The 72,089-nt window shown below is 41.8% G+C and overlaps 1 protein-coding gene across 2 annotated transcripts; it reads right to left on the bottom strand.

Annotated features, from left to right (window-relative positions):
* Nucleotides 1-21,206: 21,206 nt before the first annotated feature.
* LOC124288549 (monocarboxylate transporter 12-like) lies at nt 21,207-50,849 on the bottom strand. 2 transcript variants are annotated; one of them, XM_046725100.1, is made up of 6 exons: nt 50,769-50,849; nt 25,708-25,928; nt 25,034-25,177; nt 23,859-24,653; nt 22,856-22,906; nt 21,207-21,700 (listed from the first exon to the last, which is right to left on the bottom strand). In XM_046725100.1, the coding sequence occupies exons 2-6, from the start codon at nt 25,907-25,909 to the stop codon at nt 21,561-21,563; spliced, it is 1,332 nt and encodes a 443-aa protein (XP_046581056.1). In that variant the 5' UTR covers nt 25,910-25,928; nt 50,769-50,849; the 3' UTR covers nt 21,207-21,560. The 2 variants fall into 2 exon arrangements, with proteins under 2 accessions (XP_046581056.1, XP_046581055.1); XM_046725099.1 differs by lacking the exon at nt 50,769-50,849 and adding an exon at nt 26,321-26,469.
* Nucleotides 50,850-72,089: the final 21,240 nt, after the last annotated feature.

Genomic DNA, 72,089 nt, shown 5'->3' with positions numbered 1-72,089 from the left:
CAAACCCGAAAGCATCTCTTCGACTTTCGTCGTCACGATGTATACCAGGTGATATCATCACAACAACTTGGTCGGTCCAAATAGGTTCAGAGATGTTCGTGGGTGACAGCAATTGTTGGTTGAAGTGTCAATTTCTTTCCGTCGAAAAATTACGTGTCGCACGCACGTGCGCCGCAGGAAAGGCACGCTTTCCACGAGTGCAACGCGTCAGAATGTCCGCCGTCCGCCTTGTCAATGTCGTCTGCTGTGCACTACAACACTGTAATCAAAACTTGCCCCACGATATGGGATGGGTGTGTTTCTTCGGATGTGAAATAAGGTTAAGGTATGAAAGTGAGTGTATAGAACTGTATATCGGTAGAACAGTCTTTAAATACACTGTCCGTGGACTGGTTTGAGAGCCAAGGGTGTCAACAGATGTGCCCAAAACAACAGCCGATCTTCGCTTCGTGTTTATATGAATACAAGAATTCCAATAACATCTTGACCCAACGGATCATTTCAAGAATATGTAAGTATTCTTTAAAATTTCACTATTGTTCATAACTTTATTTACAGCTGGTTTGTGTTCCTCGGCGCTTGTGGCCATGCCCGACTTTGTTGTGAAGAGTTGCAAACTTTCCATTTGTGTGCTGTGGTTGGTTGATAAAATCGCACTCAGCAAGATTCCATTGTTTTTGTATGTTATCTGAATCAATGGTAGTGTGTGTTTGCATGACATCAATGATAGTGGGTGTTTGCATGACATTAATGCTATTGTGTGTTCGTATGCCATTCAGGATAGTGTCTTTGCATGACATTAATGTTAATTCTGTTTGTATAGGATGAATGATAGTGTGTGTTTGCATGACATTAATTGTAATGTGGTTTGATGGGATCAAATTCAATGATAGTGTGTTTGAAACCAGTCAGGAAAGACCAGTCAGTAACAAATCCAGATGGCCTTGCAATACTGTCATCGTACCCTGCTTCTAATGCTTTACTTATACCTTGCGTTAATCTCTATATCAAGTTTCAAACAGGCCTAGATCAGCCGCTGATTATCATCAGTTAACATATGATTTCAGTGAATTGTAAAGGTCCTCTGAACATATCCAAGAGATATCGGGTCTGCCTCAGAATATATTTAGTAGACATGGGGGCTACCTTAGAAATACTGAAAAGACTAGGGTCCGCCTCTGATTGTATTCAGTTGACATAGGGTCTGCCTCTTATTGTATTCAAAATACATAGGGTCCAACTCTGATTATATTCAATAGACATAGGGTCCACCACTGATATATTCAATAGACATAGGGTCCACCACTGATTATATTCAATAGACATAGGGTCCACCTCTGATTGTATTCAATAGACATAGGGTCCACCTCTGATTGTATTCAATAGACATAGGGTCCACCTCTGATTGTATTCAATAGACATAGGGTCCACCTCTGATTATATTCAATAGGCATAGGGTCCACCCTTATATATTCTGATAGGGTATGATTATATTCTATAGACATAGGGTCATAGGGTCCACCTCTGATTGTATTCATAGACATAGGGACTGATTATATTCCATAGACATAGGGTCCACCTCTGATTATATTCCATAGACATAGGGTCCACCTCTGATTATATTCAATAGACATAGGGTCCACCTCTGATTATATTCCATAGACATAGGGTCCACCTCTCCTGGGTCCACCACTGATTATATTCCATAGACATATTCAATAGACATAGGGTCCACCACTGATATATTCAATAGACATAGGGTCCACCTCTGATTATATTCAATAGACATAGGGTCCACCTCTGATTATATTCAATAGACATAGGGTCCACCTCTGATTATATTCCATAGACATAGGGTCCACCTCTGATTATATTCCATAGACATAGGGTCCACCTCTGATTATATTTGATTATAATAGACATAGGGTCCGCCTCTGATTGTATTCAATAGACATAGGGTCCACCTCTGATTGTATTCAATAGACATAGGGTCCACCTCTGATTGTATTCAATAGACATAGGGTCCGCATCTGATTGTATTCAATGGACTTAGGGTCCACCTCCGATTGTATCCAATAGACATAGGGTCCGCATCTGATTGTATTCAATATATATAGGGTCTTACACTGATTATATTCAATAGACATAGGGTATACCTCTCACTGTATTCTACCCGTGAAGGTCCGGGTTAGAATATTGATCTTTAGTAACCCGTGCTTGTCATGAGAGGCGACTAACGGGATCGGGTGGTCAGGCTCGCTGACTTGGTTGACACATGTCATCGGTTCCCAATTGCGCAGATCGATGCTCATGCTGTTGATCACTGGATTGTCTTGTCCAGACTCGATTATTTACAGACAGCCGCTATAAAGCTGGAATATTGCTGACTGTGGCGCAAAACTAAACTCACTCACTCATTGTATTCAATAGACATAGGGTCCACCTCTGATTGTATTCAATAGACATAGGGTCCACCTCTGATTGTATTCAATAGACATAGGGTCCACCTCTGATTGTATTCAATAGACATAGGGTCCACCTCTGATTGTATTCAATAGACATAGGGTCCACCTCTGATTATATTCAATAGGCATAGGGTCCACCTCTGATTATATTCAATAGACATAGGGTCCACCTCTGATTGTATTCAATAGGCATAGGGTCCACCTCTGATTATATTCCATAGACATAGGGTCCACCTCTGATTGTATTCCATAGACATAGGGTCCACCAAGGATATATTCAATAGACATAGGGTCCACCTCTGATTATATTCAATAGACATAGGGTCCATCACATATTTCATAGACATAGGGTCCACCACTGATTATATTCAATAGACATAGGGTCCACCTCTGATTATATTCAATAGACATAGGGTCCACCTCTGATTATATTCAATAGACATAGGGTCCACCTCTGATTATATTCCATAGACATAGGGTCCACCACTGATTATATTCAATAGACATAGGGTCCACCACTGATTATATTCAATAGACATAGGGTCCACCTCTGATTATATTCAATAGACATAGGGTCCACCACTGATTATATTCAATAGACATAGGGTCCACCACTGATATATTCAATAGACATAGGGTCCACCTCTGATTATATTCAATAGACATAGGGTCCACCTCTGATTATATTCAATAGACATAGGACTGATTATATTCAATAGACATAGGGTCCACCTCTGATTATATTCAATAGACATAGGGTCCACCACTGATATATTCAATAGACATAGGGTCCACCTCTGATATATTCAATAGACATAGGGTCCACCTCTGATTATATTCCATAGACATAGGGTCCACTCTGATTGTATTATATTCCATGATTATATTCATAGGGTCCACCTCTGATTATATTCCATAGGCATAGGGTCCACCTCTGATTATATTTCATAGACATAGGGTCCACCTCTGATTCTATTCAATAGACATAGGGTACACCTCTAATTGTATTCAATAGACATAGGGTTCGCATCTTATGGTATTCAATATATATAGGGTCCTACACAGATTATATTCAATAAACATAGGGTATAGCTCTCACTGTATTCTATCCGTGAAGGTCCGGGTTAGAATATTGATCTTTAGTAAGAGAGACTTTGTCGTGAGAGGCGACTAACGGGACCGGGTGGTCAGGCTCGCTGACTTGGTTAACACATGTCATCGGTTCCCAATTGCGCAGATCGATGCTCATGCTGTTGATCACTGGGTTGTCTGGTCCACTCTCCATTATTTACAGACAGCCGCCACATAGCTGGAATATTGCTGAGTGCGGCGCAAAACTAAACTCACTCACTCACTGTATTCAATAGACAGAGGGTCCACGTCTGATTATATTCCATAGGCATAGGGTCCACCTCTGATATATTCAATAGACAGAGGGTCCACCACTGATATATTCAATAGACATAGCGTCCGCCTCTGATTGTATTCCGTAGACATATGCTCAACTTCTGATTATATTCAATAGGCATAGGGTCCACCTCTGATTATATTCCATAGACATAGGGTCCACCTCTGATTATATTCCATAGACATAGGGTCCACCACTGATTATATTCCATAGACATAGGGTCCACCTCTGATTATATTCCATAGACATAGGGTCCACCACTGATATATTCAATAGACATAGGGTCCACCTCTGATATATTCAATAGACATAGGGTCCACCACTGATTATATTCCATAGACATAGGGTCCACCTCTGATTATATTCCATAGGAATAGGGTCCACCTCAACACCACACACACCCGGCAGCTGAACATGCTGATAACAAAGCTTGCGGCCGGCCCTGAAATGCACAAATATTTTCGGACCGCGCAATAGGGGAGGAATCATTATTAAACGTGTTGTTTTGAGTTATACTTCCTTAAAGTTTCGTTTGGATTTTGTTTAACGCTGCATATCGAGTTTGAACCAGACAATCAAGTGATTGACTTATCGATCTACGCACTTGGGACATAGGACATGTACCAACCAAGTCAGCGAACCTGACCACCCGGTCCCTTTAGTAGCCTCTTACAAACGTGGGGGCGGTGGGGTAGCCTAGTGGTGAAAGCGTTGGCTCGTCACGCCGAAGACCCGGGTTCGATTCCCCACATGGGCACAATGTGTTAAGCCCATTTCTGGTGTCCCCCGCCGTGATATTGCTGGAATATTGCTAAAAGCGGCGTAAAACTAAACTCAGTCAGTCAGTCTTACAAACGTGGGTTACTGAAGATCCCGTGTGACGCCATTTACGACAAGCATGCGTTGCTGAAGACGATCTTCCCGGGTCTTTACGGTATGCGCAGCCGCGTTGAACAGCAAGCATTGGCTTCGAAAACACGTGTTTATAGTGATTTTTACTTTAATTTTAGATGTGATAAATAAGAAAACATTTAACAGTGATATAGTTTGAAAGGCAATTCAAACTGTTACTTCGCTTCTTGTGTCGACATATTTTGAAGGTTTCCTTTATCACTGCAAGCAGCATATTATTCTCCTAGACTAACAATAGTCTCTGAATATACAGTTCGGATAGTAACACATACTATAATGTTGGGAATATAATATATTTAACACATTTAAATTGAAAATGAGCCTCAGTGAGATGGGAGATTCAAAACCTGAGGAAATCTAGACTTGCTTCATTTAGGGTTTGGCATTGCAGGGAGGCTTGGTAGTAGGGAAAATAATGTGGTTCAGGGACTGTGAGACAGACCAACCATTCTCCAACAACATGTATATTTATTCCACATTAGCGAACGTCAGATATAGAATTAGATACAGAATTGGAATTATGATATTTTTGCGCTATGAACGCTTTTGATTGACGGTTCACAACACTAAGCCCACCTGAGTCACACTTGCCGCAAGACAATCAGCAGCATAATGTTTTAATTCTTTTTATAAACCATCGAAAGTTTGCTTTGGTTTTGATTTGTAGTATACGAATATCAGATGACGGCATCATTCCTGCGACCGATTAGTTTTGGAGTGCCGTCAGACAGGTCCGATGTCATTCCACACCAGTTGCGTTTGGTACTCATGGTGTTAATCACCGAATTGTCCAATGGAAACTCGAATATTTACAGACCGTAGTTGGAATAATGCCAGATGCGGCGTTAAGCAACACACATGTACGCAAGCAAACCTGTGAGTGCAAACATGCAGTTAAACAGCGATCCCAGCCAAGCGAGTTCCTCAACTCCATACAGTCCCGTTTCTTCCAAGGACATGTGCACGACACCAGTGATGTAGCCCATGCTTCCACTCAGGAACAAGGAGAAGAAGGCTGAAGCCACTATCACCCAGCGCCATCTGTCGGGCGGAGTAGGGTTGGTGGGTTTTTCTGCCATCTCTAACTTAATTGAAGTCGTCGCCTGACAAGAGAAAAAAGGGTAAATACAATAACAAAGTGTGACAGGGTACATGTGATAATTACGTCCCCAAACACAAGCAATGTGGATGATTCAACAGAGTAAAAATGTGTGTTTTACCTGAGAGGGAAAGAAACAGCGACGGGGACAGTAAGACGGCTTGAGGAGGCTGGGGCAAAATCCGATTAAAGAAATCCAGGTTTCTAGGCTAAAAACCTGATGCAATGGTACGTCATATCCGGGCTTCCGGTTAATGAGATGATGTAGACATCATTGACAAAGTGAAGCGGACACGGGTTCTTAAGTACTAACACAAAAAACATAAGATCAGTGCAAGTGTACCTTAAATAAAAAGATCTCTCTGCTGTCGAAACGGTATGTCACATTGAGAATAGCAGAGTTAGAACTCTCCTCCGCGGAATGCAAAGTTGCACATTTTTTAATGCGTGGAGATTCTGGAGTACACCGTCTTGACACACATACACATAAACACTATACTGGACCCACTTTGGGGTCATGCTGAGGCTGAAAGTAAACAGTCGATGGCTGTGAATGCATGATGAAATCGGTTTGAGTCACGGGCGTGTGAATTCAATGCCCATCCAATATCATTGTTAGCATAGACTTGGTCATGGTCGCTGCTTCCATACTTAAAGGTCACATACAACCAAAAAATCAAACATAATTAAAACACAATTATAACTTCTTCATGACATATAATATGCATTGCTGGTTATGAAAGAACAAATAAACAAAATTATAAGCGTATAATCGCAAATCAAAAGTGCAATATTTTGTACTTGGGTTTACCTCCCTCGAAACGAAGCAGCCGGGATACCGAACCCAGTCAGAGCGGGTGGGTGTGCACTCAAGTGTAACGGCTGGTTCATTAGCAGATGCCGCCTGCACGGCTCATTGTGTGTGTGTATATATAGAGATGTTGGGTTTTGTAAATACATGCTCATTTTTTGTGTATAACATTTTGCAATCAACAGACATCATAACATGTCATGTGTTCAAGTATCACACCTGCCTGTCTGTGTAATTACATAATGTGACAGAGACCGAACTCGGGCCATAAATCAATGCGATTTGTTTATGGTGTATAGCCTGATTGGTGTTAAGTTCAAATTGCATGTGGCCAGTGATCGCAGTTGTGTATTGAATATTGTCATTAGCAGACAGGTAGGCAGACACACAGGTGTCAATAAAACAAGACATTGAGTTTTGTCTGTGACAGCGACATATCTATATCACAGTTAGAAATTGTGTCAACGCTAAATAATGACATTGCTTTTAGTATCGAACTGAGAAAGTGACTCGGTAAGAAGAACGTGTGGTGAAATAGACAAATGAAATTATATAAACAGTTTATTTACTGTCATAACATATAAAAAGCTCGCGCCTGTGAGATATCAACAAAACATTATGAAAATAGCTCACACCAAAGCCTTCACCGAGTATTCACCAGAAAGCCCGCTTCCAAGTTGCGCGAACCTATTTCACTGCGCACGTGCTATGAGCGCAGCCCAGCTGTTGAAACCCGTATTCCCCAGAAAAAGTCGGGGGAAAATTAGTGAAACGTTTGAACTCCGATTTCGCGCGTTTTTTTTCATCGCGTTATTTTTCAACTTTATAAGTTGAATTTGCATTTTTGACGCTTTGTTTCGGTAAGTCCATACCGAAAGGTATCAGAATCTGCAAAGTTGTGTTTTACGTTGCATGTGACCTTTAAGAAACCGGATAGCGCCGACGCAATGCAATATTTGTACATTGCATATATATGGTGAAAAAGCCTTCCTTTTTACATCGGTGTGCACATCATATTTCAGTGATTGCAGTTTAGATATTTTGAATGAGAAACGGTTTCAAGCCTAGAATTAACTAACTGCTTCTGGAGAGACGCCCTGATGGCAAACTCGGCGCATCAGTCTCCCGGGGCAACACGTGTCCATTTCACTCTGAATAAAGGCGAATGGTAATGTATCGGTGAAGTAAACTTGAACAACGCACTGTAGAACAGGGAAGGATGCTGTCTCACGAGCATTAGTTTAGTGTACAACTGCCAATCTGACAGTTCTCAGCGCAGACGAAGATGGACTAATACGAAGTGATTTCACAAGACTAACGCTTAGTGTCTGAATAAATAATGTTGATTGTAACAAAAAACCCATTTAAATTGAAAAGGAGCCCAAAGGAGACCAGAGAACCTGGAGAAATCTAGACTTGCTTCATTTAGGGCTTTAGCACTGCTGGGAGGGCTGGGCTGGGCTGTAGACAAAATAATATGGTCCAGGGGCTGTGGGACATACTATGATTTCACCTACATGAACTGTGTCCCCTCCACTTAACCAATGAACACTACCCCTTTCTCCCACACACAACCAAAACATAAGTAAACCAGCACAAGAGCAACATTAACAAAAATATCCAACCTTTTCTTATACCGGTCTGAAGTGATGTTTGCCTCTTGTTCAGACGGGTATTATATCGCCATTCTATTAATGAGAAAAATACCCTGGTCCTTGCCTCCACTGTTTGACTGAGCTGTTTTACTCACACGGTAAGACATGAACGCTGAGCACTATAGTCTGTCAACCCAACTTTTGGGACACCCCTTTTGTGAAATATCTTCCAAATAACACTAACTGACCACATGCCATTAACGTAGATCTTAATGATCCCCTTTGACGTGATAAGAAAAATAGTTTTAACTTCATTGGTCACTTGGGGCTCTCGTTTATTACATAAATTGAAAACTTCCTTGTTATGTCACTTACTACTGACAAACACAACCTTCAACACGTCACATCAGCCTCATCTGCACTGTTCAGATCCTGGTTGATTGGGGTTTTTTTTATATGCGACGTCAATAACTGATCTTCCCGCTTGCAACATGCCAACGGCACGTTCACGTTGCACATTTGACAATCGTGGCATTTCAAGTACCGTTAGAACTATGGTTTAAAAGTGTTTTTTCAATTCTTGAGGCCAATGCAAACACGTGCATATGAAGAAAACTTCGATGCGAAGATCACGTGATCGACTGCACGTACAAAACCTGATTTAGCACTATCGTCATTTGCACGAGGAATGGATGGGTTTGAGTGGGTTTTGCTTACGTTTTTCTAGAGTCGAAAGATAGGGATCCCATTTCGGATACATAGATGTATCATCAGAGAAAAATTATTCATTACTTTTCAAATTACATTTTGTAAAGTTTCTTTTTTTACTCAGTATATAATGTGTTTCAGGGCCTTCTCAATGGGGCTCCCTTTTCATTTCAGAGAATAAATGTTGGTTTGTCTAACATAACAAGACAACACAACACACAATGTGTGCTTACCTGGAAGGTCCTAATCATTTAGTAGTAGTTTGGGTGAGCACAAGACATTGCTGTCAAACTCTCTCTCTCTCTCTCTCTCTCTCTCTCTCTCTCTCTCTCTCTCTCTCTCTCTCTCATTTACAGACAGCCGCCATATAGCTGGAATATTGCTGAGAGCGGCGTAAAACCAAATTTACTCACACATTTACTTTGGCTGTGGATTAATGTTTTTTATATGAACGTGAGTGTAGTCTGATACAAACTTTGTTACAGGTGGCAGAGACATAGCCTGGGGATCGGTTTGGGAGTGAAGGGTTTATGGCACAAAGACAAGTATTCAAATGTATTTGGGGGCAGTGGGGTAGCCTAGTTGTTAAAGCGTTCGCTCGTCACGCCGAAAACCCCGGTTCGATTCCCCACATGGATATAGTGTGTGAAGCCTTTTTCTGGTGTCCCCCGCCTTGATATTGTTAGAATAATGCTAAAATCGGTTTAAAAATAATCTCACTCACTCACTCAGTGGATCTCGACGCTCGACGCTCGTGGCCATTAGAGACTCAAAGCTCATATGAGACAATCAACCATATTCATATTCAGTAATAGTAACACGTAGAGCTCACATCGCGCGTAGGACATGCGCTGTCAGCTTAAGGTTGGACTGTCCCGGATCAGCGCACCTAGCGGATTAGTGAAGGGAAGATAAATTCAAAAAGATCGCCCATTGTATGACTCTCAGATGTGTTAAAAGCGTGTATTGGTCCACTCAGTGCAGTGACTGACATCTTGAACATGGATCTACGCTATTGGGATACAATGATATGCTTTTGTTTGTTGGTTCTATTAACACGGTAAAACTAGACAAAGTTTTACCAATATTTATGGCAGTATATATTATTGAAAACTGGACATGTACATATTAACTGACCACGGTTCACAATCTTCAAGCTGCCAAGGGTCACATTGATAATGAACATCCGAAACCAGTATCTGGTCCGGGTCTCATTATCAATGGTTTGCCGCCTCCTTTGAAGGGATTAGTCATTCCCCATGATCCACAATCACTAGAGACATTATCACATCAGGTAAGACTGGCTGAAGCTGCTCTTCAAGCCACCCAGGATGCCACCCCATCCATATCATCTGTGACATCTCCTGTGGTTGACAACGATCAACTGGCCACCATCGCTGCTCTGTTGACAACACAACAACAGCAACTTGACAAGTTGACTGCTCAGATGGCCCACGTTCCCCAGAGGCAGAATGTCAACACATATGTCAACCGTGATCAGTCTCACCAGCCCAGAGTCAACACACGTCGTTCTGCCCAGCCTCTGCAGCAACAACAACGGCAACAACAACAACAGCGGAACAACTACAGACAAACCTCATGTAATTGCCGGGGTTGTGGTAACGACTGCAGGTCTAGAGTTTCATGTCCATCCTCCAATCAGCAATGTAGCTATTGCAGTGGGTTACATCACTTTGCTAGGGTATGTCGCCTACGATTGAATCAGCAATATGGCTTTGCGCCTGTTGGTAGACCCTGGCCTACGAGCAGGCACGCCTTAAGAAACGTTAGGGGTAGAAAAACGTCCAAATCATCTCTCAGTAGGCATACCAGTACCTCGAAATCATCGAGTTTGTCCCATCAATCACAGATTAAGAATACAGTATATGTAAAGATTGGTAATATTCGCTGTCATGCCTTAGTAGACACAGGTGCCACTCTGTCAGTGCTATCTCTCCCCACTTTGACAAGGGCAGGTATTCCTCTGTCCCAGATGCAGGCCAGTGCCCTCTCAAATGTTAGCGGTGTTGGGGGAGAGCACATTAAAGTACTTGGGTCAGTTAGGATTTCCCTCTACATTGGTGGTATGACAATCGACCACAACTTTTTAGTTCTCAAATCAGTGCAACATTCAATCATCCTAGGGCAAGATTTTCTTAATCAAAATGAAGCCATCATAGACTATAGCACACATACTCTTGCCCTCCATCATGGTTTAGTCATGGTACCTCTCCAAACCACTGGCTCAGGACTTGTACGTACATGTGCATCTGTCACTATACCTCCTAACATGTAAGTCACCATTCCCGTTAGGTTGAGTAACCACAAAGGTCAGTCATGTGCCTTTCTATTCGAACCAGTCCCTCAATTGACTACATGCAAATTGGCAGGTGCTAAGTGTCTTGTACAGTCAAAAAAGGGTAGGGCATGTTTTACCCTTTTGAACCCAACTAGTGAACCAGTTGTCCTACCCTCCCGCAAGGTCATAGCAGTTGCCCACCCTGTCGATGTTGCCTTCATACATCCCTTGGAGGACAGACCCCCGCCTACATCTCCAGGTAAGCCTTCAAACCTAAACTTTGATCTCAGTAAGGCAGATCTGAATGATACTCAGAAATCAGACTTATCTAGACTTCTTAAAGCCAACAGGGATGTGTTTGCTGCTGACAAAACTGAACTTGGTGTTACTAACCTATATTCACATAGGATAGACACAGTACCTGGCTCCAAATCTGTTCATCTGCCGTTCTATCGGAAGAGCCCTGAAGGCAAAGCAGAAACTGATCGACAGACCAAGGAACTTCTTGACCTTGGGTTCATTGAACCCTCCATGTCCCCATGGCAGAGTCCAGTGGTCTTAGTCAAGAAGAAATCGGGTGAGAGTTCCGTTTTGCCATAGATTACAGATCATTGAATAAAATTACCGTTCCGGCTTCCTATCCTTTGCCTCGCCTGGAAGATGCATTTGATGCTATTGGTGATTCCCATGCTCAAATATTTTCCACGCTTGATTTTGGCAGCAGGGTTCTGGCAAATTCCTATTGATTCTGAAACAGCTCACAAGGCATCCTTTGTCACGCAGAGTGGCCTATATACATGGCGTGTTATGCCTTTTGGGCTACGCAATGCTCCCTCCACATTTCAGATGGTCATGGCAAGAGCCCTGCAAGGCTTGACATGGAAGCATGTCCTGGTATATGTGGACGATATTTTGATTTACAGCAAGACTTTTCAAGAGCATCTTTCCCATTTACAAGCAGTTTTTGATCGCTTGAGATCAGCTAATCTGAAACTGAAGCCAGATAAATGCAACTTTGCTCGTTCTGAAGTTCTCTACCTTGGCCACATCCTCTCCAAAATGGGTATCAGAACTGATCCATCCAAAACTGAAGCTATTCGTACTTTCCCCCCTCCTAAAAACATCCATCACCTTCGCAGCTTTCTTGGATTGTGCAATTACTATAGGAAATTTCTCAAGGGTTATTCCAAACTAGCAGCACCACTAAATGCCCTTTTACAGAAAGATACCCCCTTTCACTGGTCGGACACTTGCCAAACTGCATTTGAACAAATGAAACAAAGTCTTGTTCAGGCTCCTGTCTTGGCCTACCCTGATATGCAGAAACCATTTATCCTCACCACAGATGCATCAGGATCAGCAATCGGCTATGTTTTAGGCCAGTTAGATGACCAGGGTAGGGAACGAGCAATTGCATATGGGGGAAGATCTCTGAATACATATGAAAAGAACTGGACCGTCAGTGAACAGGAGTGTCTAGCAGTGGTAGAAGCAGTCAAGTGCAACCGCATCTATCTCACGAGTAAACCGTTCAAAATCATTACGGACCATAAGGCCTTAGTCTGGTTGCAGAGCATCAAGCACACTACCAGCCGTCTCCATAGATGGGCTCTTGAACTGCAAGAGTACACGTATGACATTGTTCACAGGCCTGGGAGAGTGAACACCAATGCTGATGCACTATCTAGGAGAACCTACCCTCCTATACAGACGCTAGGTGTCAATGACAACCATGACACTCAAACTGAATCTCTCGAAATTCAGTTTTTCTACGACACCCACCCCATCTATCTATGCTGTGGATACCATTATGGAGACAACCCCACTCCCTCTTCTCCTGATCTGGAAAATATTGGAGAAATGCAACGACAGTGTCCTGATTTCAAAGGCATTGTAAATTTCCTCGAAGATGGTTCTTTACCACAAGATATGAACCAGAGGAAAAGGATTCAAAACACTGCTCATGTATGACATGTTAGATGGGGTACTTTACCATTTCTACCAGCCTCGTACTCTCGCAAGATGGAAGCAGCTGATAAGCTCATTCGTCAGTTAGCCCTTCCCAAGAGCCTCCGTAGGGATGCTCTTCTCTCATACCATGATTCTCAAGCAGGTGGTGGCCACCTTGGTGCTGACAGAGTGTATGGGGCTCTCAGACTCAAGTACTATTGGTCTGGGATGTATCAGTACGTTCATGATTACATCAAGTCATGTCATAAATGTCAAGTCTCCAAAGTTTCATGACATCCTAACAGAGCACCTCTCCATCCACTGCCCATTACTGAGACGTTTGAACGGTATCACATTGACTTCCTTGGACCATTGACGGAGACACCTGAAGGCTACAAACACATCCTTCTTGTGGTAGACTCCTACAGCCGTTGGTCAGAGGCATTCCCTCTCAAATCCCAGGAAGCTACAGAAGTGGCACGTGTTTTATATCAGGAGATATTCTGTCGTTACGGTGCTCCAAGGTCCATTGTCTCTGACCAAGGTCGCAATTTCACGTCTAAACTTGTTAGTGCTCTCTGTGAAATCTTCCAGGTTACACGTCATCTCACAAGTAGCTACCATCCAATGACGAATTCCGCCTGTGAGCGGACAAACAGTACCATCCTTCAGTCCCTTCGCACATATTGTGACACTGATCACTCAAACTGGCCTAGTTTGATTCCAGGGATAATGATGGCATTCCGCATGACACCAAGGGTCCAATCTACAGGATTCTCTCCTTTCCACATGCTTTTTGGCAAGGAAATGCATGTTCCCTTTGACACAGCAATTTTACCAAAGACTTCGTTAGGTAAAAATGCAGTGGAACATATTTCACAGGTGTTGGACAACCTGAGAATTGCTAACACAGTGGCTACAGAAAATTTGAAGGTAGTCCAGGAGAAAATGAAACAACGTTATGACTCCAAGGCTAAAGAATGTACTTATGATGAAGGTGACCTCGTCTGGATGACCAATCCAGTCACGGTTAAGAAACGGTCACACAAACTCGAACCAAAGTACAAAGGCCCTTATCTTATTAGCAGAAAGTGTTCTCATGACACTTATCAGCTGCGCAATAGAGAAACATTGAAAGAGCTACCATCGCGCACTCATGCAAACAGGTTGAAACCATTTTATGAGACAAACACTGTCCAGAATCGACCTGATACACAGGTAGCTGCGGACACTGATAAACAACAGGATGTCTTGGAAGATGACATCGCTCCTTCTCAATCGGAAAACAGGTCTACCTTCAACAATCCTATAGTCTCTCAGACCACCAATGACAATTTGGAGAAACAGGTATCGAAGGTGGGTAACGATTCCCAGGGTAGCTCGGACGCAAACCCGTCCCAATCAGAGGAACACTCGGAAACAACAGTACCCAATCAGTCACTCTCTCAGACCACTGACGTGGTTTGTGAGCAACAGTCACCCAAGGTAAGTGACCAGTACTACCCAGTTGAAAAAATATTGCGTCAACGCATGCAACAGGGTAAACGTTACTATTTAGTCAAGTGAGTTGGTTACTCAGAACCCTCATGGGAACCCTCTGAACATGTTACTGAAGAATCCAAGCGCATCTTTCACGAACGCTTCACCATGAAAGGTAAGAGACGGAAACGCCCCTACAAATATCTCCAGATAAAGTAAATACCAGGGATTAGAGATGTGTCTTCATACCTAAATTCATTGATGTCAACACCATCTAGATCATGCATAGTTATCAAGTGCTAGAAATTGCGTGCGCGCCGCAATTTCAACCAAACCCTATATGCTGTTCCATTTGGTGTACACATAAAATGATGCATGTTTTTCTTGTGTATTGTTTTGGGAAAGAGGCACATCGCTAATCTACTCAGCATCATGATTGTCAGATGTTCCAGTAGCTTTATCACTATCCCTTTAATGCTCCTTACTTACACTTGGTTCCTTAACTTGCATCTTGCACCTATTGTTCCCTTTGTATACACCTTCCACGGACTAATTTCAACCTGTACACATGTTCTTGTCAGTCATCATGGGTACGCGATACCAGTTGTTTCTGTACCACGATTTACCCATCACTCGTACTGTAAATAGTATGGTGTTATTTTGCTTATACAAATTTCGGGACGAAATTTTAAAAGAACAGGGGGATACTATTAACACGGTAAAACTAGACAAAGTTTTACCAATATTTATGGCAGTATATATTATTGAAAACTGGACATGTACAGATTAACTGACCACGGTTCACAATCTTCAAGCTGCCAAGGGTCACATTGATAATGAACATCCGAAACCAGTATCTGGTCGGGTCTGCAGATAGCAATAAGCTAATCAAATGCACTGTGAACTTCACCCATCAACACCGATGTCTTCAATACGTTTATAGAAAATTATCATATAATCCGGTCAAGATAGAGTAGCTTAAGTGCGCAGTTGGCACCGTATCGTCAGTCGAGTTAGGCAATAGGATTTAGATATAGCAACTGAAGTTCACAACAACAACTTTATCGTCAGTGTATCAGTAAATGGGATTATCTAAGATAAATGGAATAGGTATAAAACAGGGACAACACACAGTCACAAATCGTTCAGTGACTGCTGTGTAATAAACTCCTTGTTTATTTACTCAGGTAAGACACTTTACTTTCTTCTACTTTGACATATATACCATTGTTATTCTAGGTTAACTTTAATCTATTGTAAATACCTTAACTATAAGTTACAACCCTGGCAGTACCTTCAGGTTTATGTGGAACGAGGCATCCCTTAGTATGTGTCTCATATCTTCTGTATTGCAGTTTAGGATTGTGTATTCCATACTGATTGACACTACACTGTTTTGTGACTATTATAGAATGTATAGAGCGTGTCGGATATTTTAACTATTGTATTACGTTGTGCATGAATACTATATGCTGTTTGGGACCGTTACGGAATGTCGATTGTATGAACGCCCACTGGGGTGATGTGTAGTGTACTGAACTATTGTTGTGTACATTGGAATATGTATCGTGATTAATGTAGTATCTGTCGTGTGTAACGAATCTACATGTGATGTTTATGTACTTTGATATCTGATTGCATTGTGAACATGTTCTAATAATTAATTGTAAACTATGCTATTATTGACTGATTATGTAAAATCGTTCAGTGACTGCTGTGTAATAAACTCCTTGTTTATTTACTCAGGTGTTGTGTTGTGTGTGGGTTGGTATGGGCAGACCTCTTGCCAAGCGAGCTGATTCCCCAAAACTCGCGTTTTAATAGTTGGTAAACGCCGCACGAAGCTGGTTTTATAGTGCAAACTCACTGAGTCACATACCGCACTAAGCATGAATACCCCACTCAACACATTGTACTGACTCCGAGCCGACCAGTCCTTGTACCCATTAACGCCGAGCGCCATGCAGGGACCAACAAGTACCATATTTTAACGTCTTTTGGTTTGACGCGGCCGGGATCGAACCCGCGACCTTCCGATCTCCGGGCGGACACTCTAAACATTACACCACAGTGGCGGTCTGTGACATTAATGGTCTGAGTTAATGACATACGTGTCGTATGACAATGTCATCATTGATACTGTTCATGACTTAAGTGCTTGCTGAAGAACATAAATGGTTCTGCTGTATATCAGTGTTAATGCACAATAAGCGATGTGTTGAGTTTACGACGCACATGGTTTCAAACATGGCTGTCATTAGCGAATTCTTATCCTTCATGGAGTCCGAGGGAAAATATGAAAGATAAAGGCAACAGTGCAGTTCATCTTGCGCAAGGAGCTGTGGCGTTAATTCTCACCTAGCATTTTTAAACCTTTGAACTCCTCAAATAATACCTGAATGTTTTCCTTCATAACATAATTCCAGTGTCTGTGTGTACTCTGCAGTACAAGTTAATTTCGTTAGACTTATATAAAGGGAGACTGTGATTTGTGAAGACTATTTGCAAGTTTAACATGAATTGGATTACAATTTCTATAAAATATGTATGGTACAAATTCTCGAAGTCTTTGGGTCCCATGCGGTGACTTTACTGTTTAGTGTTCTTAGCAAAAAGGTACCACAATTTAAGTTACACAATTTAAAAAAATCTTATTTATATCTTATTTTCTCCCCAATCCAGTCCGCTCTCTTGCTGTTTGAAGGTGGATGTGAGATAGTATTGATTCGAGTACGCCAAAGGCCCGGGTGCGATTCCCTCCATGAATACAAAATGTGAATCCCAAGACAGTTGTCTCCTGTCTCGCGGTGGGTGTGGTCTGGTCTGGTGTGGTCTGGTGTGGCGATGGCGATGGCGATGGCGATGGTGATGGTGATGGTGATGGTGATGGTGTGTGTATTATTGTGTGGGGTGTGGGTGTGGGGTTGGGGTTGGGGGTTGGATGACCTTGCAAGATGCTTTATCTGTCAATAAGAAGTATTAAAGCAGCGTTCTCACCTTTCAAAATCTTGGGGCTGAGGCTGAGGTACGCCTCCAAATTCACAGTACGCAACGGCGTATTGCAATTTTACATAATTCCTTGCATGGTTTTGTGACCGTGCGCTTTAGATTGACAAAGAATAACATCATCTTTATTGCGTTCTATTTTTTATTACAAAAGACATACATTGAAAAAATGTAAAATCATCAGTTATATGTTTCATAAATGGTAACAGTAACATTAATATTATCTACTTCACAACCATAGAAAACCTGATTAATACTTGAAAATTGGAAGGCAGATTGGAATATTATAAATAAACATTACTCCCGCCATATTGTATTTTTTGACATTATTTATCTTTCAGGGGTGCAGATAGTTTCAGATGGACACATCTGTTCATTTGGAGGTATATGATAAGTGAACACAAAATCCATGAATACGCGCATTTGTCATATAACGCTGCATTCAGCAAATTTCCAGCTGTATAAAAGCAGTCTGTAAATAATCGAGTCTAAACCGGACAGTCCAGTAGCGATTAAGAACATGAACATCACCCCATCACCATGGAAACGATAATGCAACCAGTTCAGTGAGGATGACCACTTCTTATGACAAGCATGGGTTGCTGATGACCAGATTTTCACTGGGCTACTGACAATCCAGATTGATGATGATGAAAGTATTTCCCCTGCTGGCACACTTACTTCATAAGACACATATAAACATCTTTATAACTGATTCCTTGACACATGCTGACACGTGTTTTCTCACCCTGGATAATGACAGACTCGCCCAATGTGGTTGCTGCCTTCTGGCATAGGAACAACGGAAAGCTTCCCCTCCCCCCCCCATGTGGACACAATATGATGTTAGCTGACACACTCATAAAAATATATGTTTATTGATATTCTCGATGTTCTGATAAAAATATGGTGTGATAGGCAGCGACAAGTGTCTGAAACTCTTCTCGTCAACCACATCTCTCCGCTCCCCCCACCCAACAGACAAACACACACTTCTAAGCACACTCACAAACACACACTCACTGAAAGTTTAAATATCCAGTTCCATAGTTGCCCCTTGCCATGAGAGATAAGGAATAGGGTGCTCTCTGTCCGCCATTGAGTATGACTCAGATGACGTTTCACTATGTCGTGCACACCCTGCTCCCACCGTGCTCTTCTGTTAATAACGGCACCCTGCCCGGAAGGCTAAAGGTCTTGTCATAATAACAGCAGATGACTAGGGAGGCTAAAGGTCTTGTCATAATAACGACACCCTAATAGGAATGCTAACGGTCTTGTCATAATAACGGCACCCTACAAAGAAGACTAAAGGTCTTCTCATAATAACGGCATCCTATTAGGAAATCTAAAGGTCTTCTCATAATTCACAACACTCTACTAGGAATGCAAAAAGTACCAGCAAGCAAATGGATAAATTTGGGGTTCAATGTCGCGGACTCATTAGAACACCCAGGCTAGTGTTGTAGTCAGGGGCCAGAGTCTAACACTCGAGGGAGCACGCGTACGTCCCTGACAGCTGCACGTGTTTCTGCAAGCATTTTGTTTGTTTACCCCTTGTTCGACGCAGCACTGAGGAATAGTTCCTTCACATGTGGGTGAAGGAACTATTTTGAAATGCCGCTATATGCAATAAACCAGTAGTTGCTGTCCAAACCATGTTTTCCTTTCTACTTACCACCTTCTAGACCGCCAGTCATAAAGACAGTTCACAGTCATTCTAATTTCAGTCCAGTGTGCGAAATAGCCACTGGCCCGCTAGCCCGTGGCTAGTAAAAATACAGTCGGGCCAGTTAACCTCCAGTTTTCATGGGCTCATTTTGTAAATATATCACTCTCTCCGACTTGTTAAGTTGTTATACATTTTTAAATAATGCAAGATTATGGCCTGATAAAATGTTCGTCATGTTAGCAGCTTAATGATGAAACCCGTGTCATGCCGACAATATCTCATTCTCATCTATTTTTGTAATCTTTTGATTAGTTTCTACATTCAAATTTCGGGCTAGTGAATTATTTTGTGGGCTAGTAACTTTCAAGTATAGCTGGCCCGACTATCTTGCAAAATCTGGAAACTATTTCGCACACTGTTTCAGTCATGTACTTGCTTTCAAGAAAAAAAACCTACAACCTGAATATGTTGATTTACCAAATTTCTCTGCGTTATATCACAAATCATTACATAGCCCTGCACCATACCTTCCAATAAATCTTCATTTTAATGCAGTTGATGCTCAGTCGTTCATGCAGTAGTCTTTTTCCATCAAGGTAATTTATCACATGTCTGCACATTACTTCACACATCCTTACACATTCCTGCCCCATAAACCCCATAGTGTAGTCTCGCGCTATAACACTCTTCCGTCCCATATTCATCCTTCACAGACATTCTTATTCGTCTCTTCATGACACTTTTCATTCCATTTCTGGTGTCCCCCGCCGTGATATTGCTGGAATATTGCTATTGCTAAAACCATACTCACTCACTCACTTTTCTTAGTCTCTGAACCACAATTATGTTCCCTCCCTTCAACCCTTTTCTGCAACAGAAAATCCCCAAGTGAAACAAGTGCCCATTTTCCCATGTTCTGAACTTCCCAGCTAACAGGGGATTCATTCACTCAGTTGTTAACTGTCTTGCTCCTCTTGAATCTGAGTGGTTACGGTCAACAGAGGTTTTTCGGTGATACTTTCCACTTGGGGAGGAGGTATCTTCTTGAACAGCTCGGACAGGAAGCCACAGAGAGCTGCTCCCAAGAACACCAAACCTGTAACATGGAGTGAGTGAGTGAGTTTAGTTTTACGCCGCTGTTAGCAATATTCCAGCATGATAACGGCGAGGGACACCAGAAATGGGCTTCCACACATTGTACCCACGTGGGAATCGAACCCGGGTCTTCGACGTGACTAGTCTGTCTCACAGTCCTGAACCACACTATTTTCCCTACTACCAAGCCCTATCTGCAGTGCTAAAGCCCTAAATAAAGCAAGTCTAGATTTCCTCAGGTTCAGGATCTCTGGACCTCTTTTTCAGTTTAAATGGGCTTGTTTGTTACTATCAAAATTATATATATTCAGAGACTAAGCATTTGTCTTCGACGTGACGAGGGTACGCTTTAACCCCTTGGCTAGAGGCAGAGCATTTGTTGACCTTACCTGTGCTACCACTGTATGTTGTATTATCAAAATTAAAAACCTATTGTATACAATGGGTTTTGGATACGTTCGGGAAAAATCAATTTATTCCTAATATAAACCTTTTATTTCCGAATTCATATCTAGAGCCCAAAACACATATTTACAGGAATGGCATTCCTCGTTGTCTAGTGGCTCAAAAACTTATCTATATTCTCAATTTAAATTTATTTTTGGTGTTGAGCCATATCTCGATTGCATAACTATCAAGAAATTTCGTATTGCCTTAGCCAACTGAATATAGAAACTGGTAGATATATAAAGAAACAAAAGGTAATTTATCACATGTCTGCACATTACTTCACACATCCTTACACATTCCTGCCCCATAAACCCCATAGTGTAGTCTCGCGCTATAACACTCTTCCGTCCCATATTCATCCTTCACAGACATTCTTATTCGTCTCTTCATGACACTTTTCATTCCATTTCTGGTGTCCCCCGCCGTGATATTGCTGGAATATTGCTATTGCTAAAACCATACTCACTCACTCACTTTTCTTAGTCTCTGAACCACAATTATGTTCCCTCCCTTCAACCCTTTTCTGCAACAGAAAATCCCCAAGTGAAACAAGTGCCCATTTTCCCATGTTCTGAACTTCCCAGCTAACAGGGGATTCATTCACTCAGTTGTTAACTGTCTTGCTCCTCTTGAATCTGAGTGGTTACGGTCAACAGAGGTTTTTCGGTGATACTTTCCACTTGGGGAGGAGGTATCTTCTTGAACAGCTCGGACAGGAAGCCACAGAGAGCTGCTCCCAAGAACACCAAACCTGTAACATGGAGTGAGTGAGTGAGTTTAGTTTTACGCCGCTGTTAGCAATATTCCAGCATGATAACGGCGAGGGACACCAGAAATGGGCTTCACACATTGTACCCACGTGGGGAATCGAACCCGGGTCTTCGACGTGACTAGTCTGTCTCACAGTCCCTGAACCACACTATTTTCCCTACTACCAAGCCCTATCTGCAGTGCTAAAGCCCTAAATAAAGCAAGTCTAGATTTCCTCAGGTTCAGGATCTCTGGACCTCTTTTTCAGTTTAAATGGGCTTGTTTGTTACTATCAAAATTATATATATTCAGAGACTAAGCATTTGTCTTCGACGTGACGAGGGTACGCTTTAACCCCTTGGCTAGAGGCAGAGCATTTGTTGACCTTACCTGTGCTACCACTGTATGTTGTATTATCAAAATTAAAAAACCTATTGTATACAATGGGTTTTGGATACGTTCGGGAAAATCAATTTATTCCTAATATAAACCTTTTTATTTCCGAATTCATATCTAGAGCCCAAAACACATATTTACAGGAATGGCATTCCTCGTTGTCTAGTGGCTCAAAAACTTATCTATATTCTCAATTTAAATTTATTTTTGGTGTTGAGCCATATCTCGATTGCATAACTATCAAGAAATTTCGTATTGCCTTAGCCAACTGAATATAGAAACTGGTAGATATATAAAGAAACAAAAAAACTGAAGATTGTGTGAAATGTGTTCCTGTAAATTTGTAGAAAATGAGTACCACTTTTCACTGATTTGTACTGCCTATGGTGATCTACGTAAACGTTTTATCCCTGTCGATGTTTTCACCCATCCAACCTTGTGTAAATTGAATCGACTGATGAGTAATGCTACTCCTCTGGTTTTAAGAAATCTTGCCATGTTTATCTTCTATGCTAACAATCGTCGTCGCTACAGCTTGAAGGCTGCCAATGTATAACGTTGTACCATGGGCCGATGGCCTACATCCACATGAATAAAGACTTGTACTAGAAACATTGTAATGGGAACGGTCACGCCATGATAAAAGTAACAAAATAAATTCGGTAGAATTTCACCGAGAATACTTTTCCGTCAACAACACACAGAAATGTGACCATGATTTGAACATTGTGATCCGCTAATTAAAATACACTGAACCTACCTGCAAACAGGAACGCTGTGAGATATTCTCCACTGGTTTTCCATATGACGACTGGAAATGGCAAATGTTACATATAAAAAATATGCATAATGGCGATTTTAATACAGTTTTAAATTCATTACCAAAGGAAATTTGACTAATAGTTCAAACATTCAGAATTTATGTACACTATACATAATTCAGAAAGAAACACCGATTATTACTTTGTGTAAGAAATATCAACATGAGGTTCATCTGGGTTAATTGTATTCAGTAATAATAGACACCGGTTATGCTCTAGAAGGCAGCGTCATAAAATCATCAAAGCTTTAAGATCCCAGCTGTTGGCTACATTATGCACTTGTTCTATAACCGATGTATGCGAATCATACCTGGCGTTCTGTATTAGGTAATGACAACGTGGTTTTGTGCGCGTTCCAGTTTATCTGCTCATAATATGTTACACAACCTATATCGTTCAAATAGCGTCCTTTTGTCTCTCTGTACAATCTTTTCGGTTTTACTATCCTGAAGCCGAAGTCGGAAAATGTGTCAAGTTTTTTTTCCCAAATTTTAGAATGTGATTGTTAATTTTCAGCAATCACACCCTCCTCTTTAAATGAAGTTTGATTCAATTAGTTTTCACTGTATTCTTGGAATTTCGATGAAACTGTAATTTGATCCAATTTCCCCTGCTCAATGCCAAAACAGGCGATGAACACAAAGCCACGGAGCCTTAACTTCCTCAAGAGTGAGTGAGTTTAGTTTACGCCGCACTCAGCACTATTCCAGCTATATGGCGGCGGTCTGTAAATAATCGATTCTGGACCAGACAACCCAGTGATCAACAGCACGAGCATCGATCTACGCAACTGGGAAACAATAACATGTCTCAACCAAATCAGCGAGCCTGACCGCCTGAGTCGTTAGTCTCTTACGACAAGTATGGGTTACTGAAGATCAATTCTAATCCTGATCTTCACGGGTCCCCTTAATCAAGAAGTATGATATGTGAAATATTTACCTGCAGTGGGTGGCCCCACTAAACATCCAGCCCCGGCGAAGAACATTATGAGCCCAACACCGAACGCAAAGTTGTTTACCCCTATACTGTCCATGGTCATCGGACTGAGGAGGGTAAATACTCCTCCAACGTAGGTTCCGAACAGAAATGCATATATGTACCGACCTGTCGTAGACTTGACAAATATCGACATAAAGAATGTCAAGGTACCAACTATTCCATTGGTGCCTGAGAAAAATAACATCTTGCCAATATTACCATCATTTGCACCAATTCCAACGAGCGTTCGGGAAAAGAACCCCCCCAGCCCTGTGAGCGAGGCGGCCATTGCTGCCTCCTGTTTAGTGGCTCCATTCTTGTAGTAGAAATCAGGCAGAAGAACAACGACCGCTGAAAACCCGATAGAAAATAGTGTCACACCAAGGACAATGAATGTGAAGGAAATATTTTGTATCACCACAGTGAGAAAGGTATTCCAAAAGTTCAAGAAACGGTTTTGAGTTTCTGGGTTATCGTCTTCCCTCCTCCGTTTCTCAGTAAGTTGTTTCTCTCGCTCGAATTTTGATGGTCTCATGAGGAAGCCAAAGACACAGGTCTGGAATGATATGGCTCCAATTAATCTGAAGGCTCCCTCCAGACCATAGAAGTCCAAAAGGGCTTGTGTCAATCTTGGGTGGACAAACATCCCGAGACCGACGCCAGCAGTGCTTAGTCCGGTCACCAGGCTGCTGTCTTTAGGAAAGTAGTATCCTAGAATCACCAGCGAACCAGTATATGTCAGGCCACGACCAAAACCTGAGGAAACAAACATTAAGAGAGCATTTAATTTTTAATATGTGTATATTCAGCAGATTTAGTTTCAAGACTGACGCCCGTCATATTGACACGATCTGAAGGCGTTGGAAAACGTTTACACAGCTTAATCTCGAAACACAACGACAGGTACACCAGACATAGGCTTCACGCACGTTTTTTTTTGACACTGTGATCAGGTCTGAAGCTCTGGTCTCCCTGGGGCTCCTTTTCAATTTAAATGAGCTTGTTTGTTATCAAAATTAGATATATTCAGAAACTAAGCGTTAGTCTACGTCCACGCTTACAATGTGATGTGAGTTATGTGGACACATAATATTGCTGGTATTTAGCAAATGGCATTCCGGGACAAACACAATTACCTGCTAAGAAGCCGTAGGTTAGAAACAGTAGTCGTATGTCGGTGACGACACTACTGAGGGAGAACCCGATCAGACACGTGACACCAGACAGCACCACACACACCCGGCAGCTGAACATGCTGATAACAAAGCTTGCGGCCGGCCCTGAAAGAGAAGACAGCTATTATCGGACGACTTACGATGTATATTGCGCAATGGTTGTTGTTAGGAGTCTACTGGGATCGGGTGATCATTTTCGCTGATGGCAGATATTATCGTATCCAACATGTTTAATCTACGCTCATTTGTGAAGATCCGGGTTAGAATTAGTCTTCAGTAACCCATGCTTGTCGTAAGAGGCGACTAACGGGATCGGATGGTCAGGCTCGCTGACTTGGTTGAGACATGTCATCGCATCCCAATTGCGTAGATCGATATTCACCAGTGAAGTTCCGGGCTGGAACTGTTTTTCAGTAACCGATGCTTGTCGTAAGAGGCAACAAACGGGATCGGCTGGTCTAGCTCGCTGACTTGGTTGACACATGTCATCGCATCCCATGTGTCGATCGATACTCATGATGTTGATCACTGAATTGTCTGGTCCAGACTCGATTATTTTCAGACCGATATCATATGCATACAGTTAAGGTATTGCCGACTTCGGCGTGAAACAACAAACAAAGAATGAACCAAACCTGTGAGTGCAAACATGCAGTTGAACAGCGATCCGAGCCATGCGAGTTCCTGAACTCCGTATAATCCCGTTTCTTCCAAGGAAACATGCATGACACCGGTGATGTAGCCCATGCTTCCACTCAGGAATAAGGAGAAGAAGGTGGAAACGACAATCACCCAGCGCCATCTGTCGGGCGGAGGGTCAGTGGGATGATCTGCCATCACAAACTTAAGTCATCACCTGACAATAGAAAATTGGGGAAATATAATAGAATTCATAACTTGATAGATGTTGTCAGTGCGTACCGTACGGTACCGTTCCCAACCACTGGGTATGTTGATGGTTAAACAAGGCAAGCAACGCGATACCTGAGAGGGAGAGTTGCAGCAGCGGTCAGCTTGTGGAGGCGAGGGCAAGATCGGCATCGCACTATTTATGAGATCCACGGGAAGGTTTCCAGGCGAGTCACAGGTGCAGTGCTAACCACTTAGTACCATAGCAGCTGCGGATCAGGTTAATATAATATACACATACCCTGACAAAGACGCGACATTGATACACAAACACATCAACAACAACGCTAAGTGTACGTGGTGTGAAAAAGATGTCGGTACAGTCAAAGAGGTTCTTACTTTCCGATGCGTGGGTGAAAACGTTCCTCCGTGCAATGCTGTCGCGCGTGTGCAGGGGAGGTGAGGTGCAGGAATAGGCCGTCGTGACCCACATTCTTACAGACTCATCATTGACGGGACCCAAACGGGGTCATACGGGAGGTAAACGATATCAGAGGCGTGTTCAGAACCGCGAGCGCACGCGCGACTGCCTCCCGTGAGCGATCGCATCGACCCTGAACGGACGCGAGCGCTTGGTTACAATAAACCATTCGTGACCAACTCGTATTGTTCCGGGACAAGCCGAATAGCTTCTTTTATTATACTCTTAAGGGTGAAATACTGTAAATATTGGTGAAAAGAAAAATGGTATTTTCATTTTCACTGAGCAGAATATCACTTTTGCCTGGAACTAAGAAACGCGAACTACGAAATCGATGTCCCGATCATTTATAAACAATGATCAAAATATAATAAATAGAATATTTTGTTAATGTTGTCAATGGTTACGCCATTCGTAAACACATCAACTTTGTCAGACCACTCGATGAAATATACATGTTATTTGACAACATCAACACCATATCCTCCATGCCTTCTTTTTGGGGGTTACGGAAAGGGGCGAGTGGTGACGAATGACATTAAACATGATCGCCATCTTGGTTCGCTTGGCGAGGCAGCTGTGAGAATGGTTCGCGTAGACGCGCGGGCGCTCGAACGGGCACAGGCGTTCAGGATCGAGCGCTCGCTAGCGTTCGCGGGCACTCGCGGTTCTGAACACGCCTCAGGTTGTGAGCATTGCTTGAGGTTTGAGCGACTAAGATCCACACCTTACGTCAATATAAACATAGACTTGATCATTGTTGTTTTTCTATATTTGAGAACACGTGTAATATCAGTGCATTCCAGTGTATGAGCATACCGTATACAAGGTATAAAGGCTTTCGTTTTTACATCAGTTTGTTCGTTGTATTATTGGGACTGCAGTTTTGACATTGACTTGTGTTGGATTGGAGACCGTTGCAAGTCAAGCAGGACACACTGCGCAGACATATTGCAAGGAGGTCACCTTGATACCACACGGCACGCATTTGTCTCCCGGTAACATGTGTCAATTTCACACTGGACAAAGGCAAGTGGATATTTATCTGTCATGCAAATCTGAACGAGAGAAGGGTGGTGTATATCCAGCATTCGTAAAGGACGCGGGTAAACAGATATGACGTGATTAAGAGGGCCGACGCAAAATAATATCCCAGCAATATCTCTGTTGAAGACACGGGATAGGGAATCGAATCCGGGCCTTCGGCGTGGCGAGCGAGTGCCTAACAGGGGCGGAGGGTAAACAGGTTTAGGAGGGGTGGGTTATTAGAACAACTCTCCTCCTCCACCCATCAAATCCACCCTTATTTAACCACTAATCTACCGTACCGCCCCTCCAGCGGGTTCGATATGCAGAGAGCTCTGGGAACAATATCAAGTTTTGAAACATTTTCTTAAAAATGGCAAACCTTACTCAACTAGGTACCATTGTACTAAACACTTTTACTCAGCACCGGGGAGGTGGGGTAGCCTTGTGGTTAAAGCGTTCGCTCGTGACGCCGAAGACCCGGGTTCGATTCCCAACATGGGTACAATGTGTGAAGCCCATTTCTGGTGTCCCCGGCCGTGATATTGCTGGAATATTGCTAAATGCTGCGTAAAACGATACTCACTCACTCACTCCGACTGGAGAAAAGCGAGGAAACTACCAGCAAATGCACAACGAAAAAAGAAGAGTTTTTCTTTCCAGTGCGGGCGAAGTCCTCGCTGATAAACGAAAATACTACCCGTCTCAGCACAGGGTGCCCGAGAATAATGGTAAGTTCTCCTCGCATTGTCATTATTTTGCAAGTATATCAGGTTTTGCCATTTGGCAGAGGGGTCTAGAAATTTACAGATCTTTCTATAATAGCTTGACACCCTCTCTATTTATTGCAGTTGTGCGTTAAGCGAGGGCACCCTCCTGAGTGTCGAAACAAGATCGCGGAAAATGATCGTTTCAACACGAAAATGACAACCTCATCAGCAGACACGCCATCTTTTCATAGAAATAGTTATTTTAGGTCTTCATTCAGAGTTTAGGCTTTAATGCGTGAGTAATATTTCATTTATCGTCGAAAAATCAAACTTTACATTTTTATATGGAGTTGTGTTGAAACTGTCCATTGCGTTGAATGTTTACGTTGAAGTAACTCTCCATGCAGTTGCATGGATGTTAGAACATGAACTGTCGTAATTCCACAGTTGTTGATACCCTTTTCCACAGTGAGTGAGTGAGTGAGTGAGTTAGTTAGTTTTACGCCACACTCGGCAATATTCCAGCTGTATGGCGTCGGTCTGTAAATAATCCAGTCTGGACCAGACAATCCTCAACAGCATGAGCATCGATCTGCGCAGTTGGGAACCGATGACATGTGTCAACCAAGTCAGCGAGCCTCACCACCCTATCCCGTTAGGCGCCTCTTACGACAAGCATGGGTTACTGAAGATCAGTATTCTAACCCGGACCTTCACGGGTCCTTTTCCACAGACTTGGCAATGGAAACGGTAGTTGTTGTGATGGATCCCCCAAATGCTATGTTTACACTATAAAGATTCGCGCCACGATTGAAATCGTGGTCTTAATTGTGGACTAATCGTGGCAATCCTATGAAATCTTATCAGATCTTGAGGTCAGTCGTGGCAATCGTGTTGATCGTAGAGAAATTTTGGATGTTTCAAAATTTCAACGATCAACACAATTTTATTGTCAATCGTGATCATCGCATCACACAGTATTGCATCATAACAAAGCGCAACATATCCCATCTAATCGTGCTTAGACATCGTAGTGGTCGAAATCAATCGTGGACAAGACAAACACCACGCTTTGTTGAGATGTGTTGCGATCTGGAACGATCTCCCACACGATCTCCCACAATCTGTGACACTCTGGTCCCACTGCTTCAGACCAGACACGAATGACTCACGAGCAGATACGAGTATTTTCACGGACGCTCACGATCTGTGACGAGTTCTTGCGCCCATATATGTACTGGAAATCAGAATTACTGCGCCTTTAGGAGTTCCCTCTGATCCATCGCATTTGCTCTAGCTGATGTGGCTGCGAGGTGCAGGAGGTTCATCCACATCTAGCCAGTTCACTTGGTCCTCCATGCCCCTGGGATGACATGGTGGTTTTCATCCTCATCGCCCACCTACTGTGCTGCAATGCCTGGATGCTTCAGCCTCAATAGGTTGTGCAAAGCCACTGCCACCTCCACTATATCCTTCACAGTATTTGGCTTCTGCCATAGAGTCATGAGGAGACACCTGAATCTATTGGCCAGGATCCCAACGATTATCCTCCCTCTTGAGAGTCCTCGCCTTCTTGGACATCCTTCTGCTGTATGGTTTCTTGAGGTAGTTCCTGAGTGCGAAGGATGAAGAAGGGCATGTCTTGGTGGTCATCAGGGCTTGCAGTCAGAGGGCAGGGTAGGGGAAGTTCTAGGGCTTCATCTTCAATGCCGTTGACCAGCCCCGAGTCGCCACATATCATAGCATCTGACATGTGTCCTTTTCTACCAAGCTCGATCCACACAAACTTGTAATCTGCATCCATCAGAGCTAGGAGTGATATCGAAAAGACGCCCTTGTAATTGACTGCAAGTTTGAGGCTGCTTCTTGATAGCAATGTGTTCGCCATGTGTTCGCGTGGGATATATCCATCTCTGTTCAAACTTGTTAGCTACGGCTGTCCAGGCTTCAGGGGTCACAGGTAGGCTAAACACAATTGCCTGTCACACTTCTAGAACCATCTCTGAGATGAATCCACACCTGAAGGCATACGCAAGGGACCCGTAGTTGTCTCCAGCCTCAAGGTGCCTAAGTGTGACTGCCACTTTTAGTCCAGGTGAAAGAGGTTGCCTGAAACTGGTGACTTCCCTTATCGATTGCTGGGGCCACCATCTGCAGGACTTCATCGAAGAGCTGTGGTGTTAACCTTGTGTAGTTTTGGAACGCTACTGGATCCTTCAGCCTCAAATGGGTGTCTAGGAGGCAGGAGAACTGTCCAAACTGTTATCCCCTCACCTCTATGAGCCATGTGGCTGACTGCAGCTCTCCTGGCCCTTTGTGGTTGGAGTTGTAGCTGGTCTGGCTGCTGCTCGTCTGTCATTTGGATTTCTGCTTTAACAACGGCCATTGACTTGTCCATATCGCTGGTGCCACCGGTGGGAACAAAGGAAGTCATTATTGTATTTGATGTCGCACATTCAACATTGGTTAGATGTCGCTTGGTTTTCAGATGCCGAGTGATGTGCTTTACCCGAATGTGCAATGCTAATATCTGAATGATAGTATGAACAATGTACATACTTTGGAAAAACCCTGGCCCCGTTTCACAAAGGTACAACTATCGCAAGTCATTGTTACAGTATAGTAAGTACGAATGTTACGAGAAAAGTTACGAGATTTTAGGCTTACGAGAGCTTTGTAAAACGGGACCCAGGACTTGGTTATTCCTGGAGTAGATGTACATTTGTATATTTGTTCTTCTGATCGTACATGTTGGGGTTTGTTTTACATTAAATCCCTGTCGAACAAACTGCAATATGGGTGTACAATCCTACTTGATCATACAAAATCGTAATACATACGCCAAAATACGCCAGGTAGGCAGGTCTACAACAAAACATTCTTCTTCACAACAAATATCTCTAGAATAATGTTTGATGACATGACGGTTAAAACTACAAACTGTCAACTCCTGGACAGTAATATCACAACGCAATGGACAGTTTGTTTGCTAAATGTGAGCAACTCCATATAAAATGTACAGTTTGATTTTTCGACGATAACTGAACAAATACTGACGCATTTAAGCCTAAACTGTGAATGAAGACCTAAAATAACTATATGTAAGAATTGACAGCAAAAAAGGCGTGTCTGCTGATGAGGTTGTAATATTTCATGTTGAAGCGATCATTTTCCGCGATCTTGTTTCGACACTCAGGATGGGTGCCCTCGCTTAACGCAGAGAGGGTGCGAAGCTATTATATAGAAAGATCTGTAAATTTCTAGACCCCTCTGCCAAATGGCAAAACCTGATATACTTGCAAAATAATGACAATGCGAGGGAAAACTTACCATTACTCTTGCGCCACATGTTCTTTCACTGTCCAGCGAGGAAATGGAGTTGCTTTAGGGGCAACTCCACATTTCGTGTGGACAGCGCTTCCACCCTGTGCATTTGGGAACAGCGATACTCAGTCACCAAACCATTCCTTCAAAGTTGGTCTCCACATTAAAACAAATAGTCCTGGTTCATTGTACCCATGTGCACATGATGCTCGAACACGCACTGTGAAGCCAAACAAGCACAAGAACCGTACTACGAGGATAACATCGCGAACATGATATACGTTCCCTTATTATGGGCATATTTTAAACATGATTCGTCCAGTGAAACATTGGACTATTTTGCCTTTTCTTTGGGAAAAGACGTGCAATATCGATCCCCAAAACATGGCTTTGTTTAGGGTACTATTTGCAAGACTGACTTAGTCCAGACGTGGGTAGAAGATGGACATGCTCTCACCTGAATCAGAGTCGCGTTTCATCCTCCGCTCCATCAGCACGATGTCAGGTTCTGTCTGGCGACATGAGGGAAACCGAAAACAACCACATCACACCGCTGACGAGTCATGTTCAGGGCCTGTGGTGAATTGACTCGGCCCTGACGGAGCGCTATGGATCTCCCGAAGTTGCATCTCGCAAACCGCTGTTCGCCGATCAATACATTCAACGCACATCGGGAAGGGATTTCGGAATATGGATACAGATAGCTTCTCATAAGACGACCGTTGTCTTAATATCAAGGGTGGTCTGGGACGTACTAGACTAACATCTAGTGACTGAAATTAACATAAGTTACAGAAATATGGTTCATGAATTAAATTTACAATAAAAAGGAGAACAGAGACTCGATTCATTTTATTTGAAAGTGTGGTGTTCTAGACTAGCCACACATTCTCGACTTGCTTTGGCTGTATTGGTCTCACCTTAGGCAAGTGCGTTTGTTCAAAATTGCCTCTGTTCACCCAGCAGCAAATGGTACCCGGTGGTATAGGTCATGTGACTATAACCGTCTGGCACCACACAGCCAGTTTGGGTTAACCGGGTTAATACTGTGCTGTGCTATTCATTGTCAGCGCTATGAGCATAGCTAGTGTGGTGTTTGGCGCTATATAAGTGAACACATTATTATTTTTATGTTTTACAGATTAAGATGAACAAGGCAGCAGAGAGGGTTCGGGTGCTCGTCAGGCTGGTAAGGCTCATTATCAGCTCAGGGCTGACCAGACAGCGAATGGGACTTCTCCCAGGAAACGCTGTCTAGTCGAACCCACCAAGCACGTTCCGGAGAATATGTAGACTCCCCAACACTGCAGCCTTCTGCATTACAGAGTGGACGGGCTGTACTCCCGCTGAAGAACCCTGGCACTCTCCTGATGTGCGCCAAGAGTTGAGGTACCAAACCAAGGGCACCGAGAACAATGGGGAGTCTGACGACAGTGTACTTGGAAAGCAAGCGAGGCATTTCAATTCGAGGTCCGCATATTTAGAATGCTTTTCCTGAATCTTGCCAATCACGTTGCTGTCAAAAGGGACAGAAAATTCAATGAAATAAATAAATTCATTGGCTTTATCAAAAAGGATAAGATCAGGTTTGTTGGCAGGAATTCTTCTCAGGCTGTATATGAGCCTATTCCACAAAGTTTGAAAGTATCATTTTCCATGACGCCCTGGACATGTTCAGGGTCGTACCATGGATGGACGTCGGAGTCAAAAGCCACAGGTATGGCGGAGACGGTAATAAAAGCAGCGAGCCATGCCATCATGTCTTTTAAGATATGCTGTTTGTGCCAAGGAAGGGCATCCACTGACAAGGTGTTGGGCAGTCTCTGTGAATTCATTACAAAGTCGACATTTCATATTGACATTTTCTTTAAGAATCACAATTGGCGGTTGTGAGTGGGAAGTGACTGGTCTTGAGCAGCAAAAAGAAAGCCCTCAGTTTCACATTTAAGACCAGCCGACTTGATCCAGGCTAAGGAGTCGGTTGGATTGCTATACTGTTCCACACACTGTATGTACACCCGATGCAATGATTTATCAGAAAGCTTCTCCGCAAATGACCGACTCTGGGCAGACTTGGTGAAGGACTTCACCTGGTTTACTCCTATTGCTGGGCCGTCCAGCAGTACATTGCCATCAACAAAATCAACCACAAATTTCAGATTCTGTCCAATAACCTTGGCACGCTTAAATTCGCTGTTGAATTTCTTGCTTTCATCTTGACATGCATCACCAGAGGATCATCCGATAAATAAATATGTGAAAAAGTACACAATAAAATTCTATCATGAAGACCCTCCACATTAATCAAACCCCGACCTCCAGAATTGATTGGCACATATAAACGATTGAGAGACGAACGAGGGTGATGGGCTCTGTTAGCAGACATGATACTTCTGGTCAGGCGGTCAAGACTCTGGATATCTTGTTTAGTCCAATAAACAACGCCAAAGGAATAGGAAAGGACTGGCACAGCAAAAGTATTGGTAGCTTTGACCTCGTTTCGAGCATTATATACTCAGAGTTTATACTCAGCCCGAAGTTTGTCTTGAATCTGGGAATTCTGGAGCTTGTCTTGAACTTGCTTTCCAAGATAGGTGTAGGCCTAATCTTTCACAAGATGCTCAACAAATTGGGTTTAACGTCGTGCTTGAGAATATTTCGCTCATATGACGACGTGCATGCGTGTTTATGTGTATGTGTATGTGCGGCTGCTTGTACTAGCCTAGACTTAAGCTGGTTTTATAGTGCTAGCCCACTGAGTGAAGTGTTATAAGGCGAAAATGCGTACGTGACTCAAGAAACGTATTACAAATCTATTATTAAGAGTTGCGAGTATTTGTTCATAAAATCAATACTGTTTCTGATGGGCAATAAATCAAGGCAGAGAGAACAGGATTACTGTCAGTGACAGGACAGAAACGTAGCAATCAACGGTGAATCATCGATTAGTTTACAGTAATCCTCTGATCACGAGGTACGACATGAGACCATGGAATGATGTAACTTTAAACGAATCAGAGGGATTGTATCTGGTCATGTGACAAGGGTGGAGCAGGCTCGAACACCTTAAAAAGATGGGTTAGCACTAGAAAGTGGTGCGGGTTACAAAGTCAGCAGAACGTTCGCATCGCGATCGATCAGTTCCATATCTGGTGAAGAGCTTGCCCTATCCTGTCCTGACCACGTCACCTTGTAATGACGAAAGAGATCGAGTAAAACTATGTGAGTATAGAACCTAGTGTTGAGTTATTCCTTGTATGCCAGAGCGCCAGTACATGAATGCAATGTTGTAGTTAGGAGTCTCGGTCGTCAGACCTCTCACTCCTAAACGTAGAAGCCCCGGACGGACCAAGCGAGTATGTAACTTGAGCTTACATCACCCCTGACAATGCGGAACGGCCATCTTAATAGGTAACTGGTAGTAGGGTTTACTAACACCCAAAACCCGGTTACGACATGGTGGAGATTGCGGGTTCTTCTTGAACAAAATGTTTAAGACGATCCCTTTCGTTGTTTTTCTTATGGTCGTTCCTACCCTTTTATTCCTTTGAGTTGACGTTTCGAGGTAGGTTCCCTTTTCGCGGCTGGGATATGTTATCTCCAGTCTTCCCTCAGGATATTTGGAATTTTTGTCATGCCTCGTGGAAATGATTCAGATTCATTTACGTCCTATGACAGTCCGGTCCAATCTCGTCCCATCACTTCTAACATTTTTACTAATCCAGTCCGACTTGGCATAACACAACCACCGTTTCATCCTCTATCTGCTCCTCGAGACCTCTCTCTATCTCTTTCTCGGGAGGATTAGACTTGTCACTTTTCAGTAACGAACTTCAGCACCAGGCCGGTCTCCCCTGATCTGTCCTCTTTAGATTTGTCATCATCTGTCAATAGTTCTTATTCTGCCCCTGACTTCAATATGGGTGACTCCACTTTAATGCCAGAACATTTCACAGGTAGAGACACGTCTCATGCTGCCGAGTGGCTTGACCGTTTCACTCATTTTAGTAACTTCAAAAGGTGGACTAATGCGCAGAAAATTGAGGTTTTTCCCCTGTTTTTAAAGGACGCGGCATATCTATGGTACAGAGATCTGATAGCATCGCCACAGGAAGAAATTCCCCATTTTGATGAGATTGAGAAATTGTTCAAGGACAAGTATGTCCATCCGACTGACCGTTGGGCCCTTTTGGAAACTTTTGTGAGTCGAAAGCTTTCCCCTAAGGAAGCTATAGATACTTATTTGGCAGACTTGACCGAAACGGCTAGCTTGTTAGGAAAATCAGACACAGATTTAATGGACGCTTTTGTTTGGGGATTAGATGACAATACTAGGCGTCATGTTTTAATGAAACAGCCAACTGTGCTAAACGAGGCAGTCTCATTTGCGCGACTGGCTAGATCGGTCATCCCTCAGTCCGAAGACAGTACGGAAGTCATGATAGCAATCGATACTCTGAGAGGACAGATTGCTGAACTTTCAGCACAGCTCGCTCCAGTATCGTCACAGATCAATACTTATGAGTCCCGACAGAATCAAAGTCCCCTCTCCCCCAGACGCACTTCTGGGCAAACAGATCGTCCGTGGCAGCCGCCACAACCTCAGTTTCAGGAACAGTCGTATCCGGACCAACAGAACCAGCAGCGACGTCCACCCCAGTCTACTAGGCCAAACTACACCCCAGGAAGGACCATGACACGTGCACGCCAGTGTTATCGCTGTGGTGGTGAGTATGATTTTTCTCATTCTGATAGGTGTCCCGCGCGGAATGTTCAGTGCCATTTCTGTCAAACGATTGGACATTTTCAAAGAGTATGTAGGGCTAGGTACCAGTCAGGTAACCCAACCAGCAGATAGCAATTACAGTCAAGACCGCGCAGGAAATGTTCCCATTGTGCTGAACAAACGTTCGACCATACTTATTTGAAATCACAAGTTTGTAATTCTCCTTGTTACAACCAGCCTAAATTTACATCTAAAAGTGACAATAGGCTTAGAATTCAAGTTGTTTTGGGAGAAAAGTTAGTTTCATCAATCGTGGATTCAGGCGCTGGTTCTAGTGTTTTAAGCCTGGAAGTTTTCAATGATTCAGGCCTATGGAACGAAATCCCTATTCAAAAGTCAGATGTGCCATCCATTCAAGGGATAAGTCAAAATATAGTGCCAGTATTTGGACAAGTTGTACTTCCCATCACTATTGGTGATTTTCAAACAGAACAATGTTTTCTAGTTGTTGCAAATTTTGAGTCTCCGATGATTTTAGGCTTAGATTTCTTGATACGTCAAGAGGCTGTCATGAATTTTCAATCTTGTACTTTGGCTATTCAAAATGGTTCAACAGTTGTTCCAATGAGGGCAAATGGTACATTGCTACCACCTGTTGCTGGTAAACAATCAAAACCTACGGTGTCAGAGCAAATACTTGATAGCTCGCGGCAAGACGCCACAGTTCCTCCCCAATGCAAAATAGAACATTGCCTAGGTTTCACAGTTCAATGTCGACCAGGAAAACATGTGCATACCGTAGATATTCTGTCATGCTTTCCGTGCACAGCAAATTCAGACAATGGTCTCCCCCAGTCGGATAACTACGACAAGATATCGATTCCAATGGCAACAGATATAGCATCAGATTTGTATGATGATAGCTCACTTAGCGTAAGCTCTGTCCCCACAGGAGATTACTCCGAAGCTTATCGGCAATATGACGTCTCCAATCAATTGCCACATCGTACGTGCAAACGACGACGTTGTGACAAGCGTACAGGAATGAAAGTTCCTGGCCACGCTAAACGGCATAAAATGGTTGTCAGCCACAAACATAGGCCAACTAACCCATTTCCAGTTGTCGGTCGGTCCAATCACATCCATAAACTACTCAAATATGATAAGGATACGGATTTGATGAGCCCCACTGCTCAAAGATTAACCACGAACAGGCATAAAATGTCACCTTGGATATACAGGAATACTCTGTATAGCAAAATGCATTCGAGCGCGTAGAATATTCAGTGGAAAGAAATACTACAGGATTCATTAGAAGACCTACACTGTACATGAGGTTACAGTTGATCACGAATACAAATTCCCTGAAGGAGATTTAAAATTATATGATACTGAAGTCGTTTAATGAGAAACGAAAGCGTTAGAATATTTACCAAAATATTTGAAATATTGTTTCGGAAAAATTGTTATGATTCGTTCCCTTTTAGTTACAGCACTGCAAATATCATGCTGAGGACTGATCACCCACACATTGATTTTTGCATGTGTATTATTTCAGGAAAATAACTAGTTGATGCTATATGCATGGAGCACAGCTCATATCGATACATGCTATAGGTCATTCTTATGATGTTACTTGATTCAATTGTCACAAGGTTACAAAGATGTAGAATCGTGCATATATGTTGAAATGTGTGTTGTTCTTGTCAAATGTCTTGTTGAATATATTCAGAATACTTCGACTGCATACAGTCACGTGTTGGTTGATAATAAATGAAGAATACATTCCTATTCACGGGTTGGTGACCAAACGCTGATAAGGTTTGGGTCACGTTGCATACTATTACTTGATGAATTCATTCCCGGGTTACTGACCACAATGTTTAGGTCAGGTTGCATATATACCTACTACTTCTACGGGAAGGTTACAGGTCGCGCTGTCCATAAGAGACATTGTACATATTTCGCGGACCATTACAAAGCGTTTCGCTATGCGTGTATATACGAGAAAAAGAAATGAACTACGATCCAAAGAGATCTGACGATAGTGCGTCACATGATGATACGATATACTTACAAATACAATGATGTTCAATGAAATACAGTGAAATTTCATTCTGTTCGAAGACATACGGTGAAACACGATGATGTTCAATGAAATACGATGATGAACAATGAATTACAGTTACATGACTCGAAAGGAAGTCAAGAGAATTCAGTGTTCAGTGGTTATACTGTACGGATACAAATATACGTTCCATGAAGAGAAATGTTTTGGTGAAACATGTTGATGCAGTATTTACTACTACTATTGATGTATGTTGCTTATTCGCACGGTTACTTGTGTGAGATTACCATTACCTACTTGTGACAATTGGTATCATATTTTTCAGATACAGGCAATTTCTATTTACAGGAAAAGTCTCGAGATGAATGATTCTCATCATTGCTCGATTTCAGAATGCATGGAAACCTTTCGTACAAAATGTTGATGAGATATATATATTACTTATTTTCAAGTTTATATTTATGTTCATAATCCCATTCTTTATATTTTAGCATTCGGGAGACTCCTTCGATCAGTATGGCGATTGTTTGCATTCAGAATAAACTTTATTTTGTGTATACGAAATTATTCAATTTTGACATTTTTCAAAAGAAATGAGTGCATGTATTCCAATACAAAATGACAGATGTATCCAGAATGCGCGATAGGACACATTACCAAAACGTTTGGTACGTCCTCATTACCATGTTTATTCAGTCGATGTAATAGATGGATGTATAAAACAGGCGGAAGAAAAGTTCCCCGCGTACTGAACAGTGGTAGCTAATGACACTGGAATATTGATTCTGTACATTAATGTTCTATATATGGATTCTCCTACAAAACGAGGAATTCTTTCATTTATTGGATCAATGGGTCGTTCACTTTTTGGCACTGCTAGAGTTGAATATTCAGAACGACTGGTGCAGTATATGAGACAATTATAGTAGTATGTAACTAATATTTCTCGTGGTTTTTTAAAGTTTGTCAGATGTCGACAGACATGTACATGTCTAAAACAAATGCTCGTATTTCATCCGCTCGTAATAGTTTTGTAACAAACCATAGACACATTAATAAGGAAATTGCTGGACACATACAAGATGTGGGGAAAAGTATGTTCATTTCTATGACAATTTTGTTAGATCGCCTTACATTCCTAACAACTATTCGACAAGAAATTGTTTAAATGTATTTGGTAATTAAACAGTTAAGTCATCACCATTTGAGTCCATCTTTGCTCCCAGTTAAGGAAGTAAAGAAAGCTTTAACATGATTCAGAAACGTCTTAATGTGCAATATCCGTTGTTTCACGTTGCTCATTAGATCCAAGTTATAATTATAGTTAACGTGCTGTTCATTGTTCTCGGACTGGAGAGTCAATTTTAATTTCGCATATTGTTCCTATTCAAACTCATTTCACTCTCCTCGATGTACATGTATATCGAATTAGTTGATTCGGCTTACTTATTAATCAATCAAGTCACGCAGGTTATGAATTTACCTGATTATTTGGCTGTTGTAGAAGCGTACTATCACTATATTGAATGTTCTACTCGAGATTTTCGAGATTTAAATCCTTCTGTCATGTTACATTTAAATTAAACGGGCTTCGTTCGATGGCTCTCGAAATCGAACCAGGCCTTATTATTTTCAATGGCATAAAATTATTATATTAACTTGCAATGGTCGCAATGAGAAGCGTCCAGCTTGTCAGATTTGTATATTTAAAATTCCTTGCCATTTTGCGTTGAAACTTGATGAATTCGATATGGACATGAGCATTCATAATTGTCTGAAAACACAACTTCAAAATAATAACCAATTATATTTTTACTCATATCGGAATTTTTTGAAACTTTTCAAAAATTTATAACTTACCTTCGAAAATTATGTTTTTAAAAATTACACATTTATGATTTGATAATAACGTGACTATCCGAAAAAGGACAAGAAATTTCACGTTGATTTACATCTTACTTCCCAGTGTATGAAAGAGCTTATAATCTTTTATAATTGAGATGATGGTCTCACTATTCTAATTTCCCGAGACTTGACATTATCAGCCGGAAATCCTCTCACTGATTTTCATATTCAACCGGAATTCCTTTCCTAATACTTACATTTTGATTTTTCTTCTCTGCAAATTCCCACACATCACAGTCTATATATTTCTGTGAAGATTTATATCAGTGGGTTGAAAGCTTTTCTTCCCACTAGACAATATAATTAATAGGCCTCCAACAGTGTGGGGCAGCTTTCTCGTTACCTCTGACATAATCCATATCGGAGACAGCATCCTGTCCATCATATTAAAGCTACCTTAACCTCGCAGTTTTTGCCATCTGGCATGTGTAGACAAATGCGACATTTTCTTTGTCCTAGTTGATATTGCTATACGTTATATTTCATACTGTGATCAAGTGCAACAAGCAACTAACACTTGTCAGTACGGTACATTGAGCACTAGAGATTATACAATGGCTTAGGATTTCATAGGTGATGGTATCCGATAAATACTCCATGTTCGGAAGTTGTATTAATATTTTGTGTTCTGCTTTCATATGCCATCATGTTTTTGTCTCTAATATCACTATCGAGTCACCAGAGGCATATTCAGTCATATAGTAATACTCATTCTTACAACAATATTGTAATATATATACATTGCCATAGAGATACTAATTGTATTCGGACTGTGTATCTCACATATTATGGGTAGCCGGTAGTTACATACTATACATTATTCTCCAGTTGCTTCTCTTTAATATTACTTGATATGATCAAGTTTCATCAGTGTTTTAATGTATTCCCTCACACATTTATTTATGTTGTTCGTTCTCCTCTTTACACCACAAAGCATTTCTTGACTGTTGTACCTTAATTGTTCATAGTCATATCGACGGTTATAGATTACGTCCATGCATTTTATACTTCGATCTTGTATCTCTTTATGTCATTTCCATATTATGAATATGACAAGTAGGAACTGGATGAGGCGTCCTACAATTCGCATTTGTACGTCAATATCGTACTTTGTCTTAATAAGCTTATAGTATTTTGATACTTACTTCCATCGCAGTGTGTCCAGAAAAGATTGAGGTACTTCATAATGACACATGTCTCCATATTTTAACACACTGTTTACATTTGCTTCATGTCACAAATATATTGGATTTGGCTTAACACTGTTTTTCAAGTGTTGCAGCTCCATCTCCGGCTCACGTTCTGTTAGGACGGAAGTCAAGCACTTCCTCCACTGTCGTCGGATCCCCTCCACCATCAATCATCTGACTCCACACTTCATTTGGTGACAACCACTATACTCCGGGCACAATTGTTGCAGCCGCCATACGCCACAAGATATTATGGTTCATACAATCGCCTTTAACATCGCTCGTGAAGTTGTTCCGCCACCTACCTATGGCACCATAATTAGACATGGTCTGCTGATTTTCGGGCACCAACATGTTTGCCCATAACATTCTACCAATGAGCGGACATTTGTTCATCCTACCACGTGGCTCCATCGCAAAATCGAACTGTGGGATCTTGCAAGGCTGTGTGTTACGTCATTGACTCTTCATTGTGAGTTTAGTCATTGACATTTCGTTGTGGAGTTCGGTACCAATGCCGGACAGCTCATGCTGTGACTTTTCCTGACCAAGACAGTGCCAGTGAATTCGTTTGGGGACCGATGACATGTGAACTTTTGTGAATGATCAGACCATATGTGTTCATACGAAGTGACATTTAATCGTCTTTTATTACTTTTATGAACTTTAACAGACTTGGATTTTGTTGTGTTGTGTACATGCTTTGTGGTATTACGAAGTAACATAGGAGCCATTTTCTTCCCCTTTTTCGAACGCAAGTTAGTGTCCCTTGGGCATGTTTGCCACTTTCACGTTTTACACAAGACGTCTTTCAAAATGATCCACATATCCCATTCGAGTTCCGTGCTCCTGTTTTGCTTCTTGGGTAGATTTTGTTGTATTTCTATACATCGCCTCCATGTTCTCGTGTTTACTTCTTCCGAGCTGTGGGCAGCTCTTGTCCACAGGCGGAGGATGTTATAAGGCGAAAATGCGTACGTGACTCAAGAAACGTATTACAAATCTATTATTAAGAGTTGCGAGTATTTGTTCATAAAATCAATACTGTTTCTGATGGGCAATAAATCAAGGCAGAGAGAACAGGATTACTGTCAGTGACAGGACAGAAACGTAGCAATCAACGGTGAATCATCGATTAGTTTACAGTAATCCTCTGATCACGAGGTACGACATGAGACCATGGAATGATGTAACTTTAAACGAATCAGAGGGATTGTATCTGGTCATGTGACAAGGGTGGAGCAGGCTCGAACACCTTAAAAGATGGGTTAGCACTAGAAAGTGGTGCGGGTTACAAAGTCAGCAGAACGTTCGCATCGCGATCGATCAGTTCCATATCTGGTGAAGAGCTTGCCCTATCCTGTCCTGACCACGTCACCTTGTAATGACGAAAGAGATCGAGTAAAACTATGTGAGTATAGAACCTAGTGTTGAGTTATTCCTTGTATGCCAGAGCGCCAGTACATGAATGCAATGTTGTAGTTAGGAGTCTCGGTCGTCAGACCTCTCACTCCTAAACGTAGAAGCCCCGGACGGACCAAGCGAGTATGTAACTTGAGCTTACATCACCCCTGACAATGCGGAACGGCCATCTTAATAGGTAACTGGTAGTAGGGTTTACTAACACCCAAAACCCGGTTACGACACCCCAGTGAGGTGGGAGATTTGAGGAAATCTAGACTTGCTTCATTTAGAGCTTTAGTATTGCAGAAATGGCTACGCTGTCAAATACTGAGGTTCAGGGACTGGGAGACAGATTACAAATCAGTTTGAGGGAAAATTAGCAAATTAGAGAAATGGCACGAGATAAAATACTTCAAGATAATAGTCAATTTGAAGCCCTGAAGACATTTTAGTTTAATTTACTAATCTACAAAATAATCCGAAAACAAAACAAACAAACCCATAGTCCAAATTCAGCACAAAACAATTCTTAATTCTGAGGCAATCTTGACGTACCAAATCATTCTACACTTGTCTCCCTTCTACAACTTCTCTTTAGAGTCTGGGAGGCAGACTGGAGTGAGTGAGTTTAGTTGTACGACGCTTTTAGCAATATTCCTGCAATATCACGGCTGGGAACTCCAGAAATGGGCTTCACTCATTGTACCCATGTGGGGAATCGAACCCGGGTCTTCTGCGTGACGAGCAAGCGCTTTTACCACAAGGCTACCCCACCGCCCCGCGACAGACTGGAAGCACAGAACACTTGAGATTAACCTTATATGTACTACTTTCATATGATGCATTATATCAATATCCTAGACAGCAATGCTTTCAGGAATGTTACAGATGAGTTGAAAAGCCAATGCACTATTTATATAACAATTTGTTCGTTATATTCCATGCATGCAAAACTGTAATCGAGTGAGCTGTTCTCAATCATGTAATTACGTTATCTGATACTGACATTAGTTTTATATGACAAGGGATAAGTTATAACATATCCATAATCACTTTCCTGAAAAGCAAACACACCGAGTGACTTGTTCACATGTTTACAAAAAGCTAGGTTTATAACAATATATTACAGGTGTTGAATTCCTCGTGCATTAGACACGCTGCAGTAAAGTTTAAGGTATGCTATATGTAGACATATCGTAATCGGATACTTTCATCACTTGAATTGCAACACAAATTATAATATAATATAATATACTCTCCCAAAAAAGAAACGCATATAAGATTTCAACTGTATTTTTATGTTTATTTTGAAACATCTTGTAGGCCTTATGAGTCAATAAAATATAGCGAAATTGCACACTGGGAATGCAGACTTATCCGTCTTTGGCACCAACCCTAGGAAAGTCAGTTTGAGTGTCACATGGAGACGTGTGGTGGCGCTGAAGTCAGTACCTCGTGTGACCACCGTGGGCATCCAGAACTGCACGGCATCGCCTAGGCATCGAACGAATAAGTCTCAGAATCTCGTGTTGCCCAATCGCAGCCCACTCTGCCTGTAGTGCCTGTGCGAGTTGCTGAAGTATCTGGGGATGAGGGTTACAGCGTCGCACCCGTCTGTCCAGGGCATCCCACAGATGTTCGATCGGGTTTAAGTCCGGTGATCTTGAGAGCCAGGGGAGCACATTGTCGTTGTGGTTCTGGAGGAAGTCTCTAGTGTGACGTGCTGTGTGGGGCCTGGCATTGTCCTGTTGAAACAACTCCCTCTGGGGATCAGTGATTGGAAGGAGGTGTGGGCGTAGGATTTCGTCACAGTACCGTTGAGCTTTCAGGTTGCCCTGGATCATCACCAAATCACTTCTCCTACGGCAGGTGATCGCTCCCCACATCATAACACTGACCCGGCCGAATCTGTCCACCTGGGGAACGCAAGTGTCGGCGGAAAGTTCACGTCGAAGTCTGTACACCCGCATTCTTCCATCGCGTCGTTCCAATAGAAATCGTGATTCATCACTGAACCAGATTCTACGCCAGTTCGGTAGGTTCCAGGGTCCCGTTCCACAAAGCGATCGTAGAGCTAAGATGATCGTAACTCCCATACTTTAACATAGACTTGCGACTATCGTAGCGCTACGATCGGGGTGAGGAACGGGGCCCAGGCCTGAACGTTGGTGCACCCTTGAACTCGATGTCGACGATGTTGTTGTCGAAACACAGGGCCAAAATAAGGTCTTCTGGCACGTAAACCAGCCTCTCTCAACCTGTTCCTGACGGTCTGTGCAGAAAGCCTCCTCAATCCGGGTATTTGTCGAGCGGTATTGGTCGCCGTAGCTGTTCGATGACGCAGGTGATGTACCCGGATGTAGCGATCCTGCGCCGCAGTGGTCGCTCGAGGTCGCCCACTACGAGGGGCATCTGCTACCGCATTCTGCCGGCGATATCTCCCAGAGCCGTGAAATGGTGCTTTGGTGAATATTCATGCGTCGGGCAACTGCACGTTGAGACTGGCCAGCTTCAAGCAAACCAATGGCGATATGACGGTTGGCTTCACTTAGACGTGGCATTTTGCGTTCGTCAGCAATATTCCAAATACAGTGAATAATCCACAGACAGCGATCAACCTTTTATACCCATCATTGAGACTATCTGATCCCCAATCTTTCACGTGCATTGCATGTGAATTGTGTATTCTGTGACACTTCACGCCGAAATTGAAAATCATGCTGTTAAATACGGGTATTTTACGGATGGTGCGTTTTGTGTGATGTTTCAAAACATAAACACCATAGGACTCATAAACAGAGCAAAACCTTTTGTAAAATTAATCACGTTTTAATTCATTGCTTCATGAAATTGCTATTTTCATGTTGCGTTTCTTTTTGGGAGAGTATATATTATAATGATATATAAATATTACGATCACAATACATGATCATAACTGATGCATTAGTGTCATTATTTGCGCAATGAAATGAAAATATCACAATAAAAAGAAAACACTATTGTTATCGATTCTCCAACGTTAGAATAGCCTTCCGACCACATTGTCCTTCACACCTATAACCAGAGACCATATTATATATGGTCTCTGCTTAAACATCATGTTATAATTTTCATTTGGATAAACAAGTGAAAATCAGGGTTAGAATTGATCTTTAGTAACCCATGCTTGTCATAAGAGGCAACTAACGGGATCTGGTACTCAGGCTCGCTGACTTGGTTGACACATGTCATCGTATCCCTATTGCGTTGATCGATGCTCATGCTGTTGATCACTGGATCGTCTTGTCCAGACTCGATTATTTACAGACAGCTGCCATATAGCTGAAATATTGCTGAGTGTGGCGTAAAACTAAACTCACACAATCCTTTGGATAAATCCGCCCGCGTATTAGATTTAGGTAGTCGTGAATCAAAACCAGCACGGTTTATTGCTAATTTTCTAGTGTTTCTGACACACGTCAGATGTTTGTTTCTAAATGCTAAAGGTTGGTTGTCCTGAATTCTAGCACGTCAGGCTTTAAATGACATTTACCGGTCTTAAATCACAAACTAAAGAACCGTAATAATGAAACCAGAATAACTTATGACCTAACCGGATTAGTTGTGAAAGGGCGACCTACATGAAACATCAGTGTGTCCGAGGTGCCACTCACCCATTCCAATATTTATTAACATATAATAATAATCAATACAAAGGCGAGAGTACACCTGGCAAGAATGATAACTCTGGAAGTAACAAACAGTTTCTTCCAGTAATACAAACAGAGTTACTTCCCTTGAGTGGAATTGGACTACATAGATCCCAGGCTATCATTCCGAATCTGTTCATGTTTGCATATGTAGAACGCAATAACTGGTTATTCATACAGTGAACAGATGGATCAGTAAAAATTGCAAATATTGTCAATGCATTTGATATGTTACATATCATTTGCTAGCTGCATATCACACCTGTTTGTCTAGTTGTTGCTGCTCTAGCTGATGCTGTCATAGACTTGCACCAATCTCTAAAGCAATGATTAATAGTTTAAAGGATAATTTCTAAACAATATAAAATATACCTCTAACAGACTGGCGTCCTTATACTGTCAACTTATCTAGACTTGCCTCTTTAAAGAACCAATAAACTTTGTTTTTTGTCACTCTTTTAACCATTACATATGAAAGATTTGTGGTTAGTCTTATGCGGAACACCAAATTTATTCTTTAAAAACTTGTGGTTAATTAATACCGAGCGATTAAAAGTGGCCAAAAAGTCGCCTGCTTCCCTCTCGCCCGCCAACGAAACCACAGACAGGTTACGTAACTCTGTCGCCAGAGCACTGCAGTGACGTCATATGAGGAACGATTTTCAGTTAGTTGTATAGAAAATGTGTAGCACGCTCATCATTTTGATGATTTCTCGACATCAACGACGACATGTCGAATCGTTGCTTTGTCGTCAATTGCTCCTAGGGGTCGGGCGATGGTGTCACCATGCACAGATTTCCACAGGACCCCGCAGTTCGTGCTAAATGGGTTATGTTTGTGAGTGCGAAGCGAGCGTTGTGGAAGCCTGAAACATATCTTACTTGTGTTCAGATCGCTTCACGGAAGTTAAAGAATCAAAACTACTTACTAGTTGTAGTAAAATATGTATATGATTGATGACCATAAAGATTTTCCATGACACAACTTGTAACATAACGATTTCTTCCTCGGAAGTGAGGTTGTGGTCGAAGTAACAATAATATTGTAAGTAGTATTATATTGACACCCACCTCGCTGCCAGGAGAGAAATTGTTATGTTATACGTTTATGTCATGCAAAATCCTATTGACCATCAATAAAATACATATTTTACTACCAGTAGAAAGTAGTTTTGATTTTGTAACTCGGTGAAAACAAACCTAAATAGCATTTATCCTCAGACAGGCGGATGTTCCCGACAGGGCGCCGCCATTTTTGAAAATCGTAAAGTCTGTTAGAATTAATGAGATTATAGTTTGTTTTCATCAAGTTAGAAAATCAAGACTACTTTCTACTCGTAGTGGTACTATGTATTGGAATCATAACCAAACGGATTTTGCATGACACAACTTATAACATAACGGTTTCTTCCACGGAAGCGAGGTGGGGTCGAAGTCACAATACTGCGCGATAAATTTCTTGCTACATTCACATGGTTAATGTCCACTCACCAGTATGTAGATACTAGTCAATGTGCGTCTTTATATTTGGTCTTATAATCCTAATTAGTTTATTATCATACTTGTATGCATTTTGAAACTAAATAAAAAGCAGACGATCTGCTGATACTTATAGTGAATTTATAACAGAACTGTAATATCTAGACATTTTATAGTTTGCCAATGTGAATCATAATTCGCACACACACCCTAGTGCATGTTGTCTGTCTCATTACACTTCACGGCGAAAACAATGATTCTGTTGAATGCTACGACAAATGAATAAAAACAAAATGCAAATATTAGAATTAAAACAGATTAAAGTTATAGGAACAATATCAGGCCATTACCTTGTTCGAGGAATGTATCCATCAATATCCACAAAACTGTTCCAAATGATGTGTCTTTTAACAGTTTAATATACGAAAAAGTGATAAATCTTTTCAGGTATTGGTGTATAGTCTCATTGGTCACTCAAGATAGCACACCTGGCAACTAATTGCATAATGTCCGCTTTTCTTTAAAAACAGTAATTTAGTTAGCCAATAATGGGCAATCAATCAATGTATTGGCGGTTAATCCTTTGAAAGAAGGACGTTGTTTTTACGTAGACACCGACACGACAGAGTGTATTCAGTATAGATTAGTAAATCTACATACATAAACACTACCTTTTGACAATTCCGCTGTGTAAGATAAAAGTAATTAATCAATCAGCGTGTTATCGGTTAATCCTTTGATCGATGTTTATAATGTTGAATATTTACTCCAGACACAAGAAATGCCAAATGGGAACCTTTGTCGGGTAATCTAAGTGTGTTACCACTAATTATACCTGTTATAAATTCATTAACTGACCATCAAGTGAATGATGACAAATAACATGTGTAGGTTTATACCACCTAACACGGGTTACAACAAGGGAGTATTAATTGCTGTATTGCATGTGGAAACTTATGGGCCGACACTGTTTTGAGAATACAAACAGATTTTTACATGACATGATTAAATATCGAGGTAAAAAAAACACAGAAATGGGATCAATTTAGATCAGTCATTATACAAATAGGGCCTAACGACACCAATCGATTTTCACAGAATCGTCTATGAAAACAAGTTGTAACTCGGAAACTAGGCAAAGCAGGAGACAAAATTAAATGACAGAAGATTGTGAGAACATATAGCTTTCATTTTCCACAACAATTGTCACGATTTCAGGTTTATACAAGCCTGTAAACAAGATAATTTACCCCCTAAAATGTAGATGAATTCTGCATCGGCCCTCAAAGCTATTCCTCATATGACATCACAGAGACGCGCCGCTCTGATTGGCTGAAATTTCGTTCGCGGGTGAGAATTGTGCACTGTTGTCAAAAAGGTCGATTTAAGTCAATTAAAGGTCGAAATGAGTAGTTTTAATGACGGGGTTTCATTTATAACGATGCCAGTTAGTGATTTATGTATTTGTACCCCCTAGGGTTTATGTGACCTTTAAAGGATAGCGGCGTAAAACCAAACTCAGTCAGTCAGTCTTTAAAGGATAGAACTACTATACATCCATGGGCTTAGCATTCAGTAAAGCTTTGGAGCGAGGCTAATGCTATTCGTCCACAATTCGTTTACTCAAGGTAAAGGAATTACATATCTCTTGCCAATGACAGTAACTGGATATAGTGACAATGCCAGGTGTTTGTGAAAATCGATGTAACCAGATATTTACATATTTCTGGTAGTCTTGTTTCGTGATATGCGTTGTCACAAGACTAAAAGTAGCTTGTGAATTTGTGTATGTTCTGAAGCTTTTGATTAAGCATGCAATATCCAAATGGCTGTATATATAGGCTGACTATATAGCTTCACACATTGTACCCATGTAGGGAATCGAATCCAGGTCCTCGGCGTGACGAGCGAACTCTTTAACCACTAGACTACCCCACTGCCCCTTAGACTATATGGGTCTGAACAGGTTCAAATAATGACTCAGTTTCACGGTGTTTTCAAAAGCGATTTTCAGGTTGAAGTTCAACATATAAACTTGCCAAGACTTGTCAAAATTACCTCATTTGTCGCATTCTGGCATTTTATCCTCCATGGGTCTAGAAGGTTCATATAAAATTCAGGGAATATTGCAATACTGATTTTGAAATTAAGATAATTTACTGATTTCGTTACAGTAGTGTTTGTTGTCAGTTATATATACATATATTATTCAGTTCATACAGCCCATGGGCGGATCCAGGAATTTGGTTCAGAGTGGTTCATTGTGGTCTTAAGTCATTTTTAAGGGGAGTCTGATCCCCAACCCACCCACCCCACCCCCCCCTCTCTCTCTGGATCCGCCAATGCAGCCAGTAGGCATACCTACATATTTATGACGGATCCGCACACATAAAAACACTCGTGTCATGCGACATTTTCGCTTCTCGAGTTAATGTACATGCATCGCATTCGTCTGTATGAAATGAAAAATGTCCGTGACATGCATATTTAACAAATACATGTACTTCGGCTTTTGGAGATAGGGATATATAATTGTAGGCCCTAATTATAATTATTATTTTGATAGAAACGCACAACTGTGTCTAACTTGAAAAGGGGCCCTTATTAGATTGGATATTCAGAACCCGAGTAAAATCTACACCTTCTCCATTGACGGATTTTTCCGCAATGCGGAAATGTTGGGCGGAAGAGAAACAAATATGATTCAGGGACTGTGAGAGCGAGGGCTTTAAAATTCGATTCGAATCGATCCAAGTGACACGTTGACACCTCTTCCGTTGAGGGTACTTTGTGCACGTCTGATTTCAGTCCATATATGAAAGAAGATTAACGAATATATTCCTACCTGAATCAGTAGCGTGTAAAGCTCCGTTCACTCAGTGCAATGCCAGGGTCCGTGTCCTCGAGACTGGGACTGGGAACAACATCAGACGCTGACTATTCATGTTCAGGGCACACGGGGAATTCACTCGGCCCTGATGCAGCGTTGTGATCCAACTGCGATAACAACCCAGAAACCGCTGGTCGCTTGTCGATACATTGCACGTACAAAGGGATATACTATATTCACAATTGACATTAATAAAAGATAGCTTTCAGTCCGAACCAGCAACAAATTTCCTCATCACACCGGAAATAATCCCTTAATCACAAGCCTCAAAAACCCACCCCACCCCAAATCCCATTCCCCACCCACACACCAAAGATAAAATTTAAAACATATGAGAAGAAGAGGATAACAAAGTAAGGAAAGCAACAGGAATACAAACACAAAAGAGAAAAATCACAAATAAATTAAAACAAAATGAAAAAATGTTTTCTAGTTTTCGTCTGTTAGCCTGTAGGAGTCAAACCCGGGAGTTACGTTTTTAGGATCCAGTTTGCATGAACCGCTGGGCCACCTTACCTTTGCTTTGGAGCGACCTGCGAAGTACAAAAGTATACAAACAGCAACATGTTTATCTCACATTTGAAAATGGGTGATGGGGTAGCCTTGTGGTTAAAGCGTTCGCTCGTCACGCCGAAAACCTGGGTTCGATTCTCCACATGGGTAAAATGTGTGAAGCCCATTTCTTGTGTCCCCGCCGTGATACTGCTGGAATAGTGTCACGGCGTAAAACCAAAACTCACTCACTCACATTTGAAAGGAACCTGTTACCAGTGAATGGGTTGATTGACAGGATGTTATTTTACGTTTTTCGCTTTGATCGACACATGGGGTGGTCCGGTAGCCTAGTGGTTAAAGCGTTCGTTCGTCGCGCCGAAGACCTGGGTTCTATCCCCTACATGGGTAAAATGTTTGAAGCCCTTTTTTGGTGTCCCGTGATATTGTTTCAATATTGCTGGAATATGGCTGAAAGGGGCCTAAAACTAAACTCACTGGAAGAATATGACGTCTGAAGTCTGTGTCGATCAATAAACAATGGCGTGTATAGCTTTTGTCTGAAGATGACCCATAAATAGTTTCTCCGTCCGTATGAAAGTTTCCTGTTGTGTTGTCCGGGACAGCCTCAGATGTGACCACTGACGGCCAACGTATGTTGCAAAGTGACATCGCCACGAAACGGCTGTGGAAATATCATTCAAAGATGGTCGTTTCGAGTCCTATAAACTCGTATGGAAAATGCGGATAGGAATATACCTGTGAAGACGATGCCCAGAAGAATCACTAGCGTGGTCGATTGTTACTCATAATATGATCGGTGCTCATGATGTCAATCACTGAATTGCTTGATGACTTCCTCCGTTCGATTTCATCCTCTTCCTAGTGTTAAAGAAACACCCTTTAACACAACCATCATTGACTCTCAACTGTCCATTCCGGGCGGTGGGATAGCCTAGTGGTTAAAGCGTTCGCTCGTCACGCCGAAGGCACCGGTTCGATTCCCCACATGGGTACAATGTGTGAAGGCCATTTCTGGTGTCCCCCGCCGTGATATTGCTGGAATATTGCTAAAAGCGTACTAAAACCATACCCACTCACTCCTATACATTCCACAGCTATTTTGACCATTGTGCGCCGTCATATAGCAAGGAAAGTGCTGAGTATGACGTTAATCAATAAACAAAAAAACAAACAAAACAAAAGAGAAAGAAAAAAGACCTTTATGCCAAACGGATCCTGCCTTTGATTAGGGGACCCGTGAAGATCCGGGGCAGAACAGGTCTTCAGCAACCCCTGCTTGCCACAAAAGGCGACTATGCTTGTCGTATGAGGCAACTAACGGGATCGGGTGGTCAGGCTCGTTGACTTGGTTGACACATGTCATCGGTTCCCAATTGCGCAGATCGATGTTCATGTTGTTGATCACTGGATTGTCTCCTCCAGACTCGATTATTTACAGACTGCCGCCATATAGCTGGAATATTGCTGAGTTTAGCGTAAAACTAAACTCACTCACTCACTTTGATTAGGGGCGGTGGGGTAGCCTAGTGGTTAAAGCGTTCGCTCGTCACGCTGAAGACAGGGGTTCGATTCCCCACATGGGTACAGTGTGTGAAGCCCATTCCTGGTGTCCCCGCCGTGATATTGCTGACATCGGCGTACAACCATACCCACTCACTCACGCTTTGATTAAAGTCAAGACCGGTTATACGTTTGCACTGATTTTTCATATTTACTCCAGCAACGCAGATCTCCATAACCTTTCTGTCAACCCTCATAGGCCATGATGCTTGATCGATTGACTGTTGATTAACATTAACATAATCAGCATAATTTCTCTTGAGCTTTCTGCAGTTGAAGTTTGTTAAGGTCGGACATTACCTTATGGAACACTCAACTAATTTCCGACAAGCGATTATGTATAATTACATAGTTCAGTCATTCATGTAGAACTAATGATTTACGAATTATTCTGAAACTTCTTTATCAAATAATAATAACGACTTATAATTCCTCTTTATTACATGTTTGTCCGTGTGAATGTTACGGTAATGTAAACTGAAAATATCAAAAGGTCGACCCGCCGCAGTGAGAAATTGTTCCCTGTGAGTCACCTACAAACTGAGCTTAGAACAAATAAGTATAGTTGTCAATGTGTGAATGTGCGTATTTAAATTACACGTTTTTGTCTTTAGTGTTGAGGGGGCCGTTCATAATTTCTGGCTAGGGGTGGGTTGGGGTTGGAATGGGTAGGGCCCGGGGTTGGTGTGTGTGTGTGTGTCTGTTGATTTTAAAGGGGGATGCTGATGGTTGTAGAAGAGGGGGTATAGTCCCAAATCCGCCATGTTGTTTATGACGTCATCAGTACCTGGCTGACCTCATTTCACCGGGGGGTAGGGGGGGAGGGAAGGGAGGGCAATGACCTTGTACTCAGCTGATCTAAGAAATCACGGTCATGGGTGTCCGCCGTTGGTCTTGAGGGCAATGGCCTGTACTGTGTGACCGTGGGAAACCGTATAGTAGAAATGTCAGCCTTATATCAGCGATCGTTTTGGACCAATCGTTTTTCGAGTCATTGCATACATGACGCGATTGATTCCTGTGTGACGTCATCAAATAAAAATCATACGATACCAATTGAACCAATCAACAAATAGCAAATATCGAAATCAGTGATTTGATTACGAGACAATCAACGGAGTGTATAAAGCGAAGTTTAACCGTTAATTTCAAAATCAAGCCATGCCGTTGAAGAAGTGGGACACACTAGCCCTCTAGGCAGCATTTCAGATACCTATACTGTCGAAGTCTTAGTTTAGTAGGTAATGTAAGTGAAGAAAAAAAATCAAATCTAAGGTAATAAACCATGAAATTAATAGTAATTATGAAAATTGTTTGAGTTTGTCTTTACCGTCAACAAACAACCCAACTAAATAGAATTTCAAATGTATTTCAAACTTATCACTATGCCATCGCCACATTCCATATTTAAACATGCTATCCAATCCATATTGTCATTGTATCCTGCCTTGTAATGGAATAAATGTAGGAATCAACGATGATATTGAGATGTTATACCAAAATCCCATATTTTTGTGATTATATTGAATGAATCAACCACCACATCAACACTCACAGCGCTGACCTAGTCCCGCCTCATATAACTCCGCTCCGAGCAGTTAACACTGGTGACCTACATTTCATCTGCGTTAGTCTGGGGAGTATGGTTGCTCATTCGGGCCCTGAAGAAATCTAGGCGATATCGCGACAAAGCGATAGTACGACACGATGTTGTGATATGGCGACACGTTATAGCGATATTGCGATACAGTAAAAAACGAAATAGCGATATCACGACACGACATGCCGATAACAAGACACGATATGGCGATAACGCAACACGAAATGGCAACAACTCGACACGACATTGCGATAACACGAGACGACATTGCAATAACACGACATGACATTGCGATAACACGACACGAAATGGCAATAAAACGGCACGACATTGCGATATGGCGGTAACACGAAAAGGCGATATTGCGATTTGGTGACGCGATATGGCGATACAGCGACATTGCGATATGGTGATACAGCGACATTGCGATATGGCGATATGTAGAAAAGCGGGTAAGTTGATTCATTCTTAGGATTTAGTAATGAGATAGCAGGAAGTGTGTGAGAAAAACGCACTCGTAAAACCATCCATTCTACTGAAATAGCTCATCCAAAAGCACGATGAGAGAGGACATATTCCAAACTGTGATACTTGTCCATGTCATGCTCATGAGAACTCTGTAGACTATAAGAGTTCATCAGAATAGATTTGGGCTCTTACGGTACCTGATCGATCTGCCAGATCTTATGGGAAATCGATCTCTGCAGGGTTTATTTTTGAGAATGGTGGTTGCTTATCAAGAAAGGAAAATATCGTTATAAACGAAAAGTTGTAATCTTCTTTATCTATAAATAAGTAAATAATACATTGCACACCAAAATAATTTCAGTAGGTCAATCTCAGATCTCAGTGTTTTTGACAACTATCATTGTAAATTTGGCGGGATATAGGTTTTAAAGGGGAGTATAGATAAGTTCGTATGCTCCTGTCAGTGAGTTGATTCACCCGTGAAGGTCCGGGTTAGAATTGATCTTCAGTAACCCAATCTTGTCGTAAGAGGCGACTAACGGGATCGGGTGGTCAGACTCGCTGGCTTGGTTGACACATGTTATCGGTTCCCAATTATGTAGATCGATGCTCATGGTGTTGATCACTGAATTGTGTGGTCCAGACTCGATTATTTACAGACCGCCAACATATAGCTGAAATAGCGCTGAGTGTGGCGTAAAACTAAACTCACTCACTCATTGAGTTAAGTAAAAGTAGTATATCTAAATCTTTGCAGTGCACTTTGACCATTATTACCATAGCCATCAGCAAAGTCATGTATAGGTCAGCTGCATATGGCCTTTTGGCCACGGAAGCTTAATATTGTGGACGAGGTGCTGGATACTGCGGACTGACCATACATGTACTGTACATACGATACAAGGATGCCTGAAAGTGAGAAGATATGTAGAATTCCGGTTTTCAACGGAACTGGACCCTCATACAACGGCTGGCAGGTGGACTAATGATCCCCTTTGAGATGCTATCTCTCCGTTGCTGTACTTTCATGTAGTTGTATATTTGACGCCGAATAAAGTGTTCTGGACCCACTGAGGAACTTCTGTGTTTGAGGAGACAGATAGCCCAACTACACAGCCCGGGATACTATATTACACATGATTGGATTAAAGTATTTGATACAAACGTAGGTCCAATTCATTTATTTGTATCAGATTTGTCGAGGCTAGAGCATTAGGATTTTACTGGAAAGGTACATGTATGGGAATGTAAACATTTGGGGTAAAAAATCTAGTTAAAAAGGATAAGTTCAGATATATAATAAATGTATATTATTATGATTAATGTGCAAGGGTTTCAGTCTGTCTATATAGATATTCATATATTATGAAAGTCTGGTTTATGGTATTAAGCATAATGTCTTGTAGTTGTTATAACATGATGCCACTGGAAAACGATTTGGAAACAAACAGTTAAAAACATGTGTGGATATGGTCATGTACACAACAGGATTAAATGAAGCATCACCCACATTTTATATATAAATAAGTACAGAAACACTACACGTTGAAAAAACCCAAAATCCTGCGTATTAAAATGTTAACAGAAATATTTTACTCTGACTACGATAAGTCAAACGTAAATGATATACATAATCTTTAAAGACCTAAACTCACTGATTAAGAAAGCCGTTCACAGTCTACTGTCCACAAAACGACAATTAATGTTTATAGTGTTATAAGGTAAAATGCATCTTCTGGAAAGAAAAATATTTAACTACAATTTACTCTTTATGCTGATACATCGTATGGAAAATAATTATAGCAAATGTCACAGTATCACTGTTTGATAAAAGTTCGAGAAAAGTCAGTTGGCGGGTCACATATAGACGTTTGGTGGCGCTGATGTCAGTACCTCGTGTGACCACCATTGGCTTTCAGAACTGCGCGACATCGTCTCGGCATGGAACGAATTAGTCTCTGGATCTGAGTTTGCTGCATCGTAGTCTGTAGTGCATGTGCGAGTTGCTAAAGTGTCTAGGGATGTGGGTTACACTGTCGCACGGGGTCCGTCAGTCCAGTCCAGGGCATCCCAAAAAAAGTCTGGTGATCTGGAGGGCCAAGGCAGCAACTTGATGTTCTGATTCTGGAGGAAATCTCCCGTGACACGTGCTCTATGTGGTCTGGTGTTGTCCTGTTGGAACAGCTCCCTCTGATAGTTGGGAATAGGAAGTAGGTGTCGACGAAGGATGTGATGACAGTAGCGGTGCGCTGTCAGGTTGCCTGGATCAACATCGATTCACGTCTTCTAGTGTAGAGACCGCCTCCGTGGTGTAGTGGTTAGAGCGTCCGCCCGGAGAGCGGAAGGTCGCGGGTTCGATCCCCGACCGCGTCATACCAAAAGACGTTGAAATATGGTACTTGTTAGTCCCTGCGCTAATTAATGCGCTCGGCATTAATGGGTACAACAAGGACTGGCCGGCTCGGAGTCAGTATAACGTGTCTGAGTGGGCTATTCATGCTTCACTGCGGTGTGGTATCTCAGTGGGCTAGCTCTATAAAACCAGCTTAAGTCTGGGCTAGTACAAGCAGCCGCACATACACATACACATAAACACGCATGCGAAATATTCTCAAGCACGACGTTAAACCCGATTTCACCTCACTTCACATGCATGCATCATGTTTATATAGCACCTCTCTCTCTCTCTCCATGTGCATGTGCGTAAATGCAAATAAATAAGGGATTCAGTAGAACTTGTCACGAACTGGAATGAATGAACACAAAAACGTGCGTGAAGCTTTTTCTGGTGTACCTGTCGCGGTGTTTCTAGAATAAGCTGTGTAAACGTTTACCAACTCTTTCAGATCGTGTCAATATGACCGGCGTCAGTCTTATAACTAAATCTGTTCAATATACACATATTAACAATTAAATGCTCTCTTAATATTTGTTTCCTCAGGTTTTGGTCGTGGCCTGACATATACTGGTTCGGTGGTGATTCTAGGATACTACTTTCCCAAAGACAGCAGTCTGGTGACCGGACTAAGCACTGCTGGCGTCGGTCTCGGGATGTTTGTACACCCAATATTAACTCAAGCCCTTTTGGACTTCTATGGTCTGGAGGGAGCCTTTAGATTGATTGACATACGCATGCACGTCGTCATATGAGCGAAATATTCTCAAACACGACGTTAAACCCAATTTCACCTCACCACACCTCACCTTCTAGTGTAGATTCTTTTCCCCCGCATCACCACGCTTTCGCCGCCGAATCTGCCCATCTGGGGGACGCACAACGGTCATGACGGCGTCCATACAACTGCATTCTTCCATCGCGTCGTTCCAACAGAAATCCAGATCCGACGCTGTAGCTGTTCGATAACGTAAATGATGTACCTGGATGTACCGATCTTGTGCTGCAGGGGTAACTCGAGGTCATCCACTTTCAGGTCCATCTTCCACCGAGCTCTGCATGGGATACCTCTCCCTGAGACGAGAAATCGTGCTCTGATGGACGTTCATAGGACCGGGCACCTGTAAGCTGAGACTGTCCTGGTTTCAGGAGACCTATAGCAGTTTGCCGATTGGCTCAGTCGTGGCATTTTGCATTCCCCCAAAACTCCCAAATACAGTGAAAAAAACGAAGACAAATTATTGCGAATTGCGGTTATTAAGTGATGCTTGGTAATAAATCAAGAAATATATCATTATAACTGGGAGTAGCAAAAAGCAAAAGGCCTTTAAAGTATTAGGTAACGGTGAATCACCGATGAGTAGCTTACAGTAATTTTCCGATCCCGAGGTAAAACACAAGATCATGGAATGATGTAACTTTGAACGAATCAGAAATGTTGAATCGCCACATGTGACAAGGGTGAAGCAGGCTCGAAAACCTTAAAAAGACACCGTCAACACTAGCAAAGAGGAGCGGGCTTCAAAGTTAGCAGAACGTTGACATCGCGATCGTTGCAGTCCACATTTGGTAAAGAGCCTGTGGGTGAGTGGGTGAGTGAGTGGAGTGAGTGAGTGAGTGAGTGAGTCGGTGGGTGGGTGAGTGAGTGACTGAGTGAGAACTCGTCGTTAATCATGGTATGAATGTGGTGTGGACAGATGTAAGTCATGGTCGTCCAACACCTCACTCCTTGTCTTACCGACCGTCGACCAGGTGAGTATAGACCCCTAGATGACATTCTCGAGTCAACATGAGTGAGTGAGTTTGGTATTACGCCGCTTAAGCAATATTCCAGAAACATCACGGCGGGGGCACCAGATATGGGCTTCACACATTGTACCCATGTGGGGAATCGAACCCGGGTCTTCGGTGTGACGAGCGAAGGCTTTAACCACTAGGCTACCTCACCGCACCTAATCAAAGACAGGCATAAAGGTAGTTTTTCTTTTTCTTTTGTTTTATTTGTTCTTGTTAATTGATTTACGCAACACTCAGCACTTTCCCTGCTATATGACGGCGCACAATGGTCAAAATAGCTGTGGAATTTATAGGAGTGAGTGAGTATGGTTTACGCCGCTTTTAGGATTCCAATATTCCAGCAATATCACGGCGGACGCTTTAACCACTAGGCTATTCCACCACCCCTAAACGGCAATACGAGTTGGTAACTGTTGTAGGGTCTACTGACGCCCGAATGCATAACGACAATACCAACGACATTCACAGTTTATCAGACGAAATGCCAATAGCGTCACAGCTGAACGCCGCTTGATGAGTTGCGTCCCTTTGTCGTTCTAGGATCTTGCTCAGAGTCGAACTTTGATATTGTTCTGTCGGTTCTATCTTCAAACTCACAAAAAGGATTTACCCTGTTGACGGATGTATAATACGTGACTAACATGCCCCTGGCCATGAGTGACTACACCCGCGAAGACCCGTGAAGATCCGGGTTAGAATTGATCTTCATTAACCAATGCTTATCGTAAGAGGCGACTAACAGGGTCGGGTGGTCAGGCTGTCTGACTTGGTTGACACATGTCACCGCATCCCAATGCGTAGATCGATGCTCATGCTGTTGATCACTGGATTGTTTGGTCCAGACTCAGTTATTTACAGACCGGTGCCATATAGCTGTAATATTGTTGAGTGCAGCGTAATACTAAACTTACTCACTCATCTGCATTCATGATATATTTTAGATTGTAGCACGAATACGCTTCCATGGATTAAAACGGTGAAAAGGTATTACAGAGTAATATTTAGAGACGCCAACATGATTCTATATTATTGTTACAAGAGTTCTTGAATCTACTGAGACAGGTCCCTGTGCGCAATACTTGCGGGTGTGGAGTGTTTTGATGCACAGATTCCCACCAATTCCAAACAATTCCTTCGCCCATGTCGTGAGCATTATCGAGAGTTACCTCCCTTACACCAATCCAAGACCATACTTCCAACCAATGCAAGACCATACTTAGATGACGAGTAGAAAACAGTATAAGTAAGATAACGCAACTACAGTGGAAATTACAAAGATTCTTACAAAAACACCCCAGACTCGTCGATCGTCATTCTTTCACTTCCAAAATAGCTTCAACTTGATATGTAGTATTTAAGTAACGTTTTTCCTTGCATCTAGATTAAGGGCGGAGAATATTTAATGCCGTTAGATGTTAAAAATGTTGATTAGAAATTTTATTCAAAATACAGTTTGCTGGGTTAGGGTGTGAGGGTTGTGTTTTGTCATCCACGGCTGTTCTCAACGAAATGTTTGAGGCAGGAATTCCCAAAAAGCAAAGTATTAGTGTTTAAATGCATTCATCACCACTCGCTCCTTTCTGTAACCCCCAAGAAGACTCGTCCCCCATTCGTCACCACTCGCTCATTTCCGTAACCTCCAAGCTATTCGGCTTGTTCCGGAATAACACGACTTGGTCACGAATGGGTGTAAACGCAGCCGGGAAACTTCTTTGCGTTTCCATATAAGAATTTCCTTCTGTGATCACTGAAATGTTCATCCCCGGTCACTAATTATCATCGTGGTGAACTCATGCATGTATGTTCCAGGGGCGGTGTAGTAGCCTAGTGGTTAAAGCGTTCGCTCGTCACGCCGAAGGGTACCATGTGTGAAGCCCATTTCTGGTGTTCGTGATATTGCTGGAATATTGCTAAAAAAAGGCGTAAAACTAAACTCACTCACTCAAATGTCCCAGTGGCCCCAACAAACGCATCAATACTCCATGCCCCAAATTGTGTCTAGTTAAAGCCTTCGGTAAATACGTCCATCACGAATGTAAACAAACTTGCAGTTGAGCAGACCCTGGAGAGTAAAGTAAACACTGACGATGTCAAATGGATCACACTGTCGCCTGATAAAATGTCATCGTTAAGTCGAGAGAAAGTCGACGCAAGATACGCCGGCCTTGAACTTCACTACTTTTCAAAACATTTGAGAGACGGCGTAATCTCTAAAGACTGTCCCAAGTGAAATCCTTGAAACATTATAGTTATTAAATGCAAGTTGTTTTGTGTCAAATGTGTATATTTTTAGTTTCAGAATCCAGGCACTTAATTGATGACGTCAGGTGGAGAAATCCGATCTCCAGCATACATGTGTGATACGACCTTTGCTCGGAGTGCTACTCAGGTCACGGTAACCTAAATGCGGAAGTTTCCATCGTGAATAACAGTCTTTGTCATGGAATAGATATGTGATAAATATAGAACGTCATACTAGACTGTCGACCCCGTTTCTCTCTAACCCTGACATCTCCTCTTTCAATACATAAGGTCTAAACGCATTAAAGTACTGTGGGAAACAGAAAAAAACTTTCTTTTTCACGTTTATATCCACAATTTGTGTAGGTAATATGTGAAAGTGTGAAATATCTGTTAAACCACAGTCTCAGTGGTAGGGAGATAGGAAACGTAAAAAAGGACTTTACTGAGGTGAGATTAGTGCAGAAATGAGCAATGTGTCGACTTATTTGGAACAGACCATGGCGTTATGCAAATTAGTGTGCGATGATATTGATTTACAAGGGACACTTTTTAAATGCTCATTTTGAAATTAGACTTTGATTCATTATAAACGATAGATGACGTACAAAATAATATTTTTAATTGTGAAACTCTAAGGATATAGCTACCATAAAGTCTCACTACCACTATAAAAACAAACAGACATGGGGGTGGGTGGTGGTGGTGGTGGTGGTGGTGGTGGGTGTTTGTCTCAAAAGCAAAACCAGGTCGTGTGTCGAAGATAGTGGTTGGGGTCGGGTTGGTTGATAGAGATATCAACTAAGATAAGATAATCGTTTAGGGGAATTAAACTGGGCAAGTAACAATTTACAAATAAAATCCAGTCCTGTCGATCTTCGGGTGGCCATACTACCTATATAATTTGAGACATTTAATACGATGGCTGATTTAAGCCTTTCTATGGGTATCATACTGTTTTACATATCTCAACATAAACATTATGAAAGAAAGACATGTTAGATGTCAATCAATACATGAGACATACTCAACACACAAGAAAACGCATAGAATATCTTTGAGATGACCCCTTGTACCTGTAGGCAGCACGTGCATTTCATGCTAGGTGTGTCAACGGTTCGTCATCATACCTGGCTGAGCGACCTAATTGTCACTAACAGGAAACTACTGTTATAACGAACTCACTGTAACCAATACGTCAAGTTCGTAGTTCGTTATAAGCATTTTAACTCAACTGTACACTAAGTCGCCGGGACCAGGAAATAACAGTTGTTTTCATTCCATCAGTTCGGAAACGTAGTTTACTGTTTATTGTTCTCCAAATGGTTTGGGTAACAATCAGATCCCTCCGTGCAGCAATCAGTTTCGCAGGGTTGTATCCCATTACCCCTACATCCCATTACCCCTACATCCCAGTACCACTACAATTAGTTAAAACAACACACGGCATTTACCTGTCTGGCATAATGAACTTACCCATGGGAGCGATTAAAGTGTTGTGTATACAACTTAAAAGGATTAAGGTGTTCTTGGTTAGAGAAAGTTTAAGATGAAATGAAGTAAATGTTGAAATTGACACTGAGATGAGACAAGTAATTTGAGATGACTTAGCATAGTAAAGTGTTGTGTATACAAATTAGAAAGGATTAAGGTGTTCTTGGTTAGAGAAAGTTTGTTAAGATGAAAAGAAGTAAATGTTGAAATTGACACTGAGATGAGACAAGTAATTTGAGATGACTTAGCATAGTAAAGTGTTGTGTATACAAATTAGAAAGGATTCAGGTGTTCTTGGTAAGAGAAAGTTTGTTAAGATGAAATGAAGTAAATGCTGAAATTGACACTGAGATGAGACAAGTAATTTGAGATGACTTAGCATAGTATATAATTGTTGGAAACAAACTAACATGACATCAACATGGCTGGTCTTCGCAATGTTGAGTTTGTTATGTCACGGAGAGGTAGCACCCAAGTCCTATTTGAGGGTTATCTACACACTAAGAATGTCGAGAGACAGTCTTGTGTACACTGGAAGTGTGTCCAGTCAACTTGCAGAGGCAGAGTCACAACAGTCGGAAATGTTTTGAGGAATGCGACGGAGCATAATCATCCGCCAGAGGATAGCCAGAAGGTCCGGTTAAAAAGTTAACATGACCTGCTGCTCATATTCATGTCACGACCAGGAAGATATATGTGCATTATATTCATTTATTTGTGTAATTAAATCCATAAATTAAAACATTAAATCTTGTGTTCATGTGTTTGGGCTAGTCCATTGTCCAGGTAACAGGTAACAGGAAGGGGATTAGCATTGCATTGGACCGTGAACTTTGTTGTTATAAGCTGTAGGGGTAATGGGATGTAGGGGTAATGGAAGGATACCGTTTAGCAGTAATCCATGATTTGGGAGGTGATGTTCATTCCTAACGACAGTTATGGCTGCCTGTTACTCCAAGTGCCCCTTTTAATGTTACGTTGTTAAATAGTCTTTTTCTTTATTGTTAGATTTGCGAGACGTAGTGTTCAATATATATGGCGGCGGTCTGTAAATACAGGGGTGCTTAATTAAGCTCTTTTTGTATATTTTAATATTATTACAAAAGATCTGTCCTCGATAGTTTGTTCCCAATAACACGTGTCCATCCTCCAGTGCTGTCAGTCAACTCAAGTGTTAACTAATAATCCCGATCGGAAAGCCGGCCGCCATGTTTTCCAACCGCGTGATTAAACCAGGTTCCACTGACAATGACCTAAATACACAGGCTCAGCTGACTTGTCAAAATGCCTCAATCAACTCCAAAGATTCCACTCAATTTCACTCAGTCACGTACAGTTGTCTTGGCAGTGGATCACAGATAGAGCCATTTACAGGAAGCTCATGTGTTGAAGTTGTCACAGATAATACGCGGTGCTCCCATAGCTCGATCTGTGTAATAGATACATTTCTAGGCACGTAATGGTGGTAATGATATGGATGTTTCATACCAGACAAACACCGAGTTGATGCCACTCATCTCAGCATCAATGTCAGTACATGTACTCACGTTACCATACGTGCTTGTTACATTCTCGGTGGAATTCTCTGAAATGGCGTTTGCGCTGTTCAGCCTACACGCTAAAAGAGAGAGAGGCTTGTTGGAGAATTTTTTTTGTGAAAGCCACTTGCATATTGCTGTCTACCCTAGATTCGCTATCGAGTCAAACTGGGATTCGAACCCATATGACATATTTCTGTCTAATCAAGGGGACAAAGAACTGCAGCACTTCGATATTTGATCACTGAATTGTCTGGTCCGGACTTGATTATTTATTTATTTTTATGTGCATTCTACATGGAATGCTACACGGGATAGGTACTTTCAGCTCAAGAAACGGAGGAAACAAATGCATCTTTTCTTAGAATCGTGACTTTAGGGCTGGTCGATTATTATAAGATGAACCCGTGAAGATCGGGGTTAGAATTGATCTTCAGTTATCCATGCTTGTCGTAAGAGGCGACTAACGGTGGTAGGGCTCGCTGGCTTGGTTGACACATGTCATCGTATCCCAATTGCATGGATCGATGCTCATGATGTTGAGCACTGGTTTGTCTTGTTCAGACTGGATTACTTAAATACCGCCACCACATAGCTGGACTATTGCTGAATGCGACGTCAAACAACAAACCAACCAGCACATATTGTAAGATGATGGTTATACGTGTTGGGCAATAGAACGACTCGTTTTGCGAGAATATTTCACATTCCACTGTACCCACTGACCAGATGGGAACACATCACCTGATACAATACTCCACATATTCTCAAATCCTCCCATTGCAGTGATGCTGATGTCAGAAGATCCAAAACTGGGAACAACATGATTATCCATCATCTCACTCCGTTGCCCTAGGTAATTGATGTTGCAATCAAGCTATGGTTTCTCAGACACGAGCATTTTAGGCATCCTCGAAACAGCAAAAACGTATTCCTCATTTCGGCATTAACATTATCTACCTCAGAGTGTCAGTGTAAGTAGTGGACGTACGTGTCTAATAACCCTGAACATTTAATCCACTATGCTATCAGTCTACAGGACATATTACCTTTATCAACTGATGAATCTGTCGCAGCTTTCTCGTGTATTCTAAAAAACGTTATTTGTAAAAATACCCGAAAGTGGATAATTTTTCCGTAATTAAGCAAATTATAACTTGATCTCCTACGCAATGGTCCTCTCTGCACGACAGTATCGATTCGCCAATCACAGTTCTATAATAAATCGAAATCAGTCCTATTCCTGGAAGAAACAACGTCATTCGATTGAATGGACATGTAAGGTCAACGGAACCGGGAATAGAATGAACATCCCTCTTGAAGAGGTGATACTAAATTCAGCCAAATCTTCAACGGTAAATCGATTCCAATCAACATAACAAAACTAAAAAAGGCAAATATCAACTTTGGTTCCAATATTGATGATGGCAAATCAATGAAGCTTTACTGAAGCTTGCTATGCATTGTTGTGCCATCCATCGACCAAGGTACGTCTGTGCCGAGTAGTATATCTTTTACGAATGGTACAGTCATTAATAATATCCAATCACGTAATGATATTGAATGTGATAATAAATATGAGAAAATAATGTGGGTTTCTTTTGTTTAAAAGGGATTCATAACATGCTGGAACTGGATTTGCTCGTTTGGTCATGCCTCCGCACTGGGAAAACATTTTACTGACTTAATGACTGTGTGCTACGATTTTATTGGCTTCTAACATTCTAAAATCGGATTTGCAACACGGAAATCCTCATGCTTCTCAACAGCGTAATGATATTTTCCCTGAAAGATACTTTTTGCGCAGTCCAAATTCAACATGGTGACACGAATATGGTGTTGATGTTATATCCAGTTGGAAAAAAGACTCCTCAATCTGAATGCTGTTAACGAGGCTGTCTATTCTAATCGGGACCCATCAATGTTATCGTTTCAGCTGGTGCCATTGAGTTATTCAAGTATTCGATTCTTGTAATGTGAAACTATCTCTTTTATATGAGTTTCCTTGTACTGGTTGACAAATAAACCCGAGAAATCTGAAAAAGTAAATAATGTATCTTCTAATCATGTAAAATATTAAAAAACCATCAAGAAATAACTGCATGATGTTGTTGGGGAGGATCCTGATAGTGGTTTAATATGGTTAATATGTTAAGGAAACCAATCACCGTATGCAGGGTAGTCATGGGGACAGAGATAACATTAGGAGTGAGTAAGTTCGTTTATTTCTTATTATAATATAGTGCTCTATTAGTAGAAATGTACACAGTGAGGATTGAAATGTTTTAGCCTCTGAAACAGGAGGAGTCTCTGCAAAGTCACTGACGTTGTAAATATGCTTCCCATCAAAAGTTTAGACTCACTTAAAACACTCACTATATGTCATGCATATATATGGTTACATTGAAGAGAGATTTCTCCACTAACTTGGGGACCAAATGCAAACCTTTTGCAAATGAATTGCACGAGGATCATGCGTAAACTTGCTTGAAAACATGTGGAAATATCGTGCATGTGAACAGCTGCGCTTTGGTGTGAATCTTTGTTAAGAATTCTCCAATTTTCACTCAAGACAACATTTCTTTTCAACGTTACGAATTTGTTTTACAATACATCAGTTCATGTGTAAACAGTTCCTTTAAACAGTATTGAAATATAATAAAAACTCGCAGTTGTTTTATTTTCTGCACTACAAGGTGAATACAAATACTTCATACAGTTATACGTTTGTATGAAAGTGACATAAGACACTACCAGTCAAAAAACGATTGATCATTCTTTGAAATGGTTTTCATCCATTGGAATCCCAGCGTGTCTGACAGTCACAAAACCATTCTTGTGATGCAAAGATCAAACAGCCAGAGCGGAAACTCTGTATATTGTGTTTAAACTAGAACTGTCAATATAAAGTATTTTTACCTATACATATGGATTCCCCTTTGGCGATTTGACAGCCGGAAGCTCGGGACGACCTTCATACGAGTGTTGGTTCTTTTTTTCAATTTTCCAAAGACATGGACTTGCAGTGAAGAGATGCTCGGTCGGAGATAGAGCACATAGGGAAATTGATAAACAGAGAAACATGTCTGCAGGTATGTGAAAAAAGCAGATGTGTATATAGAGATTGCTGCACGAATGTGTGTCAATAGCATTTATCTTTGAACGAGTTCTTCCAAAAGGTGTCAGACGAACGATAACAAAGTGGTATCTGACAGGCACAAGTGGAGTAAGTAATTTATTTCATACACGCTGTAAAATCGCCCCATTTTAGCATCGATTCCATGCTTATTTTGCTCATTCTTATGATCAATGTGGCGCAGTAATACATAATACAACAGCCATTTGTGACGTGATCCGGTCTAATGCTTACCATCGGTAGACATTCCATAGAAAAAATTCCGCCATAACTGTGGGTTTGATAACCGGCGATAATAATACAAACTGGACAAAAGACAAAGCCTTTGACAATTAAGTTGAGCTGTTGAGTTGGGTTTTGCGTCACATCGGCATTATTCCAGCCATATAGTGACGAGAACAAGTTTGCATTAATAAACATTGTAAGTACATACTCGGAATGAGTTTTATTTCAAAAACATATATTCATTACATTGTCATTTAAAAGCAGAAAAAGGCATAGCACCAAATTTAAAGGCAGGCAATTTGTTAGTGACATTTCACAGTTACAATTTATGGTAGTTACATTTGACAGTTTATGATACAGATCAACTTCCCTCAGGTAGTTCACTATGAGATGAGCGCTCACGCGGGAGAACAGATCTTTCAGATTTGTTGCATCATAATGTGAGTCCCTTGCAGACGATAAGTGCACGCATTCAAGCAGAATATGCTTGATGGTGAAAACCTCATCGCAAGAGACACACATGGGGGGTCCATCCCCATCCGTTTTCAGCAGATAGTCATGAGTAAACCGACTGAGGCCAATACGACATCGTCGTAAAATTACCTCATCACGTCTTGACTGACAACCCAAGTAGGTATAACCAATTGTTGGCTTCAATTCATACAGTTTATTTCTTCCTACTTGGGTGTCCCATCATTTTTGCATGAGGTCCCAAATATATCTTTTGATAGTGGGTTTGAAATCACTGTACGGGATCAGCAGTGGAGATAAGGGCTTGTCAAGAGCTGCTTTTGCTGCAGCATCGGCTTTTGTGTTACCTGCGATGCCGACGTGACCCGGCAACCAGCAGAGGACGATGTCACATTGGCCAGTAGAGAGGTCGTTGTAAAGTTCTAAAATGTCCAGAATGATTGGGTGACTTGAAGTAACATTTTGAAGTGCTTGAAGGCAAGATAATGAGTCTGTGAAAACGATGAAGTTTTTGGAATGATTCTGCTGTTTAATATAGGTCAAAGCTGAAAAGATAGCTTTGGCCTCGGCAGTGAAAATGGAACTGTTGTCGGGAATCCTAGAGGAGACAGTCTTAGATCCAATGACTGTAGCACTGGCAACTTGGCCCTCATCCTTGGATCCGTCTGTGAAAATGGATCTGTGGGTGTCATATTTGGAACGTAACTGGTTGTATTCCTGCTGGAACACCAAGGGATTTGTTTCGGACTTTTTGAGTTTAGTGAGGGAAAGATCGACCTGTGGTTTCACCATCTGCCAGGGTGGTGAAGACAGGAGTCGGTAAGGTGCTATGCTATTGGGATCAATTTTAGCTGCAGATATGTCTGGTTGAATTCTGATTCCAAGTGGTGGAACCAGGCTTGGCAGTTTAGGAAACAAGTTTTCATAGAGAGGGTTGAAAACACAATTGTATGCTGGATTTGACTCATTTGAACGTAGTTTAGTGATATACTGCAGTGAAACTTTTAAGGCGGCGTTTTTCAAGGGAAGGTTCGTTAGCCTCTGCATATAGACTGTCTACTGGAGAGGTCCTAAAAGCTCCCAGTTGCTTTTGCAGGCTCCACCATAAACAATGGAGCCGTAGTCTAGTTTAGAGCGAACCAAAGATCTGTACAAGTGAAGGAGGGTAATCTGATCCCATCCCCACTCTGTATTTGAAACGACTTTTAGTAAGTCCAGAGCCTTCAAGCACTCGGTTTTCAAATATTTTATGTGTGGTAAGAATGTCAGGTGGCGGTCGAATATGAGTCCCATGCCGGAGAATTCGACCGTGAATAACAATCAAGAAAGTAGTCCGATATATCCACCATGGATAAGTGAGTCACGTAAACAAACCAGGCAATCAAGTGATTAGTGGACCGTCACCACCTGCATTGAAATCCGAGCACATGAATGCAACAAAATTACTAGTTTTATTTCACAATTCAGAAATCAGCAATTTTGCGCCTGCTTCCCGTAGGCTTCATGTTAGACAATCCAACACCGTCGACTCGAACCTAAAACGTACCGCCTCGTCATATAAAATGTTTATCTTATAATCAGTCGCTGCCACAAGTCCAAAGAACGCGATAAATTGTAACAAGAATTACAATAAATGAGAATCAAGAACATTATTCAGATAATTTTGATAATAATTTTTTTCCCCGACCGACCGACCCATGTTCAAAGTTTGGTGGCTACGTGAATCACATAAAAAAGAGATGCCCTTAGTGTTGCGCAGGAGCTAGGGCGAACGTTTCGCAGAGTGTTGTGTTCGTGGGGAAGACCGACCTGGAAGTCCAACCAAGTGGTTTCGGGAGCATTTTGTACCAGGGGAACATATTGGTGTATAGTACCAGGACCATGTTTTACCCCAATCCTTTAGCCATTCAAACAGCTAGACTGACATTAACATACCAGTGCTACGCAGGTACCACACATACGTCGTACAGCTTCTTACGTAAAGGCGTTGTTGGTGTTATCAACCTGCGTTCCCGTTTCCCAGACGTGAACCCGGTCGAACACATCTGGGATGAGCTTTGAAGACGACAGCAGATGAACCAGCCCAGATATTGAAGTAATTTGGGCAAGCACGATTTGTCCAATGGCGTCGACTTCCGGTTAGAGAATTCCTCCAGGTTCGCCAGCCCATGAAGACACGTTGAGCGCTGGAAGGTCACAACTGTTGTTGACTTTTTCTGTCCAAAAAGTTTTGTAAGTGTGATGTTTGCGTTTTGGGCCAATGGAGTATCATGCAGTAGTTTTCATATGAAATGATGACGCAGTCAACGTTTCATCGTCAGCCTCTGTACATGTATTGTTTGGAGAACTGTTCCTGTGAGATGTCAATCAGCAGGCTATTGGACTTGCGTTAACCGTTGCCGTTTCCCCGTTTTAATTATGTTAATATTTTAACATTGGTGACTGCGACGATCAATTATATAGGCATGCAAACAACCTTGTTGCATCTGTTGTATCGAACCTCGATGTGTCGAACGTATGTTTGTCTCGAATCGAAGTAAACGTTGCATCCCTAGGTTTACCATATTTAGTCATTTTCGGTTGTATGGAATCTAGGATATCTCGAAGTATTTACGTAGGTCCCTACAACTTCGATACAACAGTGTTTGACTGAATGAGATAGAGGTGCAATACACTTACTCTATCTGACTCTCCTTTATTGCACGCCTTGTTCATTGATTTCTCTATCCATGTACTGGAATTCAATTGTTGCTCTGTCTGATTTATTTCTGCAGGAAATAGTGCTGCCCTTATTGCATTACCTTTAATCTTGTTTTTACGCAGTGCAAAGCAAGGAGTCTTGTCTACATTGTACATCATTATTGTTTTGTGAAAACAGGACGGTATTCATCGGGGACTATAACAATGGTTTCCGTACCAATTACTAATATTGTCAGATGGAAATTATAGCAACATTGCTCTTACGTATTGTTAACCAAAAACATATTTATTTAAGTCTTAACAAACAAAACAAAATCATACAGGTTCAGTTATCAAAATAACTGAGAAACCTAAAGCATAGTTCGAAAGGAAATTGAAATTCTGGAAGAGAGGTTCCGCCAGGAAGTAAGCGAGCAATTATGTATACATGTTTAACGACAATGCCAGGAGGTTGCCCTCTGTTGCATTGATTAATCTAATGGCATCGTTGGCACCAAGCCATGGATTCGTATAAGGTCTGAAAAAAAATCCCAGAAAATAAATTGCTTGTATGAAACAGAAAACGCTTCAAGTATAAGGGATGTCAAAAACTGTTTCCGCAACTCGCAGCTCCTCCTACTCACATGTCAAACACATGACGAATAAACTAGTTACATTTTGACGTCAAGGTCTTGACAATCGTTTGCATCATACTGGATGCTGTTCACGGTAGATGTTCACATTGGAGATGACACAGAAGAAAACGCAGTCATTGGCAGTCATTTCGGGGTAATGACTTCACAAGAAATGTTTTTCGGATAATAATTGATTAAAGCAAGTGAGTGAGTTCGCTTTTATGCCGCTTTTAGCAATATTCCAGCAATATCACGACGGGTGACACAAGAAATCGACTTCACATACGGTACACATGTGGGGAATTGAACCCGCATTACGCCTTACCCCCTCACTCACTTTTCCAATACAACGTTGACACGCTGCATTTCGACATAAACTCAATCACACATAAATCTCATATTCACTTCATAGGACGACAGGGTCTGTTGAATACGTAAACACCCGTCCCTATAAGCCCATATGAAGTGAAATGTTACGAGGAACAGATTGAGAAGACGGAGGAGACCAGTCCTCGGACATT

This window comes from Haliotis rubra, unplaced genomic scaffold (assembly GCF_003918875.1).
Source record: "Haliotis rubra isolate DU_JTF1 unplaced genomic scaffold, ASM391887v1 Scf42, whole genome shotgun sequence".
Classification (NCBI taxonomy): Eukaryota; Metazoa; Mollusca; class Gastropoda; order Lepetellida; family Haliotidae; genus Haliotis; species Haliotis rubra.
This window is presented reverse-complemented; position numbering and strand designations above follow the sequence as displayed.

Coding starts and splice junctions, on each gene's coding strand:
- LOC124288549 (XM_046725100.1), bottom strand. CDS start 25,909: ATGGCAGATCATCCCACTGACCCTCCGCCCGACAGATGGCGCTGGGTG. Junction 24,654..25,033: donor AACCTACGGCTTCTTAGCAG/GTAATTGTGTTT, acceptor TTGTTTCCTCAG/GTTTTGGTCGTGGCCTGACA. Junction 22,907..23,858: donor AGTGGGGCCACCCACTGCAG/GTAAATATTTCA, acceptor TGCCATTTCCAG/TCGTCATATGGAAAACCAGT.